General features: G+C 34.8%; 6 protein-coding genes and 1 long non-coding RNA gene across 13 annotated transcripts; 3 read left to right on the top strand and 4 right to left on the bottom strand.

The window, feature by feature from the left end:
* Nucleotides 1-1,063: 1,063 nt before the first annotated feature.
* LOC149733215 (uncharacterized) lies at nt 1,064-6,438 on the bottom strand. Of its 2 annotated transcripts, XM_089881385.1 has the most exons (8): nt 6,310-6,438; nt 5,930-6,117; nt 5,602-5,854; nt 5,353-5,496; nt 4,179-4,872; nt 3,832-4,073; nt 3,560-3,735; nt 1,065-3,217 (listed from the first exon to the last, which is right to left on the bottom strand). In XM_089881385.1, exons 3-8 carry the CDS (start codon nt 5,656-5,658, stop codon nt 1,453-1,455), a joined length of 3,078 nt encoding a protein of 1,025 aa, XP_089737511.1. In that variant the 5' UTR covers nt 5,659-5,854; nt 5,930-6,117; nt 6,310-6,438; the 3' UTR covers nt 1,065-1,452. The 2 variants fall into 2 exon arrangements, with proteins under 2 accessions (XP_089737513.1, XP_089737511.1); XM_089881387.1 differs by lacking the exon at nt 5,602-5,854 and having other exon boundaries at nt 1,064-3,217.
* A 10,841-nt stretch (nt 6,439-17,279) lies between these two features.
* Nucleotides 17,280-22,013, top strand: LOC149733214 (ferroptosis suppressor protein 1-like). The gene is made up of 8 exons (XM_089881393.1): nt 17,280-17,808; nt 18,042-18,160; nt 18,823-18,948; nt 19,275-19,367; nt 19,764-19,872; nt 20,390-20,542; nt 20,761-20,964; nt 21,530-22,013. The coding sequence occupies exons 1-8, from the start codon at nt 17,625-17,627 to the stop codon at nt 21,685-21,687; spliced, it is 1,146 nt and encodes a 381-aa protein (XP_089737519.1). The 5' UTR covers nt 17,280-17,624; the 3' UTR covers nt 21,688-22,013.
* A 325-nt stretch (nt 22,014-22,338) lies between these two features.
* On the bottom strand, nt 22,339-30,358 carry LOC149733213 (RNA-binding protein FXR1-like). Of its 4 annotated transcripts, none has more exons than XM_089881389.1 (15): nt 30,219-30,358; nt 29,853-29,905; nt 29,548-29,656; nt 28,855-29,075; nt 28,210-28,423; nt 27,477-27,726; nt 27,032-27,231; nt 26,524-26,716; nt 25,911-26,007; nt 25,519-25,634; nt 24,984-25,172; nt 24,567-24,644; nt 24,031-24,075; nt 23,393-23,454; nt 22,339-23,082 (listed from the first exon to the last, which is right to left on the bottom strand). In XM_089881389.1, exons 1-15 carry the CDS (start codon nt 30,267-30,269, stop codon nt 22,981-22,983), a joined length of 1,980 nt encoding a protein of 659 aa, XP_089737515.1. In that variant the 5' UTR covers nt 30,270-30,358; the 3' UTR covers nt 22,339-22,980. The 4 variants fall into 4 exon arrangements, with proteins under 4 accessions (XP_089737515.1, XP_089737517.1, XP_089737516.1 ...); XM_089881391.1 differs by having other exon boundaries at nt 24,984-25,073; XM_089881390.1 differs by lacking the exon at nt 24,031-24,075.
* Nucleotides 30,313-32,048, bottom strand: LOC149733212 (protein PRRC1-like). Its single transcript, XM_089881394.1, has one exon. The coding sequence runs from the start codon at nt 31,726-31,728 to the stop codon at nt 30,871-30,873; it is 858 nt and encodes a 285-aa protein (XP_089737520.1). The 5' UTR covers nt 31,729-32,048; the 3' UTR covers nt 30,313-30,870.
* Nucleotides 32,049-32,764: 716 nt separating this feature from the next.
* LOC149733211 (uncharacterized) lies at nt 32,765-34,333 on the top strand. Its single transcript, XR_016385345.1, has 4 exons — nt 32,765-33,178; nt 33,330-33,419; nt 33,491-33,586; nt 33,731-34,333. It is a non-coding gene; the product is annotated as an uncharacterized LOC149733211 (long non-coding RNA).
* A 594-nt stretch (nt 34,334-34,927) lies between these two features.
* Nucleotides 34,928-41,473, top strand: LOC149733210 (uncharacterized). Of its 2 annotated transcripts, none has more exons than XM_089881396.1 (3): nt 34,928-37,281; nt 39,301-39,482; nt 40,707-41,473. In XM_089881396.1, the coding sequence occupies exons 2-3, from the start codon at nt 39,452-39,454 to the stop codon at nt 41,303-41,305; spliced, it is 630 nt and encodes a 209-aa protein (XP_089737522.1). In that variant the 5' UTR covers nt 34,928-37,281; nt 39,301-39,451; the 3' UTR covers nt 41,306-41,473. The 2 variants fall into 2 exon arrangements, with proteins under 2 accessions (XP_089737522.1, XP_089737521.1); XM_089881395.1 differs by having other exon boundaries at nt 34,929-37,281; nt 39,301-40,489.
* A 94-nt stretch (nt 41,474-41,567) lies between these two features.
* LOC149733209 (inactive phospholipase C-like protein 1) lies at nt 41,568-61,299 on the bottom strand. 2 transcript variants are annotated; one of them, XM_089881384.1, is made up of 21 exons: nt 61,040-61,299; nt 60,525-60,666; nt 60,082-60,168; nt 52,066-52,247; nt 51,494-51,714; nt 50,398-50,546; nt 49,908-50,024; nt 49,510-49,615; nt 49,087-49,241; nt 48,374-48,498; nt 47,969-48,052; nt 47,431-47,590; nt 46,975-47,121; nt 46,438-46,592; nt 46,066-46,152; nt 45,122-45,234; nt 44,831-44,916; nt 44,380-44,488; nt 43,905-44,117; nt 42,844-43,679; nt 41,568-42,681 (listed from the first exon to the last, which is right to left on the bottom strand). In XM_089881384.1, the coding sequence occupies exons 1-21, from the start codon at nt 61,060-61,062 to the stop codon at nt 42,244-42,246; spliced, it is 3,735 nt and encodes a 1,244-aa protein (XP_089737510.1). In that variant the 5' UTR covers nt 61,063-61,299; the 3' UTR covers nt 41,568-42,243. The 2 variants fall into 2 exon arrangements, with proteins under 2 accessions (XP_089737510.1, XP_089737509.1); XM_089881383.1 differs by lacking the exons at nt 60,082-60,168; nt 60,525-60,666; nt 61,040-61,299 and adding an exon at nt 52,446-53,552.
* Nucleotides 61,300-71,698: the final 10,399 nt, after the last annotated feature.

The following is a 71,698-nucleotide window of genomic DNA, read 5'->3' as shown; positions in this document are numbered from 1 at the left end:
TACTTGTGTGGGGTTATGTGTCGTGCAAAAATTAACATTTTACTTGTGTGGGGTTATGTGTTGTGCAAAAATTAACATTTTACTTGTGTGGGGTTATGTGTTGTGCAAAAATTAACATTTTACTTGTGTGGGGTTATGTGTTGTGCAAAAATTAACATTTAACCTGTGTAGGGTTATGTGTTGTGCAAAAATTAACATTTTACTTGTGTGGGGTTATGTGTTGTGCAAAAATTAACATTTTACTTGTGTGGGGTTATGTGTTGTGCAAAAATTAACATTTTACTTGTGTGGGGTTATGTGTTGTGCAAAAAGGTGGAGAGTGCAGTGGATAGGAAAGTGAAGAAAAGGCGTAAATCAATTTAAAAATAAAAACAATTTAACCAATGTTGGCTTCTTATTTATTTGGAAAACTAAGAGCAGTTGCCTGGGATAATTTCTTAGTGAAACCTTTGTTAACTAGTTTGTATTCTACTTTTCCCATACACATGACTACAGGAGTGGCTGCATCGAGCCTTGTACCTAATATCTTCTTCGCATGCGAATTCATACGCCGGGTACTGTGTACAGTCTTAAGAGGAAGAAAAATTAATTAAATGTCAGCGGTTCCACCACGCACCCATGAGGTCGCTTTATATGCGTGATCGTTAGGTTTTGAAAGGAGAACCTTCGCAATGCCATGGTGTGAAAACAATGGAGATGTTAACCAACCTCGACAATGCCATATTGTACCGATATGTAATATATTAAGCATTGGCCAAGCATACACGAAACAGTGTAAGTTGCTCTGTAAGAGCATTTGCTTAGTTTAAAGCTTTGGCCAAGCATACACGAAACAGTGTAAGTTGCTCTGTAAGAGCATTTGCTTAATTTAAAGCTTTGGCCAAGCATACACGAAACAGTGTAAGTTGCTCTGTAAGAGCATTTGCTTAGTTTAAAGCATTGGCCAAGCATACACGAAACAGTGTAAGTTGCTCTGTAAGAGCATTTGCTTAGTTTAAAGCTTTGGCCAAGCATACAGGAAACAGTGTAAGTTGCTCTGTAAGAGCATTTGCTTAGTTGAAAGCATTGGCCAAGCTTAATTTAAAGCTTTGGCCAAGCATACACGAAACAGTGTAAGTTGCTCTGTAAGAGCATTTGCTTAGTTTAAAGCATTGGCCAAGCATACACGAAACAGTGTAAGTTGCTCTGTAAGAGCATTTGCTTAGTTTAAAGCTTTGGCCAAGCATACAGGAAACAGTGTAAGTTGCTCTGTAAGAGCATTTGCTTAGTTGAAAGCATTGGCCAAGCATACACGAAACAGTGTAAGTTGCTCTGTAAGAGCATTTGCTTAGTTTAAAGCATTGGCCAAGCATACACGAAACAGTGTAAGTTGCTCTGTAAGAGCATTTGCTTAGTTTAAAGCTTTGGCCAGGCATACATTTGTGGAGGTCAACAGTAACGAAATCCACGTTACTACTTATGGGAACATGTAAAAGTTTTATTTGATTTTGCCTTGTTGATGTTTAGTCCAACGCAGTTAACATGAAACCACTGGGGACACTTGGTGCACTGGACCCAATCAGTGATATTGTCATCCTGGTTTCTACATGATCCACAAACGTTAATATCCAGGGAGGACTCATGAGCAATTGTGCTCAATATATGCTCTCGGGATTCTTTTAGTCCAACATCTGGTTGTAGCAATGGTTTCGATTCTGTAAGCCAACTTGCGTACATGCAGATAACTGCACCACAGCTCATGTAATCATTTTGAAATGTCCGGCTTGTTAACATTGTGTCAATGGTGGTAATTTTAAAACCAAATTTACTGTGCAACACGTTGTTTAAAAATAATTTAGTTGTTTCAAGTTGCTTTGGCAAGTTTAGTGCATGCTTTCTGGGGTCTAAGTAAAGCAACTGCTTTTTCTTGATGTCGACAACCAGCAATACCCAATGAATTCTACTTGGGTTATACGGAATGAAAATAAATTTCATATTTTCTAATGTCATGTTTGCCCACAATCGCTTGACTGAGAGACCGCTTTTCATACATTGCGCCATAGCTGAATCAGCAAACATGATGTGCTTGTTGTTTTGACATAAGCACCAAAGATAGCTGTCGATTATTTCATCATACAGCCAACCAACACGGAACTGCTTATCACACTCCCATATTTCTTGTTTCTGTTGGGAGCTTATGTTCATCTCCAAGGACAAAAGCTGAAGATATGTAATAGAATATGGACCACATTGTAATGCTTTGTCGGTTAGGTGTTTTTCAGCCAAGGTGTAGCATGGAAGAATTTTTCCCAAATTCGTCAGTTTTTGGTTGTTGGAATTTTGAGGGCCGCCAATTACATTGGGAGAATTTTCTGTTTGTTTCGGTTGCAATCCAGTGACTGCATGTAAAGACATGCTGTTTGCCACCGACCCATGTCTGCCTTGATATTTGTTCGGCTTAGGGTGCTTGCGTGGTAATTCATCACATACAAATGATGACGGCAACTTTCTCTTTTTTGTCTTCAAAGAAAGAGGAGGTTTTGATACCCGGATACCTTCTTCATGTCTGCAAGACTTTACCAAATTCTGTTCCACAGAATGTAACACTTCTTCGGCTTCCAACAAAGCCTGTTGAGAAGTAACATCATACAAGATATTTTTTATTCTGTTAATCCTTTCCACCAGGTGTTTAATAGTTTGTTCGGATGGTTTATTGTCATCAGATAACAACAATGTTGGTTTTGCTTTAGGAATCTCTACTGGATCAACCAAAGACAACTCTATGCATTCAGGGGTGGTAGTTTCAGTTGATTCAGCAGGATCTTTGCTGGTACCTGAAAAACCAAGTGTCGTAATAAACTCTGTATCAAGGGTAATATATACAGAATCTGTATACCATGTTGGTAAGGATGCCCATGAAACATCATTATACTTACTGAATATAGCAAACATGTGTTTGCAAGGAAGAAAATAATATTTAAAATCTGGGCAAGTGCACTTGGGAAAGTCAGACTCATTTCCCAAATAAACATCATACATTAGTATACCACAACTGCTCCGCACAGTAAATGAAGATGTGTCAACTCGAACAATATCATTAGAGGATATTGCCGAAGCGTTGCTTAATCTTTTCATGCAATGATGAACAACATGTTGCGGCCGATTGTGTAGATATGATGGGGTCATATCTTTGTACAGCCTGTATGAACCCGAAGCCAGAGTGTTTTCGTTTGTATATCTGTTAAAGAGAAATAAATGCCCACATGGGTAATTGAGAGGTAATGGGTTCAAGGCTCGTCGCTGCTACCATTGTTAGCGTATGTGTCATTGGGCAAGTTACTTAGCCGTAATTGCTCCAACCCAGTGGCCACTAATGGGTTGTCGGAAATTATCCGCCATGCATAAAAAATCCCCAAAAAATATTCATCCACGAAGTAACATACTAGGTAACTCGTAAGATGGCCCAAAGTGTATGAAACAGAACACTTGTGTTATAACGCCTGTTGTTCTTCAGCTACGCAGGAATAAAACAAGTTACATTCTTTCATAAGTTTCATTCATGGCTGCAGGTAAAACTTACTTTTTTAATGCCTCTGGAAAAAAATCATGATGAAGTACTTTTAACAAGCCAGATAAAGATTTGTCAACTTGAAACTTCAAGTGACATTCCTTGAGCATTTTGTTTTGTCTCTCCACCCCGTTGTTCGTACCAATTGGCACACGCATCTTCCCCAATCGGTAAAGTGAAACCCATCTCTGCGTGTTTATAAAACTTTGTAAAATAACAATACTAATACAGCTAAAAACTAAACCTAAGATTTAATGTTTAATTAAGCCAGAAAAATAAATGACCTCCTTCTGTGGCAACCATGCATTTTGAAAGTAGGTTTGTAGCCTTGCATTTTGTGTATAAGCTTCACTGTTTGTAAGCGAATCTAGAGCACTTTTGAGCTCAACAAAATTTTCTGCCTTCGCTACTGCTCTCAAACCAGATAAAACTGCCTTTTTTCTGTCTCCAACACCATTATCTGTTTTCTTGACCCATCTTTCCCATGCTTGTTCACGATGGAAGTCACATAGAAGCACTTTACAATCTGGTGTAAAAGTGTTACATTAACTTTAAGTCTTTAAACTAGATTAACTTCTCCGCCAGCAATACTGATATTTAAAAAAAAGAACAATAAAAATTAGTAAGATACCTTGAAAACTACTTTCAACAGCATTTATTTCAGCTTCACATTTGTCGGTCATGAAAAACTTTGGGTTCCAGCCAGGTGTCCAAGACTTTAGAATCACAAGAGCTTCCTGAATGTCTGATTGACATTCGTTTTGGAGCACAAAACATGCAACAACTTGATAGTTGACGTTGGTCTTTACACAAAGAAAGAACAGTGGCAGTGCATACTTTGATGTCTTATAAGTTGCATCCAGGAGGCAGATATCCTGACCATAACGTAGTAGGAGTCTACTTTGCCAAGCTGTCTGGTATACAAACAGTAATGTTTGTTTGGCATTCACTGCAGTGATATCATCCCCATCAATGTCTTTAATTAATTGTTTGGGACAAACACTGGCAATATAGGGTCTGAAGAGAATGTTATCTTCAGGTAACTTGTGGCACCACTCATCTACCAGAAATTGCACATTTGCTTGGTCAATTTTCGACATTTTTCGTTTTGTGTATGCATTATAATAGTGATTGGTAATGTCTTTTTTTGTCGGAAAAAACCTTCTGTTACTTGATGCTGGAGGCAATGTATTCTTGAACAGTTCTTTGCCCACAAATACTTTTAAATGACGTTGTATTTCCATAACGGAGCAAACACGGTCATCGATTAATTCTCCGACTTTGTCAATCACTCTGCTATCCACTCGTTGTTGGATGCCTGCAGCCTGCATTTTCGGTAAATCATAATAAACATCAAACCTATTATTCGAGTTACAATTTAGGCATAAACGAAACATAGACTTTATTATGTTTTAATTCTTTCGATTGAACCTAAGGTACATACCAGATTATGCTGAAAAAATGGTACAGTATTAATACTGCACATGAGAATAAAAAAATAAAAAAATGGTGCACGACTGCGATGTCGCAGAGTTGAGAACAGAAGTTGATGACATTGAGCTGCAGTTTTAGTCTAAGATACTACCAGTCTACCACGAGACTTAGCTCATGACTCGAGGTGGATATACAATAGGCCGTTAAATTTTTAACTGTAAAGTGTGAATTATCCGGCCGTATCTCAAGTAGGCTGTGGTTCAATGTTCAACTTTCGCAAGTTATGTAAATTTTAAATTTTAGAAACATAACTTTACGTTTCAACCCTTCTTTTTTTTGCAGGGCAAATACAAAAAAGTTAGCTACTTTACCTCTCCAACAGGATGTCCACTGTGATCATTGATAGAGGGAAACAGTACAATAAAACAACTAACACTGTTTTTTACAGATGAAAAACCGACTGTCTTCAAATGTTGTGATGTTTTCTGTTTTTTCCATTTTTCTTCTGTTTTAACCTTTAAAACAAACATAAGATATGCAAAAACATCTTTGATTTGCTACACTCATCAACGTAGTGTAAAAGCTGTCTTGAGTTACCTTATAATGTGGGAAAGAGTTACCTTATAATGTGGGAAAGTAAGAATCTCCCGAATACTTAAACATGCAGTGCAATTCATTTTCTTTGATCCTTGCACGCAAAGGTATTTTTTTTCTCGTACATGTGGTCAGCTGGACCCTTAAACTGGTTTTGTCGTTTTAAATTCTTTGTTTTATTTCTATCTTTGCCATGTTGACATTTGTATTTTGTGAACGATTTAACAACAAATGGGATGTTTTCTTGTGCATCCCATTGAACTTTACTTTTTCTTAAATCTAATAATAAAAATATATATTTCAGGATTATGTGAGATATATATGTACAAATAATTTACAAATTTACTAACATACCATTTTTTTTTCTTCTCAAGAAAATAAATTTGGTCAAGGTGTCCGTTTCAACATTTTGAATAGCTGTTGTAGCTTCTTGCAAAGTGTTAAACTTAACGATTTGACCAGCTTTGTTTTTATCTGATGTTGTTTTCACCACAGTTTGGTTCTTTAGAAATTGAGTTGATAAAGAAGTATCTTTACCTTCCCTGTATAACATAAATGGAAACCTGGCTTTATATATAGTTGGATAAATGACCTAAACTATTCCTGTGCCGGCAAATTACCATATATTTCTTAGCTTACAATTTGTATTTTCTGGGCTAAAAGGCAGAAGCATAAACCACTGCACCTAGCCCTAAATGACTAACAACTATAAAAAGTTTTAGTGCAGCACTTACATTTTCAGAAAATGAGTCATGGGTTGAACAATTCTTGATTTGCAAAGTAAATGTATATCAGTTATAAAATAACTATTTCGCTTTTACTAAAAGAGAAACAAATATAAGTTCGTACGAGTTCTCAACAGTAGATTTATATAGTTGGATAAATGACCTAAACTATTCCTGTGCCGGCAAATTACCATATAGTCAATTGGGAATCGAATTATAAAATAACAGAAAACACAAACTTATGGTTTTCTCTGCAAGGTATGCATTAACATTTCTTAGCTTACAATTTGTATTTTCTGGGCTAAAAGGCAGAAGCATAAACCACTGCACCTAGCCCTAAATGACTAACAACTATAAAAAGTTTTAGTGCAGCACTTACACATTTTCAGAAAATGAGTCATGGGTTGAACAATTCTTGATTTGCAAAGTAAATGTATATCAGTTATAAAATAACTATTTCGCTTTTACTAAAAGAGAAACAAATATAAGTTCGTACGAGTTCTCAACAGTAGATTGTTAACTTTTGCACAACACGTACCCCCACACAAGTAAAATGTTAATTTTTGCACAACACATAACCCCACACAAGTAAAATGTTAATTTTTGCACAACACATAACCCCACACAAGTAAAATGTTAATTTTTGCACAACACATAACCCCACACAAGTAAAATGTTAATTTTTGCACAACACATAACCCCACACAAGTAAAATGTTAATTTTTGCACAACACATAACCCCACACAAGTAAAATGTTAATTTTTGCACAACACATAACCCCACACAAGTAAAATGTTAATTTTTGCACAACACGTACCCTCACACAAGTAAAATGTTACTTATTGTAAAAACCAACTCCTCCTGTAATACGAACGTATTCTAAACTTTCTGCAACACATTTTTGCAGAAGGCATGCGAGCGACAATTAAAATAAGTGGCGAAATGACATGTACCGGATTTGGCGTACTGGGTTAAAGTGGGAATATGAAACCCTTTACTTAAACATCAATACTCAGTGAAAACCTGAATTTGAATGACGTAACAAGTTATGTTTGTGACGATTCGGGTTTTTAAATTTGTAACAATTGGCGTTTGTGACACTACCGGCATGTTTAAAAAACGTAACACTCGTCGTTTGTGACTAGCAGATTAGTAGAAAACACGTCATAAATAAATTAATGTATATTAAAAACGGACTAACAGTAATAATATAACGTTTCAAAAAAAATCAGAAAGAAAGAAATCGTGACAGGTAGACGTCGACCATTGCAGACATGGCATTAAATCATACTTCAGCTCAGTGCAACAGGCTAAAAAGAATCCACCACCAGAAATACCTTCCCCACCAACAACTGGTATATGTGAGACTGAGACACCATCTTCAAGCCGCCAGCCCATAAGTCGGGGTGAAAGTAAACGTGGCCGGACATTTCAACCGATATGGCGGCAACAGTTTGCTTGGTTAGAATACAACAATGCATCTGATTTGACACACTGTTCTGTGTGCAAGTGGGCAGTGGAAAATAATAGGGGGACACCTGCAACTAATTAGGAACTAAAAAATAAGTATACAGTATGGATCTCCGGTTTCAACAACTGAAACAAGGGCTTACCGGCGGTACGCAAACATAACAACAGCGCACACCACTGCGAATGCGTTGCAGTGAAAGCTTTGTCGGCCGACGCAAGCAGAGCCCACGCTGTAATAGATGCTTCAACAAACGAAAACATGAAAAAGAATCGAAAAGCTCTCAACGCCATTTTCAGTGCCATCACGTTTCTAGGAAGACAAGGTCTGGCTCTACGTGCCCACACAGATAACAGTTCCAATGTTTATCAAATTCTAAAAAAAATACAACCCGGACGTATGTTATTGGTTAGATCGACCATCGAAATTAAAGTGGATTAGCCACGACATTCAACAACAACCTGACAACACTTAATTTGATTGTGCACGATATGTTTTCTTCAACAAGTGAGGGCTATTCTGCCATGAATGTTCTCTCGTCCGTCACCACATTTATTCGATCGTCTCCGAGAAGGTTAACTTCAACGAGTTCAATTTAATTAATCAGTCTGTCCCCACTAAATCAATTCGTCCACTTTGTCCAACAAGATGGGTTCTCAGATTTCCAGCTATTGACGCATTTCTTAATCAGTATGAAAATATTTTAAACCGGTTAGAAAAATAATACCCTTTTTGCATGGTGAAAAGTTAATGCGAATAACGATCCGCATTAACTCGTCATATGATAACTCGCTAACCGCGTTATTTTGCATGGTCATTGGTTTATGTGCGTATCAATTGAGTAAGCTTATTTTACCGCAATATTATTAAATCTAGTTTATAAAAATTAACTCGTCATATGATAACTCGCTAACCGCGTTATTTTGCATGGTCATTGGTTTATGTGCGTATCAATTGAGTAAGCTTATTTTACCGCAATATTATTAAATCTAGTTTATAAAATAAGTTTTAATACTTTATGGGGCTATTACCAAGGAAAACCTATAAAATTAATACCCGAAAAAGATTAGGCTCTTAAAAGTAAAACTGTACTTTCACCTTAGTTTTCTTTACTCGCATAATGCGAGCAACAACCAACCTCCTACAGCAGATGACACGCTTATGATGTTATGCGTGTTAACTTTGTTTTTGCGAGTACTTACACGCATAAAAGTGACCATGCAAAAAGGGTATTAGACGACTGTATAATGGCGCTTCTAAAGTCATATCCTAGTCACTCATGCGTGACGATTGTCTCGTTGTCCTACTACTGTTTTAGCATAGTACACTAACATGGTAGTTCAACTCCCTTTTTTCTATCACTCGTCATGCATGACAACCTACACTGCCTTGTGTCTCGAAACGTACGGAGATTGCCTTTTCATAGTAATGGAGTTTACAGGTTTATTACAAGAGCTAAGCGCGGACCGTTTAGATGAAGCAGAAGCAGTTTCACAGGAGTCATTTAAATCAAGTCAGGAACAGGCTATATGGAAGAGTTTAGAAATATTCAAATTTACTGAAAAGGGCAAAACTGAAGTGAACAAGTGGATAGAAAATTTTGTTATAACCAAAAATAAAAATAATTTAGTTAAACAGTATGCCCAAGTGGATGATGCAGGCTCTTTTTTTATTAACCCCGACTTTAAATCTCCCAAACTTTTACTTGATGTTTTAACAATAATATTAAACCACTTTAGTGTATCATGTTCATCAGCTGAAGAAACTGCCGGGTTGAACAGCATAGAAAATGATACTCTTGAGTATTTAGGAGGGTATTTAATAAGAAAGGCAGCAAAAAATCTAATTATCCATGTAACTAGTTTATTTACCCAGGATCGACTAAGTGGCGAATTTATTGTAATAATGGAAAAGTTCTCTGGAGCACTTAATTACCCAAGTATTGATTTTTTAAATCTTTTACAAATTACCTACTTAAGTTGCAGTAAGGAGAGTTTCAAGAATTCCAGAACTATAGATTTTAATTTAGTAACTTGTACAGTGCAGAGCCATAGAAATACCGAGTAGTCCAACCCATTGTTACGTAAAACACAAATTGAACGGCAATTTGGTTCCAAAATAACACAGTAGGTATAGGGAAAATGTATGTTTTTCGGTAAATTACAGAAAAACTTGGGCCTAAAAACAAATTTAAAGGTTGAAAAATGTAAAAAACATGTGTTATTTGTTTTCTGTGTCAAAAAAAGTCAAAAATTAGAATTAGAAGCGGTTGATTTGCGACATTTTAGTCATTTAATGCGGCTAAATTTATACATTTTTTCTAAAAAATGTTTGGTAAGGTAAATAGAAGCTGTTTTACACCTTCCCACAATAGGAAAACACAAACAAAACTTAACAAGTTCGTTTAAACCCTTTGTCAAAGTCACCACTTTTGCTCTATTTTGGACACACATAGACGGCAGTTGGACTACTCGGTGTTTATACGACTCTGGTACAGTGTATAATCATTTATTTTTTAATATTTTTATGTCCACACTATGTGCACGGTTACAGGAGCGACACAATGAAGAAGTTCATTCTGTTTTAGTTTATATAATTGATTTGTTTGTTAGAGTTTTATCGTATACATTTGCTCACCACTTATTTCAAAAGCTTTTTGTCCAGTCAAACAAACAATGTAGCTTTTTGTCCAGTCTAACAAACAATGTAAAGGTTTACGTGGTGAATTAAAAAAGAAATTTTGAAAACTTGTCAGTCATTCATGTACTGATGTTGCTTGGCTGTAATTTTAGGTACATATATTGTAAAAGGAATTCATATTACAACACCATTGAAACAGCAGTTGCAGAAAAGTGTCAGATTTTTAATAAAAGATGGTGCATGGCAGTGGCACCTACAATAAAAAAATGAGCTATCCTTAGGTAAGTTATAACAAGGTAAAGCTCCAACTCTTAATTTTTAAACTTTCTTGGATCTGTCTATGTCACTTTCATCAAAATGAGCTTCACATATTGCTGCCCTTTGAATAAAAACATATTATATTACCTGGAAGCTTAGTCTTTTCTAACTACGATCATTTTAATACATTTTCATGTTATATCTGTAAACCTTTGGTTTAATTCTTGCACTGCAGGAAATCATTCTATGATGGTTACCAGTACCACACTCATTTTTGGTTACTGACACACGTCACAATAGGTCTACAATACGGAACAGATATATTAAAGGCTAATATTATATTTTCTATAGATAAACTGATACTTACATTTCTCTGTGTAACATATTTGCAATATTATCGCCTTGCGATTCGTCGTGGACAGAAAGTAAAAATGATCGGAGTTGCTTTCTGTGTTCCTTTTCCTGTTCGGTTTTGGCGGTTTGAACCCTGCACACGGTAATCGCCTTTCGCTGCTTTTCTAGCAAACCAGGCACATTTTGGAACAGCACAGTGAGAGGCAGGCATGCTAATTATCTATTTAGTGACTTATATACGCACTAATCAAACAGAAAACGTATTAAACACCAAGTGTATGCAGCAGTTGAACGAGGTCTTGTAGAGAAGCACTCATGCGTGAGGAGGAACTGTGCGCACAATAAAGAAACAAAGGTGAAAATAGAGTTGAACTACCATGTTAGTGTACTGTGGTTTTAGAGTACTATGGTTTAATAAATGAAACAAATTAACAACCAAATAGATAAATATATATGTATATATATATATATATATACACAATAGAAATAAGCAACGGCCGATCTGACCTGCTGCTCTACCCAAATTTATCAATTCTCGAATTTTTTTTGTTAAACCAAGACAGAGGCGCTTCCTCGAGATACAAATTTAGGTCACCGAGCACAAAAACAGATTACAAAAGAAGAATAAAAAAAACAACATAAAAACAAAAACGAGCATTTTTTCATGATTTTACTCATACATGTATACATAAAAAACTAAATGCATTTCAAAAATGTTGCAAGATGAAATAAATGTCTCCGAAACATAAAAAATAAATGCACAAATGAAATGTCTCCGAAACACACTTCCACGTGATGTTAAAGGTACATCGTCGTCGACAGGTGGGGAGGGGGATGTAACTGCATCACCGATTTCTTTCTCGTCAGGCAAAAGATTTCCTTCCTGTCAATAGCCAAGTTGTGTAAACAAACAATGGCGGTGATGATCGTCAAAGACGTGTCCAGTTTGATCCGCAGAGCAATGCACAAACAGCGAAACTGTTGTTTTTTAAAAAAGCTCGTTCGATTGTGCATCGTGTTCTTATATAGCTTCGGTTGTAACGGACTTCCTGAGGTGTAGATGGATTTTGCATCGGTGTCATCAAATAGCTCCTTGCTGCGTACCCGCTATCTCCCAGCAGTATCCCCTTGCCTGCAGTGAGAAGGAATAATCTGTTTAGGTTATTACTTCAATAACATGAATAGCAAAATGATATTACCTAGTAAGCTTTCCATTTCAGTGAACAGTTTACTGTTATCAAAGATGCGGGAGTCGTGCGTGGAGCATGGCCATCTTGAAACAACGTTCCAAAACTGCATCGAGGCATCACACACACACACTGCACATGATGGAAAAAAATATCCCTTCCTGTTAGGGAATTGTCCTGCTTCCAAACCACCAGGATAGCAGATTGGGATATGTGTGCAGTAGATTGCTCTAATCACACACGGGAAACCTGCAACGACATAAAATTGTTGCTTCAACCTCGGTCGCAGTCGGTGTCCGGATTGAGTTTCCAAAATGACGAGCAATGACTCCCGAAATCCGTTTAACAATTCTGCTCACAGTTGACTGATCTAACATTAAAAGATTCCCGTCACTCTTTTGAAAGTTTCCTGTAGCAAAAAAACGCAAGCACACCAAAAGCTGGAACATTGGTGGGGTGGCCTGGCTGCGTACCTGCAAACTGGGAAGCAAAATACCAAGCAGGTTAAGGAAAACACATTTGGAGAATCGATACCGAGATCGAAACTCCTTGTGTGCACTTCCATAGGGTTTTGCCGGTTAAGTGGACGCTGAGGCCGCACACTAGGTCCAGCATCTTCATCCACCTTCACCCCCTCTTCTATCTCCTCCACCCTTGAAAGAAGTTGCCGAGGGCGGAACATGAACAACAAATAAATTGCATCAAATCTATCTGTAGTGTAAGAACATACTTACTTGTAAATTACTATATTAGGTAGAATCTTACTAATTTGAGAATAATTTTCGCTACTTACGTACGCACATACTCCTATGTTAAAACACGCCGTATCTGAAGTAACAACGTTCTAATACTCCTATGTTAAAACACGCCGTATCTGAAGTAACAACGTTCTAATTTCTGTAAAAAATCCGACTATCTTATATTACAGTGGACTCCACAAACTTCTTTCTTGGAGCGCTTTTTCGCCAACCAGTTGACCTATGACCTACAACTGCTTAAATCGACTTTATATCGCGTTACCAACTCTGAAAAAGACAAATTTGCAATTCCGCCGGAAACTTAAACGGCCGATTTCCCTGTTTAACTTTTTGACGGTAATCGACAATCAAAAATCAGTAATTAACTTTGATTATACTTTCTGCATACCACCCTAAATGCTAAAATTAGGAATTGAGGTAAATGCGAGAACAGTCGTCCATCAAACAACAACAAGAACAGCTGTTCGATAAAAAAGGATCTATATGACTACTAACGTGTTTAAAAACCAAGTTTTTTTTGTTTCGTGTATATGCTTCTTCAGAAACGGGTCATGTTGATTTAGAATATAGTACAACTTTAATTTGCTCAATTAATCCGCGCTATATAGTATAATGGGGGAAGATGGGACACTTTGTATACTCCTGTTAATTTGATGTGCAAAAATGAATCAAAAAACTAACGTCCGTGTGTTTGTAAACATGGACACCGTTTTTATGTGTATTATATGGTTACAAATATAGATAACGCAATTGTTTTCGTATCGTCAAAAACAAAATGTTTCGTTTTAAGAAACAAGAATGTTGTTGTATTCGTTTCTGTGAAAACAATTCGTTTTTACAGAAACGTAATATTATGTTTCTAGAAACGGAAATAACGATTTTGTCTGATGTTTATTAAATGAATTGTAGTATTAATATACAAAAAAATATTTATAGCGTGAAATTTAAGGTTCTACCCCGTCTTGATTTAATAAACCTGCTGTGGTGCAAAAGTGGTAAAAGTTCAGAGGATATAGACTTATCTTTTTTGGTTTTACAACATCTTGTTGCAGTGAGACATGTATTTTTCGCACATGTTTTATCCTCATGTGTATGAGTTACCACACTTTTAACTATGTGAACGATTTTTGTTCTGATATGGCTTATAATTTGTAAAACCCGTTAGTGACCGCTGGGTTGGTTGGAGCAATGTTCGTTAGGTGCTGTCTTGCCCAAGGACACATACGCTGATCAGAATAGGAACCTATCCCCGCATTTTTATAAACAAAATAATGTTTCAAATTTTAGATATTATGTAGCGTTATAACATATTCACAACTGGATCGGAAGAAAATTCTATAAACATTTTTTCTATGACGATTATTACAATTATATTAAATATTTTTCTGAATTAAAATTATATTTTAGAATCGGCATCGTTAGAGTTTAGTTAGTACAGTGCCCAAAGTTTATGTTAGTATAGCACGAGTAGTAGGTGTCGAAAGTGACCGCTATAATTTTTGTATTCTAGGATCAGTTAAATGTAAAATGTGCTTATTAAACCAGCTTAAAATAAGTTGTTAGTAGTACTATTTTTTAAGCTACAATTTATACTAATTTTGTTCTGTTAACTTTAAACCAAAAACTACAGTTTTAACGTGTTAACGTCATGTCTGGAACAGAGGGTCGTAGTTGCGGACCGGGTGGCCATTATATTAGTCGGAAGGAATATACACGACACCGTAAAAAATTGGGGCAGAAAAACGACCCCGACAACACCTTGTGAGGAAAACCAACCTGAACCGTTCGACCCCATTAATCCACTTTCTGCATGTGTATTAATCCAACTGTTCCAAATATGCTAAAATATAACTTCTACCCTTTTAATTTAGTTTGAATTGGTACAGTAGTGTGGGGGAAGATGGGACACTTTGTCAGACGAGACTCTTTTTAAATTTTCTTTTTACGGACTCCCATTTAATGATAATCAGGAAAATAACATTACAGAATTATTCGACAGTATTATCACGACTTTATAAAACGCCCGTCAAAGCTGATTACTGTTTTTAAATATTAAAAAAATAGGTAAAATAGAAACAATATACTTTTAACAGGTAAAAAAATGCAAAATAGTCAAGTGCCATTTTTTAATGCTCGCTAAATCATGGTAAAGTGGAAGTATTTTTTAGTTTGCGTGTGCGAACGATTAAACCAGTTTCATAGCTTCCATAAAACAACCTTGAATATTTCCTTCAGTTTAATTTTGTCTCATAAAACTAGTTTTAGTTTTGTAAAAAAACACAGAGATATAAGCATAAAGAAAATAGGCAGGGGTCAATATAACTTTAATTTGAGATAAAAACAACAAAAAAATATTGGTTTAACGTTATATATATGTAGTTTACATGACAAAGAAACTAGCACAGCCTGTTAAATTCGGTAGGTTAACTACAAGTTGCAGAATACGGCTAATGTAAATGTATTTCAATTTAGAATCCCATCTTCCCCCACATCGTAGTTTTGTATGTTTTCATTGCCAAACGTTTAAAGGTTTGCTTTTAAATTAGTAATTTATACCTTCGGGGTTATTTAACTATAAGATACTGATATAATAAAAAGATAATATTTTGAAAATATATTCGAAATTTGGTCAGTTGCACTAGTTATTATTCGAAATTTGGTCAGTTGCACTAGTTATAATCAATTTTCTGTTATTACAAAGTTCATATACATTTGTAGGATACAATATTTTTACATTGATGTTCGAACATTACCCATTGTCGTTCAAACAATACCAATTTTTATGCAACAAGAGATCACAGATCTAATGCATGAGCACGGTATAAACTAATTAGCATAGTATTAATTAACCCCCCATCACTACAATGGTCGACTGAAATCGATCAAAAACAAATCAAAAGTAACGTACAAGGATTTGAAAGTTTGGTAAAGAATATGTGTAAATACGCTTTGTACAACTTCTGTACCATGTGTTAACATGTAAACTTACACTATAGTTAACTTTGTCGTCGCTTAAAGACGTTTGTTTTTGTGAATTTTGATAAACCGTAATCATCACACAGTATTATAGGTAATGTTATAATTTAATACTATTCATATTGTGGCGGCTGCATAATGATTTATTGCGAATAGTAAAATAAAAGAGCGAAGAATCGAGAGACGCGGTGTTTATACCGAAAATAACGATAAGAAAAAGGCACTCGTCTACGCTTCGGTGCACACGCGCTAATTGTGCGGTTTTAAATCTGAAAATGTAGTTCAAATATTATAAATATATATTACAATTTGATTTCAATCAAGAGATTGAAGAAAAATGCTAGAATTGAGAATTAGGATAAGTGCGGAAAAATCGCCCCATCAGCAACAACAAAAGCCAAGCCAAGAACAACTGTTCGACGAAAAAGGATCTATATGACCACTACCGTGCTCAATAATACAATGTATAGGTAATATGTTAAAAAACTATAGCAGTAGGGCAAGAAAAAGAATGTTTAGACTTAATGTTCAAAGCGTACAGTATTTTTTCGTGTTATTTACGTATATTCCTATTTATAAATACACTTAATATTCAAAATTAACAATGATTTTAAACTGTCCTATCTTATCCTGTGTGTTTTCGAATTTGTAAAATTTTACTTGTTGTGCGGATCGCTAAATAACTCCTCGTGTGTTTTATTATATAGTAGGGTGGGGGAAGATGGGACACATTTTCATTCTATTTTCTCGTACATTTTGGTGGTTAACAAAGAACATTCAAAGAATTATAATAAAGCCTTGTCCTCTCGACTTTCATAGACCGTTGTTAATTGTTTAGAAAACACGATCAGGATGTTAATATATTTTTTGCTAAAGGTGTCCCATCTTCCTCCACCCCACTATATTTCATTAAATTGTTGTCAGTTAATAAAGGAATGGAAGTACTAATCATATTATTACCCAAAAACCTCTATTTTAATTTTCGAAAATTTTGGCTATATGTGCTTAAGTGTCCCATCTTCCCCCATTGTACTATATATTTTTTGAATTTATATTTTTGATTTGAATTTTTTTTAAATAAAACTACTTAAGAAAAAGCAAGACACAATAAAATTGGAAAATACTATAAGAGAATACATGACCTGACGGTTTACATTTACGTAGCATATTTATTTTTATCTTAATATTAATTTTAACTGCAAAACGACGTAGGTAAAAACAATATTTTTGTATTGCGATTTTCTCTTTTATCGGATAAAACGAGCGCTTCTTTTTTTCAGTACAACGATCATTAAAGGCATCCAAGAAAAACAGTGTTATGTTTGCTTAGAAGCGGTCGGTCGTTACAACTCGAGTGTAAATCGTATTTCGTTATCATCAGACAGAAACAAGCAACCTATATAGTTGTATTGGCCAGCGTGACTACCTTAGTACAGGTTGTGAGTACATAAACAAACCATGCAGTTTATTTTATCTTTACAGAGACAGCAGCGAGGATCAGATAATTTGAAATAACGAAGAGGAGAAAATTATCAATATCTGTTAAAAACACTATTAACGGAACTGTTAATTACGAAAGCTGTTAATTCAAAACGTGACTACTAAACACAACGTACTTTAGATTTATAAGAAGTAATTTATACAATTTCGAACCCCATTGTTAATAAAGTTAGCCCACAGTAATGGGTTTGTGTAATTCGATTGAGTTTCAAAGTGATATGCACCTGGTTATAGTGGGAGGAGGGTATGGTGGAAGTCACCTTGCATTACAGATGATAAAAGCAAATATCTGCAAAGTCACCTTGATTGACCCACGAGATGCAATGTTTCACAGCATTGGGGCGTTACGAGCTACTGTGGATGACGGTAATACCACAAAATTATAAAGTGACAGAATAAGACTGTATTGCTTGTGTCTCACAGTAAACATTTACGCCTCGACACGCCAAAGTAAATAACAATTACCATTGTAATGAACAAACTTTAAACGTCAATATTTTGCAAATAAAATTGAGGTCTGACACAAATAATTTTTTAAATAATTCTCAACAACATACACGTTATATAACGAAGTAACTTTACCTTCATTGATTGTACAGATTACATGAAAAACTTGTTTCTTCCATACGAAAGCATGATTGGCGATTCATTCATGCGAGGTTATGTTGAAAACATTGATACAAAAAGCAAAATCCTTATTTTAAAAGATGGAAGAACGGTAAATATAGATGTAAACTTATATGATAATATGTTATTATTCCATTCCATATGAATAGCATAGTAGGGTGGGGGAGGATGGGACATATTTTTTTTATTTTATAACTTATACCTCAGGAGTTATTTAAATATAATACATTGATGTAATAACAAGATAATATATCGAAAATATATAGTAGGGTAGGGGAAGATGGGACAACTTTTCAATCTATTTTCTCCTCCAATTCGGTAGTAAACAAACATTCAACGATTTTTTATAAAACTTTATCCTCACGGCTCCCATCGACCGTTGTTCATTGTTTAAAACACGATCAGAATATTTGGTTATTATGTGTCAAAGGTGTCCCATCTTCCCCCACCCTACTATACTAGAAATTCAGCCATTTGCACTTCGAGATAATTTATGACAAGTCCCTTATGTCCCATCTCCCCCAATCTAATATAAAACGGGGTATAAGATATAAGACAAACTTTGAATTTTCATTTTTGTCGAAACACATAATATTTGCAAAAATATATAACCGTATTTTCACGACTCTAAAATAGCATTCTAATTGTTCAAAATAGTTCATGAAATATGAGATTTATGATGTAACACACATTTCATGCTATTTTTATGCTGCGCAATCAAGTGTCCACCATATTTATGTTATAACCGTATAGGTCACTTACACACATTTGGTGATTGCTGTTGGTTCCCGATCTAATTTTCCTTCTAACCTGAGCAAGGATTATCCGGATGTTAATATTGATGAAGGGAAAGAAATTTATACTGATTACAGAGAAGAGGTCAGTGATAAATATACAAAGTTGCAAGCGCACTGCTTCTAACGCATGAATACGGATAGACTCAAATGCTGCTACCATTGTAGCTGGCTCACCTTTAAAGACGCAACAGAAATTGCTCTAAACCAGAGGTCACTCATTGGTTGTCTAACATGTCAGCTATATTTTAAAAAATTATTTAATCAGAACATCCGGTTATAAAAGTTATATTTGTTCATTTACCCTTAAAAACAAAAATACAGTAATCAAGTCAGTAAATTGCTTTTTAATTCAAGAAATATGTGTTTGTATTCAATGTATCTTCTAACAACTAAACTTGTTTGTTAAAGATAATGAAATCTCGTCGAATAGTTTTGGTCGGCGGGGGTGCAGTGGGTGTGGAACTTGCTGGTGAAATCAAAACCGACTATCCGGATAAGTCGGTAAGTTAAAGGGGCATACCAAAAATATAAATTTGTATATAAAGAGATCCCATATGTGATTTAAATGTACAACCAGAGTTTAAAACAACGGAAAAGCTTAAACAAATCCGTGTTAAAACCTCCCCCATTGTTGTCTTATTTGTTTTTTAACAAGACACTTAACGGAATTTGTTTTTCTTACTCAAACTAATGTCACTAACGGGTTGACTAAATTGCCAGCCATATGGAAAAACAATCCGCCACAAAGTTACATACGTGGTAAGTTGTAAGTTGACACAATGTGTATGACCAAGGAAACTTGTGTACCACTGTCGTTGCCCCGCTACGAGAAGATAATGTGTGAAGAGATGTTTATTAAAGTGTGGGATATGAATGCAAACAATTTCTATTTCCCAGGTTACAATCGTATCATCCACCAACTACCTTGTTTCAAGTCGAACAAAAACTAAGTTTCAGCGAAATTTACTGAACGTGTTGCGTGCGAAGGAGATATCTGTTATTTTAGGTTCGTATGCGTGAGAGTGACTACAGTTGATTTGTCGTCTTCATATCGTCTGTCACGCTTACGAGTTTAATTACGCGTTTCCTCCAAAGTTTGTGATTGCGACGCAATAAAAGAGAGTTTATCCGGAACGGCTCACTCTCACGACAACTTTTTATTCAAGCGTTGTACCAGCATGTTGGATTTATTGATTTTTATCGTGACTTTACGAAAACAAGATATAAACGGACAAAACACTCAAATAAATTCTGTTTTACCGATAATAACTTTTATCTCTAGGAAACCATGTACGAAATGACGGGAACTTATCCCATTATTTACTAAATACCTTTTTTATTTAAATCATTATTTAACATTACCAGTATTGTGCCCATCAGTTAACGAAACTGTAATTTTAATATGTTCCATTGTTCTGAAACAGTTTATATAAAACATTAAGTGACACCATATACTCACGTTGGGCGACTTATATAGTTGTTATGTGTTTACCATATTAGCTTAAATCATTTTATTTAAACAGACGAGAGAGTTTCAAACCTCGATGAGCTGATCGTCAATCAAACCAAAGAAGGACAAATAGTAATAACAGAGAAAGGTTCAAAGGTCGATGCTGATCTCATCATACCATGCACGGGAACGAGGGTTAACAACAAATTCTTTCAACATGAAATGGGTGAGTCCTTATCAATATAGCAGGGTGGGGCAGGATAGGACACGCTTTTATTCTCTTATTCCCATTTTGGTGGTAAACCCAAAAAATGTATACATAAATATATAACCGTATCCTCACGTTTTTAAAAGAGCGTTGTCAAACACGACTAGCAAATATATGGAATATAGGTGATAACGGTTTCACCACAACTTTCTCACAATCATGTATTAATCTTACAGCTCGTTCAATAAACGCACAAGGGGCATTGAAGGTGAACAGTTATCTTCAGGTCAAAGGCCACGAAGAGGTCATATGGGCACTTGGTGACGTCACAGACGTGAAAGAAGAGAAGTTGGCATACCACGCCCAACGACAAGCAGAGGTACTGGCTGCTAATTTCAAAGCAGATACCACCAATTCGAACAGGAAAGAATATAAAACAGGTTTGGTTTTAGTACGTAATATTTACAGTTAATGTAATCCCACTATTTTAATACTATGAAATTTGTCTTGGTAATAAAGGTAAAATATAAATTTTATCCTAAAAAGTAAAAAAAAAACGAGAAGCAGAAAAGTAGAATAGATCTTTTTAATTTAATTTAATTTTATTGTTGCCACATAAATGTTGCTTAATTTAAGGACTGTCGTTTTGATCTCAGTTTTTTTAAATAAACGTTACCACCTTCGCTTTTGTACTCGAAGAAATAAAAAAATATATGTTATAGTAGGTTGGGGTAAGGTGGGACACGTTTTTATCGTACTGTTTAGTAGTAAACAAAAGCTGTTTACAGAACTTTATAACCAGCCACCAAGTAAAATGCGTTGTTAATTGTTCTAAACACATCAAAAAATATGTGAACAATGACAGTATCCCATCTTACCCCGGCTTATATACTTACTATGGTATCGTCAAAATATATTGTCTATATGTATTGGTAAAAGGCAAACTTTATTCTAAAAATTTAAAAGACAATTAAAAACTCATTTATTATTTTTTGTAACATAAAGGTCCATTTGTGATATTCGTATCTGTTGGGAGGAACGATGGAGTTGGTCAAATGTTCGGCGTTCAGGTTGGAAGTAAAATTGTGAAGAAAGTTAAAGGGAAAGATTTACTTGCGAGAAAGACGTGGCAAGTTAGGGGGATGACGCTACCAGAAACATAAACAATTGTGTTTGTATATGATTGCATACATATATAAGTTTTATATTTATCGCTGATTGGGAGACATCATATACGTCGTAACAATGGTCTTATTGTGCCAGTATTTTATGTACCCTTAGCGTGATTTAAAAAAAATCAACTCTGTATAATAAATAAGCATATGCCTTGCACGTGGGTGCTGTAGTACTTCTACGTTTTATAATCTGGAGAAAGTCATGCTTGTTGATCACATCAGTAATATTCCGGACGGGGACAATTTGTCCCTGGATGTTTTGTTTTTATCTCGTGTCCGCTTATGAGTTACCACGAAATAAATTTATTACGGATCTTTTTTTGTATGGCTGACATAATTGAGACACATCAGGAGGGCTTTTGTTACTCATTAGTGAATTGCCCAAGAACAAACTCACCCACAAAGTAATACATGGTAGTAAGCTGGCACGAGGTGTTAAACCCGTGTGATAACGACTGTCGTTTTCCGGCCATGCGAGAATAAAGTAAGTTACATTTATTCATTCAAACACATTTCGTCATTGAGAATAAAAAACCGTTGGCTGCAAGCGACTAAACCAGCGAGTCAGATTTCTGCAGTATCACCCAAGTAATGAAAAAGTCTCCTCCTGCTGCTTGCTTAGAAATTAGAATCAGGTAGTTTAGTTCGTGAAATTTTTATTGTTAAACATGCAAAAAACAATCCGCGACAGTGTTTTAAATACAGTGTCATTTCAATTCCGAATCTTTGTTTTGTTTGAACGTTGAGTTGCGAAACTAATCTTGCCCGGGTTTCTTTGCTTGTGTATGATGGGGTTTAGTTGTCACAGTGCACAAACACAAACATACACACACATGCGTGCTTCAAATAAAATGCAAACCTATGTTTTGCTACCATACTATGAAAAAGTTTATTATACCGGAAACTGAATAAGAAATGAAGAAAGTGAAATAGAGAGTAACTTGTACTCTGCTGTAAACATCAGCACTCTGACAGAAAGTGTAAAATTTGAAAGATAAAAAGCGTGTTGAACAGAACATGGTATTTAGCACATTGGTTGGTACATATAAGAAAAAACTTGAAATCAAAAATAGAATTGTTTGAAGTTTTGTGGATTTTACAATAATAATAATAAGCGGCTTCAAGATATTTCAAGGCGAGTTGTAACTACAACACCACTATACTAATGTATATGCATTGTTTAGGTAGGCACCGATAACTTAGCTTAGAATAAATAAGGTGTTGTTAGTTTTTGTTTCGTGCAACAAATGTCTCGCTTCACATATGATGTTTATTATGATGTCACACAGTAGCGACATCGTGGTTGTTACCGTTAGCAACCGGCTTCTTTCGTTGCTGACGTTGTGGTTTAGCATCACCTACTGATGGTTCATCACTTTTAATCTGAAAAAAATTTGACCAATAAAATATGTCCATTTAAATAGTTGATTAATATTTCACACATTTGTAATAAGGAAGTTTTCATTACAATACCTTTATTTATTTCTTTGAATACAATGGCAAGGATCATATTATTTAAAGCAACGAAAAAGAGCCTCGCAGCAAAATGAAAGTCCATAAACTAAGCAAGAATTATGACAAAACAATTAAAAAAAAGGTTTAATAATGGTTTATATAAAACAGTAAAAACTTACTACCAACATCATCAAAATCCAACATATATTTAACTGATAGAAAATTGATACTAACTTACCTTATTACTTAAATCTGTATCTTTCAAATCAGGTTTGGTTGAGTTGAGTGTTGCGCTCGAATCTAAACACAGCATTTAATAGGTTGGGGTAGGATGGAACATGTTTTCATTCTCTTTATTTATCCCATTTGTTCGTTGTTAATTGGTTGAAATCACGGTCGGGAAATGTTGGATATTATGTGTTAGTGGTATCTAATCTCATTCCATAGTTTTATATTTAATATGAAGTAACAATAATCTTATATGTGAGATCCTATAGATCAGCGGTTCCCAACCTGTGGGTCGCGACCCCAACTGGGGTCGCCTGATAATTTGCCTGGGGTCACCTGCCATGAAAAATTACAGGATTTACTCGTTTGATTTCCGGTAATTCATTACGTCACAAAGGCCTTTACCATGAAAATAAAAATTTAATTGCTGATTGCTGAAATGCATTTAAGCAAAAGTTGGACTTGAGGTCGCGATTTGATTGCATTCCCGGCATCAAGCATAGGTAGCCTAGCCTACATAACTTTCAAAAGCGACCCAACTAATTTTATCCTTGGGGTCACCGCAACTTGGCAAATGTTATAAAAGGGTCACGGCACCAAAAAGGTTGGGAACCGCTGCTATAGATAATATGTGGGACATTAAAATACCTTCGTTATGTGAGAGAGGAGGAAAGTCTTGTTCAAAAGAAGAGTCTAGAGAAGTAAAAGACAAATTTGGAAGACGAAGGAAAAGACATAAAAAGTGTAAGTTTGTGAATTGTGTTAAGCGTGATAAAGTATTATTAAAAATTGTTTAAAATATATTTTAAGTTCATTTTTTTAATTTTGGTTTTTATAAAATTAAAATAAAAGTTGTTGTTATGCAAAAGTAAGAGGGATTTGCAAGAAATTATTGTTAAAGAAAAGAAGAATAAAGGAAATATAACAGAAGATATCATCGTACGCATTATAATTGGGAGGCAACATATATTTTCTAGATATTTCATGGATAAATAATTAAGATCAAACGTGGTAGGGCAATAAATACATGTTACTTGTTTCACTGTCCCATTTAGGCCCAAACTCACAACATTTTTTTTGGTTGACAATTTTGTTAAAAACAAATATTTCACAATTTCTTTTATAATGTAAAACTTTAGAGAAAAAAGTTTTTTCTTTTAAGTCGTAAGCCAGATGTAACTTACTTTCCCTGTCACTTGTTGAATGATTTGAAGATCCACGATTCTTACCTCGACCACGCTTGCCCTTGCCACGAGTTGAACCTAAATATCAACAAATGCTGAATTGAATAAAATTTATTTATTCTTGCATGGGGAGCAACAATAGTCGTTATAAAATAAGTAAATATAAATCTTTTTCATACACCCGCTGCCTCATAATGAGTTTCCACGCACGTAACTTTGTGGGGGATTATTTTTCTTGTTGGCCGACAACTTAAACAACCACATAGTGACCACTAGGTTGAAGAATTTTCTCATGTAAGTGTCTCACCCAAGAATACAAACGCTCACAATGGTAGCAGCATCAAGCCTCAAACCTGTTTCCTCTTGGCTAGAGGCAGGCGAGCTTACAAAACATATAAAGTTAAACTTGGAACTCACCATCTGAAGAATCAGCAACACTTCCGTTTATCTTTGTTTGATCGCGAGAATCGACGTCTCCGTTTGTAGCTTGGTGGCCACGATAACCGCCTGCGTGAGAAATGTTTTCGCTTGGTTTTGCGTCGCTGCCTGGGGCAGTTTCATCAGCGTCAAGTAAATCGAAGGGGTTGCGATTTGGATCGGAGAGGACTAAAGTGGTGGATAGTAAAGTAAAGTGAGAGGGGTGAAGGAGGAACGAAACAAGATTTATTTTCTAATAGGTTTGTTTCTTAAAATAAAAGATAAAAAACTATGTCTTCAAAAATTAATTTCTTTAAAGTGAGTAGATAGCAAAGCAAGTTGTTTCTTAAAACAGGAAAGTAGTGAAAACTGAAAGTGTGGCAGAGATGAATAAGTAAGATGGAAATGTTAACATGGTGTGTGGGATATTTATATGTCTAACATATTCAGATTGAGTTTTGTACAGTTTTATCAAAAGCTGGTAGAAAACTAATATATTAACATAGAAATATTAATAAACATTAGAAAAATATACTTGTGTTTCTTAAACTTGGTTGGCGATTGTCATGATTATAACCACCCCTGCCACGATGGCTGCCTCTTTTATTATAACCTCTTCTATATTGTGGATCTGCACCGGGACCATATTCTCTGGGGGACAAATGATTTTGATTGTTACTATTAAGGAACATTTATGGAACTATATTAAATGAAATAAAATCGTTTTTTTTTTGCAGGATGACAATTTATATAAGGGTAGGAGCAATATATGTGTCTTGCACAAGGCACATAATGGTGACATCGAGTAACGAAGCAAGTTTCCCTTAATTGCAAGACCTCCAACCACTGTGTCACTGCTTCAGATGAACCCATGAATTAACCATACAAACCCCTATATATATAGATGAGTACAACTACAGCACGAACCTGCGTGTCAATGGTTTCCCCTCAGCCATTGAATCATTGCCGGTCTCCGAACCAGTATCGGAAACATTCGATAACTCGGAGTTGGTTGCTCCACCATCTGTAACAATATAAGTGGCTGCATTTCAAGGATTGTCGTTCTGTTCATGATTCCCAGTGTGTTTAAATTAATTTGATAGTTTTTATTACTTTTAAAGGGAATGTTTATTAAATAGTTTTATACAGCTACATACATTTTTTTAGATTTTATTGCTGACAGACACAATTACTGCAACAGCAGGGGTGAAACTATTCAAACATCACTAAAATGTTTAAAATATTTTCTTGTTCCCAAGTTTATCATTAAATTGTAAGCAGAAGTTTGTATGACAACATGGGTAGTTATTATATTATATTAATATGTAACGAAATACAGAATTACAAGGGTACATACTACATAAGCCAAAGGTGCCAAACCTGAGCTGGCAGGGAAGGCAGGCCAACCCTGGGATTTTCTACATTTCATAAATTCCCCTGCACTTTAAAAGTTTAAAGCCAATGCAGGAGTATTTGATGGAAAGAAAACATATTATACAATAAATTATAAAATAATTTTCATATTATATAAATAAATAACCTTTATCTAAATATTTCCTTCGATCGCGACGGTTGTTTCGTTGTAATCTTCGTGCTTCATCCTCACCGCGAGGTGGCAGGCTATTCAACGACATGTGCGACGATGCTGGTGACGGACCTCCCCCACTACCGCCACCTAGTTGTCGTATCTGCTGTGTGAGGTTCATTTGTTCGAGGCGAAGATTATCGAGATCCTTGTGTGGAAAGAAAACTTAGGAGAATTATTTTGGATTTGTTTTTAGGAAGCTTTAGTTATTTTCCATTATATCAAGGTATGTTAATTAAGGTGGGGAAGGCACTTTAGATTTTATTTTTAAAAGCTTTTCTTATATTTTTACTGTGCCACTGCATTTATGAATATGTTAACAATATATTTGTTAACAATATTATATTAAAATAAACATTTGTAAATACTTTCTTTAAGGTTATGTGTCAACTTTGGCCTAAACCTTCAGACCCTCACTGTAGAATCCATATATATACACACCATGTTTATACTTCAATCCCACCTTCAAATAAGCAACATGGTAATCCACAAGTGCTTGTGCGTTCCTGATGCTTTCACGTGTCCCCACAAATCGGAACGGCACAAGTCCGTCCTCCCGGTGGTCGGGATCATTCTCATCATCACCGATCACTCGCACACGGAGAACTCCAGATTTATCGATCATTTCCTGGATAGTGACCCCTTTCTTCCCGATCACTTTACCTGGAGGTCATCAAGAATAGATGATTGTAACTTATTTATCTTCAAGTAGGCACTGGAGTGGTTATAACATGGGAGCAATTGCCATAACTGTCTTGGCCAAGGACACATACGCCCACAATAATAGCAACATCGAACAGGCAACACCTTTGAACATAGGGGCAAGTGTGCAACAAATGTTTTCGCATTGAAAACTAAGGTTAACACTAAACATACATTACATGAATTAAATAAAAGCAAACTCTCACCAACAAACGCTCGTGGCACAAGAACTTCCTCTTCGGTATATTCCAACATCTCACGTGCTTTCTTCACGGCATCTTTAGTCTCACCATACACCGTGAAGTAATGTGTCTCTTCATCTAATATGATGTCCAACACGCCCACAATACGACGGGCAGCGATAATATTTGCACCATTTGTACCGATAGCCAGTCCAACAAGATCCTCACTCACATGGAAATGTTCGCTGCATGAACTGGCTCGCTGTTGACTCATCTAAAAAAATACGTTAAAATTATTTGTTACTGTTTCTAAATTATGAGTGTTCTACTGTATGTGGGAGAGGTCATACAGCACACCATAGGACCTAAGATTTGGAACAAAGTTGGTTCATTAACCATGCAACCACCAAGTGATACTAAAATCATAGGCAATGTCGGTAGACAAATAAACACAGCTCAATAAGATCTGAATTGCGAGGTAAATATTGGTATTACATCATGAAACTATTTTCTGGTTGTGGGGAACTTCAGTATATGAGGAGAGTTACACATAACTTTGGCAGGACTTTATAAGTAAAGTAATTCATAAGTAAGATAAACATGCTATCATAAGATAAACATGCTATATTCTGCTTTACTGAAGGGCATGGGTGCCTGAATCTGGTGGCGCAGCAATACTAACATGCACCCCTTGTTTTGTCAAAACAAATAACTAGTTATATTGTTTGAAACACAAAGTTTAAACAACTCCACCAACCTCAAGTTGTTTGGCTGCGTCTTCCACTCGTTGTAACATCGATAACTTGGTTCGTAGACTACGAAAGTGAAGATCGGAAACTATCGAAGCTCGTCTTCGTGATGATTCAGTTGGTACGATCACGTCAAGACATTTTGTGTCTTGTCGAAACACGACCATAATCGCATCCGTGCTCTTTTCAAACTCCTTGTGTGCTTCCACATATTTTGCACAACTGAAAACAAATTGAAGTAATAACATTAAATAATTACAACTAAAGGGGCCAGCCACACTAAGTCTCTAACGTAGAGTGATGGGTTCTAGTCTCAATGCTGCTACCATCGTGATTCGTGGACATATGTTTTGTTGGACAAGACACTTAACAGTATTTTCTTCAACCCAGTGGTCACTAATGGGTTGTCTGAATTGTTAGCAATACAGAAAAACAAATCACTCACAAAGTTACATACGTAGTAACTTACTAGAGTGATAGTAACTTGTAAACAGGCACGAGGTGTATGAAACAGAACACTTATGTTATAACAGCTGAAATTATCCGCCATGCCAAGATGAATAAGTCTCATTGGTTACACGTAAGCTCACATACCAAAAATTGCTGCAGTAACCTTGAAACACAAGACCTATGTCATGATATATTGAACTCACAATTGCAGTAAATCCTCCGGAACTGGTAGTGAGATTTTTAGAAGTGGTGCAGCAGAGAAGGGAGGGTGTTTGTTGACCCTTCTAAGTCGATCACGCGTCACAATTTCCGTATGTTTCGGATCACATGTTTGATACTCGATTACGTGAAACTCTCCTTTGCTCATCTTAACCTTCGCCAACCACCATCCACAGGGTTCAACATCATTGGCTCGTGTGTGGACCTGAATATATGTTGATTATTACCATAACATGCAGGGGGGAAATCAGCATTTGTTGTTCTTCATCATTAGCTCGTGTGCTTAATAAAATGGTCAGAAGTAATTTGTTGTTGCTTTTAAAAAAAAACATTTTCATTTTTGTTTTATTTTATGCCATGCTTTCAGATTTTGCGTGTCAAAACACATAAAACCAATAAGCATATGTGTCACGTTTTTCTTCTTTAACACAAAATTTTGATTGACATTGTTAAAATACAGTTAAACTCATAGTTGTTTAATGTGGTGAATACAATATACTTTGGCTCTGCTTGTTTGTACAGACAAACATCAGAGTAAAAACTCCTTCAGGTTTTACACTTTCACTTACGCTTATAAAACAAATGCCACTCCTTGTTTAAAGTAGGTGACACCTCTAACATTAGACCTATCAGCAATAGTTAGCAAAACACTAAAATAAAGAGTTAAACAAATTCACCTCAACGTCTTGTCCCTCTTGTAATTCTTCATCATCAGGGATCAACAAATCCATCGATGTTGGGGCAAACCTTGCTTCAGCTAAACTTATCTTGCGTTCAGCTTGCCAACTATATAAAAACCAAGTTAAACCCCAAGAATATGTACTTGATGTATTAGCTTACCTAACATTAACATTTATATATTGATGACAAAATATTTGTGTTGAAAAAAGAAAATTCCAGAACCAAAAAAAATTGAAAAATGGCGAACCAAAGTGATAGTGATGAAAAAGTGATGAAACTTTGTTCAATTATCACAACTTACTTGTTTTCAAAGGTAACTGTAATTCCATCTGGTAAAACATCAGTAAGAAAAGCCTGAATAGAAATGTTAAAAATTAATATTAAAGTTACAAAAACATTGCAATTACTATAGTATGGTATGCTGTATATATGAAGCGAATTAGGAACGATTGCCACCTGTTGTATGTTGTATACCCAAGGGTGGGAATGAATGTAATTCTATTTAACCCCGAGCAACACATCAATATACTTGGTAAATAAGAAAAACAAAAACACATATACTCGTGTTAATTTAAGCAGCCATAAGAATTTGTTTCAGCATATTTATACTGCTATATTAGTATGTATGACTGTTCAAATACAAAAATCAACACACAATGTTACATACCTTGTAAAAAGCTCCATTTGAGCCACGAACTTCAACAGTTCTTTTCTCCATATTTTTTTCAGTAACAATTCAAACCTATGTATACAGTGAATACCTACAATTGCACATATGAGTTAGCAGGATAACATTAACACCAATATTGAAACTATTTATTATATCTATTATGATGCAGTGAGTAATTTAAATCGAAACAACAGCTGATGTTTATATTCATTAAAGAATTAGGAAAACATCCAATGTATAACTTCTCTATTGACTGCCAAAAAATGTTCTATAAAACAGTTTGTTATCGCAACGAAATATACAATTTCACCTTTCATACTCATTTTACTTTCGTATTAAACAATTATTGCTTCAATGATTCCCAAACACACCTTGCGGCAGTACATGCAAAATAATGTGTTAGATATACAGCACTCTTATTTATGAAAACACAAACGAAAAAAGCGTTCTTTACAGCACATAAGAAAACTATGGAACATTGTATATTATGATTTGTGACATTCACATATATATAATATATGTTTGGCAATATTTTAATAGATATTTGATATGCACCACTTCGAGTATTCTTAACTTAAATACTAATCGTCTGTTCTTCTGTCGATAAATATGTTGGAAGTAAACTTATTAATTAATTTGGAAATATATTTTAAACATTTTGTTCGATTACTTTTTCCGGCAGTCTTCGTTTATAAAGTTCAGCGAGACAGAGGGAACTTGAATAAATAATATTCCTTCGCGACATTCCTGTTAACGCACGATGCCAATCAGATGGTGAAACCCATGGCAACCGTTTTTGTATCGTTTCACCCACTGTGACAGCTAATCCTGACCAACTTAAGTCATAATTATCAGGTGTTTCTCTTTGCATGTCAAGAATAACCTCATTTTCCACAGGCACTGCAAGTGTGTATACCTCCAACACTATTTTGTTGACGGGATCATTAAGCACAATACACCCAACATCAAACCACTTATCAGGGGTTTGTTCAACCACAAAGTTTTCCACCGACACACACACCTGGTTCTCATCTACTTGCTGTGAATGTCTTAAATAAGATATTCTTTCTTGCGCTCCTTTCAAACCTGCAGTGTAACCAACAGGTTGTGGAGCAATGTTTGATTGTGCGGGGACACCAACCACAGTTGCCGCACCAAACACCGCTTGGAAAGCATCGCGTACAGCACCCCATTTAACTTCCTTCTCCGATGTGACAACAATATTAATGTCACCGCCCTCCCTTATAAAAGGTTCCATACCAGGATCTAATGTTGTGATCATCTTATCGACTCCTGTCTTGGTTTTCTTCATCATTGACTGCATGAACTGATTACTTGAAGCAGATTTGATCCAACTCCAAACCCCTGAAGCCTCATTACCACCATCAGGATTACTTTCCTCATCACCTTGTGTAGCTACATCACCCACAACAACAGGTGTTGGTTGTGTTTGTTCACTAACACTTGCTGTATTTTCACCTGGGTTGATTTCTTCCATCATATTCATAAAACAAATCTATGTTTGCTCTTATTACTATATTCGGTACTAGTGAAGAAACCTGTAACAGTGTAACAAATTGAACAAAAGATCTACCTACCTTAGGAATATTTTGCCCTGGCACGGTATATTCACTAATTAATTCTCAATAAAATGATATAAAAATAAGTTAAGAACAACTGCTAATATAACTCGTAACACCGATTATTATACATTTACATTTTAATATAAAGTTAACGGTTCAACCAATACAACTGCTAAAACATACGAACACGTTTCAAACTGAAACCAACAAACCGAACTCGTCAGACTCGTCATCTGTGTGAAATTCATATGGTATGTAGCGACATATAGCGGTTGTAAATAATCGGTAAACACAGAAAAGTATATTTTGACTGCCTTGATATCTATACGTTGGTGTATAAAATCATTTAAATCTGCTATGAAGACTATTCTATGGTAAAATGTACGGGAAAAAGACTGAGCCGTTTTAATTATTGCAAACACAAATCAGATAACATATTATTCAAATTTAGATAAGAAATTACGTTTCTGATAATTTATACATATTTTAAGTTACGTTCCACCACTTTCTAGGCTTTTGAATACGTACTTGATAACATAAGTAAAGGGTACAATATTTCATATTAGTTTATATGTTACATCTTATGCGCTCTTCACTAGCGTTTGCGAATTTTCTGCATAAATACACAAAATACCTAAAGACTGTACTCATAATTAGTTTTACAGATAATGGGTTCGTTTATATATATTAGTAATGTGATAAAACTTACGCCTTCCTTTCATATCAGCTGCTGATGAAAATAAAAGAGCGAAATATCACACTTTCTTCACGTGTGTTAAAAGATTTTTACTGTATGACTGACAGCTGATTGCTAAAGACGGATCATGTAATATTAAATTAACCAAATATAACAACTTCTAGAATATATAAAAGTCGTTCATATTACTATTTATGTTATACGTGTATGCCGCTTGACAATAAAAATATATTAAAACCAATTGCCTTATTGTTTCAATGTCTCTCTGCCTACACTGTTAGAAATATCCGTAAAATTAACTGTCAATTTAACAGTAAAATTTTACGTGACGTCATACGTAACTTAAAAATACGGAAAAACCGGTAAAAATTACGCGTTTTGCATGTAAATACCCTAAATTTTACGTGCGGACGCACGTAAATTTTACGCCGAATTGAACCAGCCAATAGAAACGCCCGGTTTAGCCACGTGATTCTCTTACGCTTAAAGGCGGGAATTGTAACTCAAGCGAAGACATTTGAACGTAAGGAGAGGAAATTTATTGTTGGCAGTCAAGTTTTTAGAATTCTGATTTGTTTTATGTGGTTTTGATTCAAAATAGGCACATTAGCAGTTAATGATAGGTCTTATTAAGCTCGTTCTTGTTGTTTAGTCAGCTGCTCAATCGGAGAAAAAATGTAAGTATGTGTATACTTTTAATTAATATTCTGTAGTAATTTTCTTTGTTTTACCAGAGTATACTCAACAAGAATTTTATTAAAAAAATAAAAGTGTATCCTAGATTTGTAAATTAAGCATAATTTCTACTACTAAATGTTTACTTTTTAGGAATCACAGGACAACTGCTTTACATACCATAAGACTGTTAAAAGAAGTGGCTTTTAGCATGGCAAGATAAGGTTTGCAAGTTTACTACAGGTTTGTTCTTTATTCATTTTTATTTTTCCATATTTATGTGTGGTTTGTTGCTAATTGTGTATTCTTTGCAGGGTTTTTACGAAATGGAATCTTGAGGTTCTATGTTAGACCAAAGTCACCGGGACAATTAATCTTAAGTCTATACTGGCCCATTCTTCTGACTATAGGTAAATATGAGGTGAAATAGTAATTGAAAGAAATTATAAATTGGTTCACTTCAGGCAATTCTGTTGTAACTTAAGTTGTACAGTTCGATTGTTCTGACATTATTACAGCTGTAAAGTACTCCAATTAATTAAAAAATTGTTTAGGTACTTCTCAGTTCGCACACATCAATATTGAGAAATTGGACGTAGGTAAAGACATCACAAGGATGCAAACCCGAAGTCTTATTCTCTCATTAGAAAAATGTGTTCGGAAAAGGCCGGCAAAGATCAAGACATTGAACCAAGTTCAGCAACAATATAATGTTTTCATTCATATGTGAATTGGTGAGTCAAAAATGACATTGCTTTCATACAAACTCATCTGAAATTTTACTCTTAAGTGATTTATGTAATGTATATCACCATTTTAAAATGCAGCGGAGTTCATTATTCGTTTTTATTAACCAATCTACTATAGAACATTTTTATTGCATTTTTTTCATTTAAACCAAGCAGCAGTGTCAGCATTAAAACTGCAAGTGTATATACCACCACAGTATTAATAATTGTTTTATTCAATTTAAAAAAAAACATTGTTAATGTGTTTGTTTTGTGCACAATGCTGATCATTACTGTTACCCATTACACTGTTAATGTTTATTTCCTTTCTCATAGTCCAAAAGTTTCTTGTATTGCTATTATTTAAAACATTCAATCAGCACTGATGTTTTTTTTGTAATAAAGTACTGTTATTTCAACAGTATAAAATGTGTTTTACTGTTGTTTTGGCAGTAAATTTTACTGGTTTATCAGTATATAATACTGTTAGTCCAGTAAAAATTACTGTGAACCTGCCAGTATTTAGCAAAATTAACAGGTAGTTTAAGGGTAAATTTTACAGTGAGTGACGTAAAAATTACGCGTAGTCACGTAAAAAGTACTGTTTTTCAGTAAAATCTACTGTAAAACTGCACGTAAATTTTCAGATCTACTGTGAATGTATACGTAAATTTTCGATTTTGAGTGCGGTTTAACGAAAATTATACTGTATTATTAACAGTACTTTGCAAATTTAACAGCGATTTTTACAGTAAAATTAACAGTGACTCACGTAGATTTTACGTGACTCACTGTTAATTTTACTGTAAATATACACGTAGACTTTCAGTTTTGGTTGATGTTTACGGCGAAATTTACGGTGATTTTAGACGTATTTTCTACGGAAAAACGTAAATTTTACAGTTACTTTTACAGTTTTTTTTTACTGTGAAAATACACGTATTTTTTTAACGTGCCACACGTAAAAAGTGCTGCCAGTGACTTTCACAGTAAAAATTTCTAACAGTGTAATACATAAAAGAATAACGCTAAAAAAATAAACGATTAGACTACTTACACATAGTTACACACGTGGCAAAGCTTCATAAGTGACCCCCGGGCTGAATAAATTGTCATTAGAGACCTGCCCAAGGATACATAGGCCCACAGTGGCAGCAGTATTAAGTCTCGAACCCGTATTATGTTATGGGCTACAGGTTAGAGCTAACTACTATACCAAGCCATATTGGACAGAGGCGGAATATGGAACTATCGCTGCCCCGCCAGGCAAGACTATGTAAGTTACATTTATTTATACAAGCTTCAGGTGCAAGAGATTCTGCTAGTTTTATATAGAATATAGTAGGGTGGGGGAAGACGGAACACTTTGTCGGACGAGATTTTTTTAATTTGCTTTATACGGACACCTATTTAATGATAATTAAGAAAATAATGTTACAGAATTATTCGACAGTATTATTACAACTTTATGAAACGGGCTTTACTGTTTTTAAATACTACCAAAAATGTAAAATAGAAATAGTACATTTTGAACAAGTAAAAAGTGCGAAATATAAGGTGCCAACTTTGAATGCTTCCTAAATCATAAAAAAGCCGATGAAATGCTGTAGTTTGCGAGTGTGAACGATTATAAACTAGTTTCACAGCTTCGTAATATTCCGTAGAGTTGAATTTTGTCTCATAAAACTAGTTTTAATTTTCTGAAAAAAACTGAGATGTAAACATGACAGAAATTAGGCAGCAGTCAAAATGACTTCAATTTAAGATAAAAACAACAAAAAATATCGTTTTAAAGTTATACATATATAAAGTTCACATGACAAAGAAGCTACCACAGACGATTAAATTTGGTAGGTTAACTACAAGTTGCGGAATACTGCTAATGTAAACATATTTCAATTTGGTGTCCCATCTTCCCCCTCAATATAGTTTTCTTTGTGGCCACTAGTGGGTTGACCAAATTATCAGCTATACATAAAAAAATTCTCAGAAATAATCACCTACAGTTTTCAATAGTAACTTGTAAAAAAAACATAAACATATAGTAGGGTGGGGCAAGATGGGACACTTTGTCAGACGGGACTTTTTTTAAATTTCTTTTTATGGACCCCCATTTAATGGTAATCAGGAAAATAAGGTTACAGAATTATTCGACAGTATTATCACGACTTTATAAACCGCCCGTCAAAGCTGATTATTGTTTTTAAGTATTAAAAAAATATGTAAAATAGAAACAGTATACTTTGAACAGGTAAAAAATATGAAATAGTAAGGTGCTATTTTTTAATGCTCGCTAAATCATAGTAAAGCCGATTAATTTTTTAGTTTGCGTGTGCGAACGAATAAACTAGTTTCATAGCTTCATAAAACAACCTTGAATATTTTGTACAGTTTGATTTTGTCTCATAAAACTAGTTTTAGTTTTGTAAAAAAACACTGAGATATATAAGCATGAAGAAAATAGGCAGGGGTCAATATGACTTTAATTTGAGATAAAAAAGCAACAACAAAAACATCGGTTTAACGTTACATATATGGGGTGTACATGGCAAAGAAACTAGCACAGCCTGTTAAATTCGGTAGGTTAACTACAAGTTGCTTATGTAAACATATTTCAATTTAGAGTCCCATCTTCCCCCACATTGTAGTTTTGTATGGTTTCACTGCCAAACTTAGAAAAGTTTGCTTTTAATTTAGTAATTTATACCTTAGGGGTTATTTAACTATAAGATACTGATATAATAAAAAGATAATATTTAGAAAATATATTCGAAATTTGGTCAGTTGCACTAGTTATAATCAATTTTCTGTTATTACAAGTTCATATACATTTGTAGGATACAATATTTATACATTGATGTTCGAGCATTACCCATTGTCGTTCAAATAATACCAATTGTTATGCAATAATATAATGTATAGGTAACATGTTAAAAATTTATAGCAGTAGGGCAAGAAAAAGAATGTTTAGACCTTATTTTCAAAGCGTACAGTATTATTTCGTGTTATTTACGTCTATTCCTATTTATAAAAACATTTAATATTCAAAATTAACAATGATTTTAAACTGTCCCATCTTATCCTGTGTTTTTTCGAATTTGTAAAATATCACTTGTTGTGCGGATGGCTAAAAACTCCTCGTGTGTTTTATTATATTTTAATAAATTGGTGTCAATTAGTAAAGGAATGATAGTACTAATTCGTGGTATTAACCAAAAACCGTCATCTGATTTGATTTTGGAAATATTTGGCAAAATGTGCTTAAGTGTCCTATCTTCCCCCATTGTACTATATATGGTGACTTGTAAGCTGGAACGAGGAGTATGAACACTCGTGGTATAACGACTGTCGCCGTTTTCCGGCCACGCGAGGATAAAGTAAGTTACTTTTATTCATACATTCATTTAATTGTCATACAATAATATAATAACATGAAGTAACATGTTAAAAATTTAGCAGTAGAGCTTAGAAAAAAATGTTTAAACTAGATTTTTAAAACGTAAAGCTTTATTTCGTGCTATTTACGCGTGTTCCCAATAGTAAAATCCCCTATATTGATTAAATTTAAGAATGATTTAAACTGTCATGTCTTACCCTGTGTATTTTGGAATTTGAAAAAATCATACCCGTTGTGCGAATCGGAAATAACTTTCTGTGTGTTTTATTATATTTGTTTGAGTTGTTGTCAATTAGCAAAAAATGATATAGTAGGGTGGGGGAAGATGGGACACCTTTTTGTTTAGTTTTCTCTTTCCATTTGGTAGTAAACAAAGAACATTCAATGAATTATAAAACCGTATCCTCACGACTTCCACAGACCGTTTTTAATTCCTTAAAACACGATCAGGCTATTTGGATATTATGTATTAAAGGTGTTCCATCTTTCCCCACCCTACTATAGTATTAATTCGTAGTATCACCCAAAAACCGTCATGTATTTTGATTTTGGAAATGTTGGGCAGTATGTGCTTAAAGGGGCATACCAAAGAAAAATCAAAATTGGTGTGTTAATGGATATGCTCAAATAAAATCTAAATCTACCATCAACTTTTAAAATACGAAATAGCTTTTGAAAAAAAAAGTTTTAAATCCGTAAATTGAATGAATAAATGAATGAAATTTATTTCGTCTCTTCGGTCACGATAACGAAGAACAAGAGAGTTGATAAAAGCGAAAAGACGGGTAGTAACGGTAAAACAACAGTTGTTAAAACACGCTTGTTGATAAAAAAGAAAGAAAGAATGTTTTGGATAAAAGGCGTGACCGTTACACCCTACAGACGATAATTCGAAAAAAAACACTCAAATTTGATCGTCTCTAGTTTTTAAAATACTAAAGAAACTTCAAAATTTATTTCTGATTTGGTATAATGAATCCTTTAAAACTATATAAAAAAAATTGTAAAACATAGACTTTATTATGTTTTAATTTTCGATTGAACATAGCTACATAATATGCTGATTCAGCACTTTTTTATCAGTTAATGTTTAGCACGTTTTTATATTAAAATGTTGAATATGTCTAACTAGTACATACTACACCATTTTTTTTATAAAAAGTCAGTTTTTCGTGTTTAACATTAGGTTTGAATATATGCCGAGTCAGCATAATCTGGTAGCCTATGTACCTAGGTTCAATGAAAAATAAAACTTAATAAAGTCTATGTTTTGAATATTTTATATATTTTTGACGAAAAAGCATTCATTATACCAAATCCGAAATAAAATTTAATTTTTCTTTAGTATTTTAGAAACTAGAAACGATCAAAGCCGGGTGAATTTTTTTCTGTTGGGAAACCCCATGCATTGTCGAAACAGCCGATTTTTTTTATCCAGCGGTTTCATTTTACGCGATTTTTTCAGAAGTCATATCGTTTTGGCAAACTTTGACGGTATATACAAATTTTCCTTTTTCGTTGGTATGCTCCTTTAAGAGTCCCATCTTCCTCTAAGTATTAAAGAAGCTCAGCGGCGACCTCTACCGATAGAACTGTATCCAACTTTAGTGTTTTGTAATGTTGTGTTAAATCTGCCTGTTCCCCGTCCAACTAGAACTACATTATGGTTTCTCTTGTTTTCGTTGAGCAAAACCTGATAATCTGACATCACTTCATATTTATATTGACGTGTAAATGTATTCCTTCCGAATAAACCAAGCAACACAGAATATCACCTTTCACGAAATCCAGTTGGAAGATAATTATATTAGGTTTGTGTAAGATCGTTTATGTTTTCCAATTTCGTAGTGAACAAAGAATATTTACAGAATTATATAATCTTGTAATCACGACTTTATAAGATCGTTGTTATATTGGTTAATGCACAATTAGTAGGTATGAGATAATATGTGCCAACGGTATCCCATCTTATCCCACTTACATTCCAATTACATTGCAGACAAACAGTGCAGAGATACGATGAAATGTTTAGCGGATGAACGAGTAATCAAAAAGTCCAGCCCTCTTATTTCTGAAGAAGTCTTGTCCGATAGGAAGCCCGCTTGAGTATAGCCCGTATAGGAATTGGAAGAACGGGTAAGGATTCGACGATGTGCGCATGTGAGTTGCAGTGTGTGTCAGGTCAGTATATACGTGTTGCACTGTATGTTCGCTAGAGTACAAAAAATAGAACTTTGGAAATAGACTATAAAAACAAAATCGTTAAAATTTACATAAATTCAGATGTGAGATTTGCCTGTATTTTAAAATCACAATTCAAATAATTTGTTTTGATTCAATTTCAAAGCATATAGGTGTTTATTTGAAACTGCTAACTTCTAAACTACTAAAAATTTTTTAGTATTTTAACGGTAGCCCAAACAGTGTTACGTTTTGTTTAAAGCTGAGACAGAATTTACAAGATATGCACGACATTCGACGCACGTATACTAGCTCAAATGACAAAACCCTCAGATTACTAGAGAAATAGTTTACCGTGTTCAATTAAAAACTACCAGATGCTATACAAATAGCTGGGCTGTAATTTGCATAAAGTGTGGAACTGCATGGTAGAATGTAACAAAATAGTTATAATTAAACTCAGACTTTAGTTTCATATCTGTACATCGCCCTAGCTGTTCAGGCTCCGTTGGAATTATTCCAACGAATTGTTTAGTTGCTAACTTCGTTCACCCGGGGTACGCGGTATAAGGATAACGACTTTACCTGCGTCAGTTAGGCTTTGCATTGATGCAACAGAACTGCAGGTTGTACAGGTTGGGAACAAACTTTTTACATTGCTTCTATGTTAAAAGTATATCAAAGAAATTAAGCAGCAAGTTAAATTTGGTTCACGTTTAGGCCTATACAATTTTAATAAACCACCTATGTTAGCATGTATAGTTTATTGTCAGTTTGTCAAAAGTTAAACCAAATGTCATTTTAGATTGTAATAATACCTAAACGTATTTTTCAGTTTAATTGTTCAGGGGGTTAGAAATTGTATTTATTAGTCGAAATGAATTATGAACATAATCCGAACGAAGCGCTTGATTTATCGATACGTGGACGGAACTCTTTGATACCGAGACCAAACTTTTCACTTTTGCATAACTTTAACTATCCGCAATTATTGCAACAGCCACCAGGTATGTTATGTATGAAGCGAACTGTAAACTAAAGAAATTCCGACAGTAGCCATAATGCCTGGTATAATGGCGCATATAGGGCGTATCCGCTGCGTCGGAGGTAAGTGCGGTTGTTTTCTAACGAAAGCAACGGATCAACCTTCTTGCTTATTATTTGGTATTGAAAGCCAGTACATCTGGGCTAACATAGTTTAATCTTTGGATTTTGGTTGAGCAGAGAAAGAAGAAGCGTTGAACTTGAGTATTAACCGATGTTCGAAACCTAAGAGCGGTCGACATCATTGTGGTTGGTGTGAATACTCCAGTGTTCATAAGCATTGTGTGGTACAACATGAACGCACCCACACTGGTGAGAAGCCATACCGATGTACAGTATGTGGAAGGCATTTCACACTTTCAGGAAACCTTGCCCGGCACATGCGAACCCACACCGGTGAGAAACCTTACAAATGTGATTTCTGTGACCGAAGGTTTACACAAGACAGTGACATGCGCACACATGCACGAACCCACACCGGGGAAAGACCATTCAAATGCCCGATCTGTGGCAAGAGCTTCAATCAATCTGGGCACAGAGCGGCGCATATACGTACTGTGCATGAACGTTGCCAGCCTTATCAATGCGTGGTTTGCGAAAGAAAGTTTGGTATATTATCCAACCTACGTCAACATATGCGCACACATACGGGCGAAAGACCTTTCAACTGCTATAGCTGCGACAAAAAGTTCGCCAAAGCTGCCACACTTCGGCTGCACGAGAAAACGCACCCAGGATCCGTAAGCTGCTCCACAAATTACACAGATTCAAAGCGTTGACCAAATACACGACGCTTTCTTGTAAACTTCAGAAAAACTTAAAGTTCAATGGATTCAAGAAAAGTTAAAGTTCAATGGATTACGTAACTTTAAACTTGAATTATGTTTTCATGCATACCTTTGCGTGGGTAATATTATGGAAATAAAATATTACAATGGCGAAGAAAAGAGACTAGTTACACTATAAATAAAGTTTGGGGTAAGATGGGATACCGTTATTTTATATGCTCACATTTTCTAGCATATGTATATTCATTTCACATTATCTGCATGGTCTTTGCGCACGTTTATTTCTTGATATAGAATATATGTTGGAACTCGGAAGCAAAGAACGACGATAACAACGGTTGTGCTGCTAATAATATACGAATTATAACCGAGATAATTACAACGTAAAAAATAAAACTAAAGACAACATTTGATCGCTCCGTCCACCAGCAGTTTTACTTCGCTTTGCGTCGAAGAAATTAGGCTGGGAAAAAATTAAGCGAGAGAGAACCGACATAGGTTGTTTAACCTTACATCGGACGAGTTCCCCATTGCATATAGTTCATTGTGGAAATAGAATTAAATCGTTAAAAAAATAAAGTTACGTGGAATAATTGCGTGAGATAATACAATCGTTTGTTTAAATGTTCCCTTGGTACACCTTCTAAGAGTACACAGGTTTACAGACTCACTGCATGATAAAAGTGGAAATTAAAAAGTATAACACGTTCAGTTAAACACTGCTCGTTACTTACTATAGTCAGAAATAAATAAATAAAAACAACAGGAAGTGCTGGGTTGCTTCAATGGCAGAAAGACGTATGTTTATCCTACGTATGTGATTGGTTGGTCCCCGTGTGACGTCATGGCTACTTCTGGTGACGTAAGAGGTAGATGACGTCATGTTACGTCACAGCTTATGTACCGTCAATGGTTGGTTGATTGTTACGTCACAATAAGGTGACCGGGTATGCTGACACACCCTTAGTTGATGATTTGGTGGAGTGTGGGGAGGTTGGGGTGGTGGGTTTATGAGAAGGAGAGTTATTGTTGCCGTTACTATTAGTTTCAACTTCGGATTTAACTTCGTTTATATTAGACGTATTTTCATCTTTGTTTGCCAGCCCATACTGTATGGCGGCACTCCATACATTAGCAAGTAAGGTTTGTGCTTCAGTCCGATAGTGGGACAGCATGTCACATGAACCTCTCACCACGCTACAGTTCCAACGAAAGTTCTCCTCAACATTCATCCGCATGCGGCGCTGTAGGTCACCACCTGTCGACGACTTTTTCTTGAGGTTCGATTTCTGTTTCTTTGATCCATTGGGAAGATCAACAGATGGATCGGATACCGAATCTCCTCTTTCTAACAACGATGGCAAATCCTGGAAAATTATAAACTTTTCATTCACATCATTTCCGATTCAACAGGTAACTCGTAAGCGTGTTTGTTAATCAAAGAAAAAAACAAAACAAATAAGGTTCTTATTCATTATGAATATTGTAAAACATATTATTCCCAACCTAGAAATGCAAACATATTTTACCTCGTGTATTTTTGCCGCTTTCTTATAAACAGCTGACAAAGCCTCGGATACGATGACACCTTTGTCTATAACTGCTTGTGTGTCGGTGATTAAAGATTCGAAAGCTACAGCAGTTTTTCTCCAAGTTTCATTGGTTGCTGCAACACCACGTATATCAAGTAACAATCTTAGATTACGAACGACAATGGACACTTGTTGTGTTGTGTGGATAGATTCAGTGGATGACTGTGAGGCGTCGGATGCTTGTCGTTTAAGTCGAGCTGTTGTTGCATCGGCTGTCGCAGCTCGACGTCGCATCTCGGCTTTAGACAAAGCATCGTCGGTTCGTTCGCCGTCTGCGGCAACTGAGTGCTTCCTTTTCGGCCGATTAGTCGCCGATAAGTCGGTGTCAGATCGTAGTCGTTGCGACAAAGCTCTTATGCACTGCTTAACAGTAGCAAACGGGGCCATACCACAAGTCTCACGGAAATGTGAAAGCGACCAGCGCTGTGTGTCGACGAGGTTCATAGCGCTCCTCAGCGGGGAGAATGCAGCTTTAAATATATCATCAACCACAGGTAACCCAACCTCCTTTAACGTGGTTGCTTCCCCATCTTTCTTGGAGCGAGATTTCCTCGTTTTCTTCCCCGCGCTGCTACGTTTACCAGCCCCTCGTATATTGATGGAGTTGGTTGGAGTGCCGGTTGATCCAGTGAACGTAGATGGAACATTATCGGTGTCGGTGATCGCAACATGCACAAACAAGGTCGCATTCTCAAGAGGCTCGTCGAATATTGAACGTAGACGAAGGTGTCGATACCCGGGTAGTAAGCAATCGAACGGTATCGTATATTGACCTATATGTGGGCAATGTTGGAACATATTAGTTGTTAATACACCGAAATAGTTTGAAACACTTTATAAGTGAATTATTACAAAATTATTTTATTTTTTGTGGGTGAGGTCATACAGCAAGGAGCCTGCGACCTGAGATTTAGGACAGAGTTTGCTTATGTCTCAACGGCACCCAGACTGATTTTTGCATGTTAAAATTAATGTGATGTGAAGTAAAGTAAACTAACCGATAAATTCGTCCCCAATAAACTCATCATCTAGTACAACAAACCGCACGAGGGCGAGAGAGGGCAAACTAAGTCGAAATTCAAATGATTCATCAAATAGTGGGGAATCCCCGCTATTATTCGGTGCTGTTCGAGTCCTTTGTTCCGAACAATCGTTGGGCAATCCGAACAATTCAATCAACACGTAGGGGTCAATAACTTGACCTTTGGCTCCTAAATAGGAATGTTATCTATGACGTAATCTATGTATAGAATCTAGTGTTATGAAATAAGGAATAGACAAAAACTTATCCGAAAAAGTGAATTAGGATCGGTATTTAAGTAGGAGACTGGAGTTGCCATTTCATACAAAATATTTATTCTATAGCAAACTATTCATTGAGCTTCATATTTGTTCGTTACGTCTTTCCAAGCACTTGAACCTGACTGTTATTTTATTACTAGAATGGTTGAATATATGACATTATATTCATACCTCCACCCCGGGGTTTTGGAAAGTTTTGTCCGCTGATTATCCTCAAGTGAAGGATCTTTGGCGCCACCCCTGGTATAGTGTCACGTGGTTCGCTACCAAAGTATGCAAGCTGTGGAAAACAGAGGTGTTAATATAATTGTACCGTGCAGTGGTTATTGCTTCTGCTTATAGTCCAGAGGACACTTAGAATGGCATAAAGAAAAATGAAATTTGTGTAATAATAGAAATGCTAAAGGTAGCCCATTCAATAGGTTTCTAGTTTCTAAACTACCAAATAAAATTAAAATTTTACTTCGTATTTGGTATAATGAATGCCCTTTTTCTTTTTTCTATGGGAAATCTCATGTGTCGCAGGGCTCATTTTTTTTACTCAAATGTTTTTTGTGCGATTTTTCGGAAGCAGTACATAAGTAACAACCAAATATATAAACCAGTTCCATCCAAAACTTACTTTCTCTCTCATAATACTTGGTTTAAGCACGTAACCACATCCGCCATTCATTGCAAACCTTCCATCATTGATGTCCATCATAAGACCTGTATATATTTATGTCTTAGTTTAACTGACTTGTACAATGACACACAGTAGCAGCATTGAGCTTTGAACCTGTAACTCCAAGTGAGATGCAGTCATGCTAACAATTAGTATTGTGGTTTGTGTTAATCGTGTATCATTCATTATATTGATACAATGTAAGAAATAGGAATGTAAACAAATATAATGTTTGTTGAATAAATAAACCTGGTGTTTGGTAGTTAAGTGAAGCAATCTGGACACCACAGTTCCAAAAATCTTGCGGGTTAAAATTACTCGAATCCATCCGTACACCACTGGGGTAAACTCGTGTTAGAAATCTGTTGAATATATGTTGTTTTTTGTTTATATTTGGGTTGAATGGCAGGTGATTGGAAATCAAAAAATAATGATGAAAGATTAGGAGTAAAAAATAGGTATAAGCCCAGATAAAGGTGGAATATGTTAAATATATATTTTGTCCCTAAAATGGCATCATAAGTCTCTGCAAAATATTCCTTTTTACTGTTAAATAATTTGTGTTACCAAGTAATGAAACCACATGAAGTTTCAAACCAGGCTGATATGATTTCCACACAAAATACGGTCGGTAGTTTACAAAGCTATTTCATGGGATAGTAGAGGGGGGGTGTTTGTACGGTTTGATATTTCCCTGTTATTCAGTGGTATGGTGGGAATAAGAAACACACAGGATGTAAAGATGGCTGGCAGGCTTCCTGTGGTATGCAGCAACATATACACATGCTGCATGTAGGGTTGGAATCAAAATTAACAACAAACCATACACCATGATATAAATCATAAACACTGTTGCGTGTCTACCGCATATTAATTATTCTGTTTATGACCAATCATTTAATCGATTAAATCAACTTAAACATCAATCATTGGTTGATTCATAACATTGTAGTTCAGCACACAAAGCAAAATAAGTCATTATACATTGGTTGTGGAATAAGCAATGAATTTCCATTTCAATAAAGTTTACCACAAAAATTTATTTTAAGTTAAAATGTTTTTAATAGTTTCATTAAATACTGAAAAAATATGGTAATGGAAATTTAAATATATTACATATTTAATTAGTTTGTGTCATGAATATGAAAATTTAATATCACATGATAATAAACACTCATGATGAAGCAACTTACTTCTTAGTAAAGTTAACAAAATCTCCAGCTTCGTTTTCAACAAGTTTTGCTGCTTCCTGTTCATGGATGGATGATGTTGCATGGCATCTATGGTGGGGGGGATTTAAGGTTAAATGTTTATCCTCACAGGGCTACAACAGTCGTTATAACATACAAGTTACCACATATATGAATTCCTGGGTGATTGTGTCTTACCCGATTCATCAAAAACGGTAGCAACATCCCTTAAGAACCCTTAAGCTCTTGAGTTGCACACTGACCATGGGACCATTGTTTTGTGGAAGCTTTCGCCAAAAATTGTTGATTTAAACAAACAATAACCCATGGTCTCACAACTTAATAATCAAGTAAACATGAACGTTAAACACCTACCTATGAATACGTTCATGTGTCGCGAAACCACTGAACCGAACAGACGTGCATATCGATACTAGGTTGGATAAGTCGCGCACCAGCGCTCGTTTACAATCCCCCTCGCTACTTGTGTGTGATGAAGTATCAACATGGATGGGTGGGGAGGCGGGTGACTTGGGGGAACAATAAAAATGTTTAATCAAGTTTCTATATATCGCAAATATGGTCTAAAGTTTTTGTTTTAACTACAACTTAAAATAAAAATTACAACAAATTCATTTTACATAAAGATCATTAAATAAACAAATTAGTGATGTATGTATTATTTAATTAGAAAACTGGAGTAACTTACTGTCCTATAAACAGGATTATATTTGTCATTAAACTACATATATACTCAGTGTTAAAAGAAACATTGGAGATGAAACAGCATTATTATGGGTGCAACTTATAAACTGGAATGAATTCTATTATTCAATTAACACAATATGTTTATTGTTAAAAGCAGTGGTTTAATCAGAAAATGATTGCCTAATATATCTCACAAACCCTCACCTGATCATCAACCTCCATTCCCTCGTCCTCATCTGTGACGTATCCAACCTCTTCATCGCACTCTAGTGGTAACTTCTTACCTCGGATGAGGATCTTACGTTGGAGAGATTCGGGGGATGGGAGTTCAGAAGATCCCTTCGCGAGGTTCTGGGAAAACATTTAAGTTATTTGTGGGTGAGATGGTAAGTAGGTCATGGGACCTAAGATTTAGGCCAGAGTTGGCTAATTATCCCAATTTCCAGTGTGTGTGCCACTACCTATTAGTGACCACTGGGTTGGAGCAATGTCTGTTAAGAGTCTTTCCCAGGGACACAACAGTGGGGGCAGTGGCGAGCTTTGAACCCATTACCCCTGGGTTTAAGACCACTTCCACAACAGACAAATGTTACATCAGTTTAGATTTCACTTGCTGGTGATTAACAAGAAGTTTGATTAAAAACTTCCCAGTAAGTTTACCTCTGTATATATTTTGTCTGCAAAAATTTGTTTAAGGTCGTTTGCCATGACGAGTTGTTGCAATTCACTGCAATGATTTTCAATACACAATATAACAGGGTAGGGGGAGTTACGGAATGCACTTTCATTGATTGCTTCGATAACTTGACGGAAGGAAATTCTGTAAGTGAGATGTTGGTTAAAGAATATTTATGTTTAGTTAAGTTACAAAACTACCATATATGTTTTAAATATTATCTTTCAGCTATCTTTGCAAGCTTTGAATACAAAGAATTTTTACAACTATCATGCCTTTGTGTAAATTATTTTAATTATTGAATACTACTGTATAAGTATATTCTCAACAAATTCGACCAATTACTGTATAGGCTTTCATTAAAATTATGTATTGTAGCATGTTTGCAAGAAACAAGATGTAAATTGTTACAAACCAGATTGAACACTTGTGTCACTAGAGAGCCATGTGTGACAGTCAATGAAAAAAACGAAGGGTTATTTGGAACAAATGCACTTATGTGTTGATATATATAATGCTTACTTGTTAGTAGGTGTATGTCCATGTGTAATAACTGGTTCACCATTATCACCGTCCCAACAATCTAATTCAACACATCTGCAACATCTGGTGTGGGGATGTATTACAATAAGCCAATGTATATGGTTTAACATAAAAACAAATCCTTTAGGTGAAAAAAATGGAAAAGAGAGCGAGTTAAAAAGCGAGGCTGCTGCATCCAACATTTTATGAATTTAACACTAAGTTGTTAAAATTTAATTGAAACAAATTACAGCAAGAGGAAAATTGTGGGTAAACAAACAATTTCTGCAATAATATGAGTAAGATATATTTTAACTTAAAATTGATAAAAATGCATCAATTTTTAATTGATTTAAGAACACATTTAGTATGAGATAAAACATTAATATTGGATGTTAATATTACCTGAGTAATGCTCGAACATAAGCACTAACACTACTCGGCCCATTAACTTGGTCCTCCATTACATATGTGTTGTGTGATGATGCAATAAAATAATGGGATAATGGAAAGTTCATATCCTGGCACACCTGTGTGGGATCATGTGTTGTAAGTGCGAGTAATCATGTAACAAATAATAAACATTTGACCGATAATATTTAAATACATTTTACACAACCTGCAGGTTTTGTTACATTTGCCTGTGAATCACATTAATATTTCATCAACATATTGATTAAGTAACGATCTTTATAAAAACATAAATTGACAACATGAGATAGGCAATTATAAAATATTGTGAAATATTCAAACTGAAATTTTAATTTCATACTAACATTTTCAATCTGATAAAGACAACCTATATTTTTTACTTATTCCTGAATTATTGCAATCAATTAAATTTTGTTTATTCTGCTAGATTGAACTGTTGTAAAAAAATTAAACCGAAACAAACCAGGAAAAAAAGAAAATGTTTTGCAATATTTTATATTTTAAACAGCCAATTAACGGCAACTTCTTCAACTCAGTGGTCCATTAGGAGTTCTTTAAATGGTCAGCCATACAAAAAAACGATCACCCACAAAGTTACATACATGGGTTAATGCCAAATTTGATATTATAATTGGATAAAATTAGTTCACGTAGACACGTAGTGTTAAAGAATAAAAAAGTATCACCTTGTTATGGGCGGGGTTAAACACACAACATCTGTCGGACATGAGGAACCTTGTGAAACCATCGATACCCATGGCTGACATTTCCTTCATAGTAAGTGAAGGTTCAAACTCATGGATGAGAGATTTGCAATATTCGCTGTCAATGTTGGTCATTCCTGGTGAGATAGAACAAGTTTAATTCACAAATAATAATCTTTCGTTTGTGTAATTTTTAAGTTACCAAGTATAAATCTAACTCGCAGAACCATAAAAAATCTAAAATTAGGTGAACAATAAAAGTTTGAATAAACAAAAAAGTTGAGATTTAGACCAGAGTTGGTAATCCGTAATCACGCACTCATGAACTTTATCCACTAACTTTTATCCGTAAAGCGTGATTCTCGTCGATAGAAATAATAAAACGTATAATATATAAGTTACTACCTTGTTCTGACTCGAGGAACAAATGCAGATCATCCAAAGTTAATCTGTCGTCACCACTTGAATAACGAGCCAATAGAAAGTAAATCTCAGGTCTGGTAGCAACATCCTGTTAATAGGTTTCAATGAAAAGTTGAACCCATACTGGTGGTTGCTTGGTCATGAATGTTACAGAAAGAACTTTTAACCGAAACAACCTTGGAATTTCCGCATACAGTGATTGTAATATCAAGTTAGATACACGACCAAGTCTAAAAATATTGAATTTAAAAAAAAATAATATTTTTTATATTATTTACTAATATATAGTATCGTGGGGAAAGATGGGACACCTAGATATTTCCACAATATGTGAATAAAATATAGATTTTCTGTTTAGTCTTAATATGTTTCCACATCACCTTAAATATTTCAATAAATTCATCTCGACTTAAAACAGATTTTAAAGTTCCTTTCAATTGAAGATGTTCTTGTAGTTTTTGTTTCACCTGCAGCTCACGAACTCCATCACTTAAACTCTGTCAAGATAATGTTTCATTTTTAATAATAAACAAACAAACATATAAACTTTTCTTGCTAAATTTTTTTTTTAATATTTCAGTGAATTATATCTGAAATAAATATAATGTAGATATTATAACAAATTATTCCTAACCTTGCTAAGTTGTTATACACAGATAAATTTGATATTAATTAATGGTATGTGTTCAAAATCAAACAAAAAAATTATAAAAATCCTACAAATATTCAAACACCCTGTTTACATACATGTCAACTCGTAAGCAGGTACAAGGTGTATAAAACGGAACACCCGTGTAAGCTGTGTGATAACAACTGTGCTGCCCTGCCATCTGAGGATAAATAAGTTATAACATGTACGTTGATATTTACAGTTATAAGTTTGAATGATTCTTGTTCATCGAGATATCCATCTTTATTAATATCGGCGTCATCGAACGTTGAACCCAACCATGAGTCACGATGATCCGTTCGCATTCGAAGTCCATCCATGTCCTGTCCGTTCATCAAACATCGCAAACCTTGTGAAAAAATAGGTTCAACACTCTGGGTATATACGTTGTTGCCAGGTGTATTATAAGTGGAAAACAAATGTTCTGGCATTGTTTAACTGTGATCTTAAAAAATCAACAATTCATCTCCCTTATTGCAAGCATTTCTACTGGGTAGTTACGATACCCTCCATACCTTGCATACCCATGTTAAAGGGGCATACCAACGAAAAATGAAAATTTGTGCATGGATAAAGGTGCTTAAATGTAACCCAAAAGTACCATCAAAGTTTGCCAAAACGATACGGCTTCTTAAAAAATTGAGTAAGAAAACCCATTAAAGTAAAAAAAATTCAGCTTTTTTTCAATTTAAAAAATTGTAAAACATAAACTTTATTCTGTTTTAATTTTTCGATTGAACCTAGGTACATACAAGATTATGCTGACTCAGTATATTTTCAAACCTAATATTAAACACGAAAAACTAATTTTTTTTATAAAAAATGGTACAGTAAGTACTAGTCAGACATAATAAACAATTCAGTATAAAAAGTGCTAAAAATTAACTAATAAGAAAAGTGCTGAGTCAGCATATTACGTAGCTATGCTCACTTTGAAAATTAAAACTCAATAATAAAGTCTATGTTTTACAATTGTTTTGATACATTTTTGAAGAAGAAGCATTTATTATACCGTATCAAAAATAAAATTTAAATTTTCTTTAGAATTTTAGAAAATAGAAAGATCAAAGTTGAGGGATTTTTTTTTCTAATGGGAAATCCTATGCATTGTGCCACGTCTATTTTTTTTTACTTTAGCGGTCGAACTTGCGGTTTTGAAACTCGTTTTTTCTAAAGGCTGTTTTGTATTTTAAAACTTTGATTGTAGCTTTAGATCACATTTCAGCATATTTATCAATACACAAGTTTTGATTTTTCATTGGTATGCTCCTTCGAGATTCCCAATAAGATTCTCACCAGTAATCCAAACGTTTGCATCGTCTGGTGAGTTGGCGATAAGATCAAGTGTTTTAACATCAGCGTACAGGATGGAGAATGAACATTCATCAGGAAAGTGAGCTGAGATATCGGAGCTAAGGAAAAGTTCCGTTGTTTTTCCAGGACGAACTTCACGAATCGATGAAACATCAATGCGAGCTTTGCCGGAATCTTTCTTCGATGGCTCCCAACGTAAACAACTAGATATATGTTAAAAATCACTTTGATAGATCAACATGATGTACTTTGTATCAGTGGCAAACAAACTTAAATTTGTTATGGGGAATATTTATTTTTCTTCCAAACACTAACCGACCCCTTAGGTCGGCTGCTGTTTGTTTACAGCTTACACTTAAAAATTTACCAAAAATTTTTTAAACTATTTGAATACTCGCCAAATGCACAGGAAAATAGGTTTGTAGCAACTTTTATATTAAACTTCCTATAAAACAACCTGGACTTTTAAACATATTTACATTCCTAATTTTATTCACTGATTTAAAGCCACTAACAATTTACTTATGGTTGCGTCACGACAACAAACAACTCACTTTGAAACATCATCGAGCCAATATAATCTGTTGTACACTCGTGAGTTAGACCTCATTTTAACGAACTGATGACCAACTTGCATCAGGTTAACACAATCCGATGCATTCTTCACACAAGACTCACTCGGTAAACGACTGAATGAAACGGTTTTCTTGTGCATGGATGGCTTCACAGCTGGGTCCTGTTGGGGAAAAAATTGTAAATGTTTTAAACAAATTAACTTTATATATTGATTAAATATTAAGTGAAATAGTAGTAGATATGCATTATTTGTTTGTAAGCATAATATATTTCTTTATTTCATGGTAGTTTAACAAAAAAATTTCTAAAGAATTTCAGTAAAAAAACACAATTTTGTTGAAATCCTGACTTGCAGCACCTGAGTGACAGAATCATCGGAAATATGACTTTCAATACGTGTCTTTAATATCGATGTTAGGGTTAATGGATTGCCCTTGGATTTTGTTCCAACACGAGCCAGTGCCCGTGACAATGATTCCCATCCTTCAATACTTGAGCTACTTGATGAGCGACTTATGCTCGATTTTAAACGCTGGAAGAATTTACGGGAAGATTTGGGCGTGGGTGTCGGGGTGCTGGTGTTGCTGTCGCTAGCTGAGAGCTTTTGCGACAACTTTCGAGTGTTGGTCATTGCATCATCATCAATCGAATGTGTGGATGCAAACAATTTCGACACACTGGTGTTGTCTGCGATGAGGTCTAATGGTAAGTTAGTTGGTGATTTGTTTGCCCCAATATCTACACGGGATGTTTCATTGAAGTAAGCATGTAATGGTTTATTAGGGGGAGGTGTGCCCACTATGTTGGTGACGACAGATTCGCAGCTTGATGTTGATTCACTATCGCCGCCACCAACGGTATCATTATCGAATGAAAACTGAGCTGGAGGAACTTTAGGTGTTTGTGGCCTTCCAGCTACTGATGTATGATCTGTCATACCCCGGCTTATCCTTCTGGTTTGCATCAACATCTCATAACCTTCATCATGAACCAACGCAGCGGCAACATCGGGAATCTCAAGAATTTGATCGAGACGGGACGATCGTTTAACCATCGGTGAGTTAATCGCTGATCCCGCATCCAGGGTCTTTGTTACTTTCTTACGTAAAGTCACCAATGGGGATGACTCGCATGATGAAGTTTCATCTTCACCAACACACGACTCATCTGTTGTTGTATTGTGTTTGTTTATCAGTTGTAGATTAGGTGGTTTGTTCTTACGATTCTTGAGGCATTGAATATCCATTCCAGGTGTACAGCATGGAATATTATTTGTTTCATCATGTTTTACTACCAGTTGAAATTGAATGTCACTCGTTGTTGGTTCATTATTATTGTCAGCACTATGTGCTTCCATTGCGGGGTAATCAATGAAAAAACCGGCAACAAAGTCCTGTTTTACTTACAAACCTCACAACTTATATTCAGCATATTTTCCAATTAAAACTAAAGGAAATTTCCAGACCTGTGGATACACAGTTTATATAGTCTGAACTTGTGCACCATACATAGACACATGGCGTTATTATATAGATTTACTTGAAAGAGTTCGTGAATTATTAATGTGTTGATCTAAAAACAGCTCAGCCACTGTTGAAAAATAAGAGTAAGGCAATCACATTTTAACTTGAATTAACTCTTTTACTTAACACAAGAACTTGTTTAAAATTATAAACTGAAATACTTTGTACACTAATTATGGTACAGTAAAATTACTTAGAAAACATTAATATTGAAATGGTTTTAAGATGTACTTGAAAGTGTTAAGTAAGATCCCTGCAACATATAGTATATGTGAACATACCATACACAACAATATACAGCAAACTAGGTAAATATGAATAATCCAAAACAGACTAAATATTACTGGTAATCCACGAGAATAAAGTCAAAACGATTGCTTCGTTTACTAAGTGTTGAATGTATGCTATGGCATGCGTATTCCTTATTTCCTACGCCGGCGCAGAGCGTAAAAATGTGACGCTCATACACGATATTTCGATCTCGTAGTTCAGTGGTTCCCAAACTGAAGTACGCGAAGGTTTCTAGGTGGTACGCGAGCACCTTATTAAGTTCTAAACCAAACGATCGCAAATGGTCTTTTGGTGATTGTCATAAGCATTATTTTAATTCACATAAATTACGCTGAGCGTGACATGTCATGCTATATTCTATATTACAGTGATTCCAACTTTTTAAATCGAGGCGTTGCTTTACGCACGTACAAAGTAGTTTTGTACCTAACTAAACTTGAAAAGGTAAATATTTAACCTGTTTTCTCAAGCACCTGCAGGCTAAATATTCAGTGGGACAACCGCTATTATGACGCAAATAATGAACGTGTGAATTGCTATTATGTCGTAATTAATTGCCAGGTCAAAACAATCGCTAATATGATGCAATGAATCCACGTGTGAATCCCTACTATTTCGTAATAAATATGCTGCTTGTCGAAGGAAAACCACGTATATATACAGCAGTGCTATTTCTGGAACATATTTAGGTTGTTTATTACCTTGTTTTATTGGCAAGGTATATTTATTCCTTCCCATTGTTACGTCATGAAACGTAATATTTAATAGTTATTTTGCAATAAGAAATACGTGCGTAAAATATATGAAATACCCACGCAAATCGTTTACGTACCCCTTATATTTATCTTTTTAGTTATTATTGCTTTCCCTTAAATATAATCAAGTAGGCGCCTATGGTTACCGACATAAACATTAAAAACAAAAACCGTTATACTACATTATACACCAGACATAGTTATAATATTACCTTAATACATAATATAAATAAAACATTACAAAATACATGAGCGTCTAGATCCAGAAACTATAACTGACAAACTTAACACTGCCTTAACAAAGCACTTTTCTCCTCCAGCCAGTGTCTGCCACGGAAGTTATCTTGCTATTTCCAATGGTGGGCCAAATGCAACTACATATGTGACGTGTAACAACGAAAGGGAGAAAGAGGAATGAACTCGGTCAAACTGCTCGAGTATTAAGATGTTTATTGGAATGTAGCATCGCGTTGCTACTACGAGCATGGAATATAAATTAAGTAACACTGACTTAGACTTAACAATAAGTTTGATACGGAAACTTACGACTGTGTGTCGAACAGTTTCGTTTTCATACAAGACAAACAACAAACTCGAGAAATAAAAGTTAATGTGAAAAGTTAACTCTACTCGTTGGTGTTATGCAGGCGTGTTAGAACCAAAGTGCCGACAGCTTTCGATAAACAAGTAAATAAACACGACATTCATGATATAAGGTGCATGCTGTGAGAGTGAAGAGAAATTAAATAAAGTTTTCTAATTTTAGATAAAGTTTAATATTCATGGATTCTTACGCAAACTTATAAACAACTAACGCATCGGCGTGTGAAAGTTTTCGAACCAACTAAACTCCCAGCCTAACGTTTGAAGTTCTAACGCAGGTTAGTTAAATTACTTGGATTTCTATTTTATTAAACTTTTTCTGTTACAATAAGTTACATAATTTGGTTTCCTAATCTAGTCCAATATGCATGACTAAAACTATTTGTAGTTCGTGCATTACAAAAATCTAATGAAACAAATTAAGTATCACGCACAAACCGATTATAAGTCGTTTAATATATTCCGATCTGTCATCCGTATTTAATGAAATATTGTGGTTGGCACGTGATAGCAAACGTAATTACTGGCAGAAAAATATTCATAAGGAATCGACAACGTTCAAAATCGAATTGTAATATTGTGTAGATATTTTAATGGTACCAACAAACAACCGTCAAATAAATGATTTTGCTTGTTGTGGGAACATTTTCATGACTCATTGGCGTTGGTAATTGGTTCTTTGTTAATTGTGAAAAACACGGTTAGGAAAATGGGATGTTGTGTGCTAAAGTGTCCTATCTTACCCGACAATATTATTAAATTAAACGAACCGAGTGACATTAATATAGTGCGAACTTGTGAAAGTTAGAATTGCATGCGGGGGTAGGCATCTATCTGTCATGAAGAGATATTATTAATTATCGTGGGAATTGCAACATTGCTGTGTATTGGAATCATGTTGGACGAGTGGGATTCCCTTTGCATAGAGTTAAATGCATCTATTGTGGATTTTAGTGGCTCGAAAACTTTATATACGTCACACAACTCGTATGTCTGACTGAAGATCATTAAATATTTAATAAAGCATTGGCATATAGTGGGACGCACGATGTTGTACACCACAGTTTTACATATAATTTAATAAAATATATGTCAGTCACTTCTACTTAATAAAAGCAAATTAAGCAATCATAACGATATTGATATCTAACATAATAAAAGAAATTTATACCATGATATTACAGTCAAACCGACTATACTTGTACAAAGTATATTATTTAATTAGTGCCCCGAGCGTTAGCGGTCTTCAGGGAAATTTGTTGACAACGACCTTGAGTCCTTGCTACTAAAACTCCTACTATCCTACAATATAAGTATTTGTATGGACTAAGGTGTCGTATTCATCTACATACACCACCTAACACTGATCAATAACCTACTGTTTGAACAACACGATTCCTATCAACCTGAAGCAATTGTAGAAAGAAAGAAATCAATATGTGTAAATATGGTGACAAGAAGCGTGAACGTGGTTTTGTAATCCTGCAGCATGGAGGTTGCGTGAAGAACTAAATGCACCAAACACCCAATCAATAACCTGCGAATCAATCCGAAAATAGGCTGCTCTGTTTAAACTATGAGGGTACTGACTTAATTATCTCAAAGGTAAACGAACTGTGTGAATGTAAACTTATAACCAGACGTAACGAAAGTAACATTACAAAAACTTGCTGACAAATTAAAACTCGGTTTAAAACTAATTTAAATACAACCACACGCCATCCATCAAGACATATATATGTGAACCACAGTTTAAAACATTTCGTGGCTGTATGATAATGTGATACACACAATAAAACATTTTTTTTTCGCCTATTACAACTCAAGAACGGTGATTCACAGAAACGGTTGTCCAGTCGCTTCTAAACAAGGCTATTCTGTACATTGTGCTAGTTAAACTAGTATACTATATTATTACTGGTATGAACAACTATAAACTAAATATATTACAAAACTCTTGTATAAATCAAGTTTGATTTTACCTGCCTAGTTAATTCTTGCAAGCACTTTGGCGAGCGGCGGTAACATTTGGTTCGACTGCATCGAACGTTTAAAACGCCGGAAGTTAGAAGCATGCGCGCTGTGTTTGTATGAGTAGCTCGTACTGTGCGTTTGATGTGTGTGCGTATGTGCGTATGTAGGCGAGCAAGAGATATAGAATGAATATATTCAACGGAAGCAATATACAGGTAGGCGAGTACAAGCATCAAGATTGTTGGAATACTTTGATGTATGAATCTATATTATATTTAAACTAACTAGTAACTACCACCTCAGTGGGTTTATAACACTGCTTTTTTCATGGTATATGAAACAACCGGATGATGATAAATACTTATAAAGTTATTATTATGACTTGGACAGATGTGTTAAAATGTGTGAACTTAGGCTTTGTCAAAAATATTAAAATACTCGCTATGTTATTGTGTTTGACGTCATATTGTATTCATTCACGCTGTAAGTATAGAGGGTATAATAAAGATTGACATTAAGCTGATTTGAGTTGACTTAGTTCATTAAACCGATACGTATTCATACAGTAAGTTTTTAACACGATAAAGTGTAAAACGATTTCTAATTCCGTAAGCAATGTTTTAGGTTCCAAAAATTAGTACAATAAAATAATTCTATTTATAAATATGCAGATGATGCTGCGAATTGCTCAACCACGTTGGTAAATAAATATTTAACATTTATTCGGAACACCTAATGAGTTATATTAGCTTTCACCTAACCTCACGAAACGTACAACACACCACTAGAAATCTTCAGTATAGGCCGTGAATAATACACTTGTTTGTTTGATACAATAAACAAACTTAAACATACGACTAACAAGTAACACACTATATCAGTATCTCTGCTACACTTAATAAACCTGGCATAAACGTTTATTGGATTAAATTAAATCGTTTCTCTCCTGTGTAAAATACATCATATATATACGGAACATTACTGACATCTAGCGAGCGTTTAAAACGGCGATAATAATGAGCTGCGTGTGACGTAGCACTGACATCAACGCGTTTGACTGAAAATTCACTGTATGACTTTAGCTTGCAGTCATGGGATAAGTCGTATACGGTGATTGTATGCAGTTGATAAAAGTCTATTTATCTCGTGTCTGCTAGTCGATTGGAGAGATATAACGGTCGAGTTCTTATGCAAATAAACTTGTCAAAGTAGTGCACACGCGATAACCTCCAATGGTTGTTTACCGTGTGGTGTCATATAAAGAGGAAATTATTCTTTTTAAACAATTCGAAAGTGTAAAATCTTATATTTTACAAGATTTAATGGCCAAAATACCGTCATAGTCATGAATATATTGCTGCATGTAGTAACCTTGGGGCAGAGATGTAATATAAATAATTCAAAGTGAGTACAACAAGAATTGGTGCATGGGAATCGTGAAGTTAGTTAATTAGTGGAATTACAAGTAACTTGAAGTGGGCGGATGAATTATTCAACCAAAGTTAACCTTATTGAAGAAGATGCTTAAAATGGATCAATATTTAGCTTGGTGGAAACGAAGAGAAAACTTTAGATTAAACAAATTACTGCAGATTTATTGAAATATATTCGAAACGAATTATATAAATAGATTCGAGTCTCCAACAATAACTGATAAAAGACTATAATAAGGTAAACTTTCTATGACTGAGCAAACCAGCATTTAGGAGATTTTCTGGTAACCATGTATTTATAGTTTCGACGGCAATCTCAGGTTTAAATTATCTCCAACCTGTAGTTAGGTGTAGTTACCACACCTCATTGAAGGAATGTTTGTTGCTTCACCAGCAAGGAAATAAGTGCAGTGACTCCATGTGTTAAACAAGCTGTCACAACTCAGTGAGAAATTGCTGCAATTACTGCTCTGATTTGCGGCAACCATCATAAGAATATAATATGTGTTTTATCAATATATACAACATGGAAAGCCCTGTAAATCGAGGAGCTTCCCAGCAAACAAGAACATTTTTTTTATTATATATTTTTTTATATTAGAAAGTCTTTTGTTTTATTGGACTAAAAATGTTTAAGAAGATTTAGCCTTTTCCAATTATACTGAAGTCTAAGGTTAGTTGTAACAAGTCATGTTTTAGGCAAAAATGGATATTAAATTTTACTAAAGAAATTGTTTGCACCTACGAAATAAATTAAAGTATGTCTGCCCAGAACCTTGATGTTACAGATATCTAGAGTTGCTATAATATCGACTACCGGTTAATGTTGGTCAATTAAACCCAAGAGACAATCAACAAAAATCAATGTTGCATCAAATTAGCCAAGTTGCTCCCTTAAACTATTATTTGCATATAAGGGTCTTTCCCCAAAACTAAATATAAAGCCAAATTCACAAACATAAACAAATGTTCTTGACTTGCAATAGTAAGGCATGATCAGCTGATTAACAAAGAATCTTGAAGTAATACACAAAAAAATATAAAATTGTAAACAAATTAAACTGCTATGACATAAATACTACAGCTTCTGCTACACAATGGAATACAAAGTGAACCCTTTCGCATAAAAAGTTAAAATCGCATTAGGTAATCAACACAATCTGTAACATAAACTCTGTTTGGTCTCTGTGGTTAGGTTCTGTACATACAGATACTTGTGCCTTAGATGTTCAATATCACTGGCAAGAACATATGTAACCTTAAGCAAGATACAAACATTGCTCCCACCCAGTGGGTAACAAATAGGTTGTAGCACCCTGGGTGTCGGGTAATGTGGCAACTCTTGCCTACTCCCAGGTCCCACCATTTGGGACCTCAATCACAAAAAAAAATACGGTCTATGATATTAAGCTCACCTTGATAATACTTCTACGACGACCAACAGTTGTAGCTTCACTTCTGTCAAAGGAAGCCAAGCCTTGCATAGATGTTGGGGAATTTGGCTTCATAAAAATAAATAGCAACTTTTAAAAAAACAATACAAAAAATACAAATTTAAACATTGAAAACACAAAAAAATACTCTATTCTTTTAAAAATTAAATAAATAATGTACATCAAGAAATACAAATGGCAAACTTCTTTTTTTTTAAAGTTTAAATGATTCACTGTAAATATTGTGTTTTAGCATGTTTAAAATAACATTACGTGCAAAAAAGACAAATTTGTTGTATTTTACCAACCCTACCTAAGGAAACCAACAAAGGCAACAACATAAAAAAACTACAAATAACTTCTTAAGTTTCATGACAAATGCATATTTAATAAACGTTACAAACAATAATATTTAGCAAACTTACTTCTGAGAAGAATTTGTTGTCGAAGCTGTTGTTTGAACTCCCAGGTGATGGGTCGTGCTCAGGGATCGGAGCCATTTCCGACAAACCTGTGTCCGAAGCCGCACGATCGGCACGAAACGAACCCGGGGTGAGACCGGCTTGTCTATACAACAATACATATCGGTCATTTGCTTTAAGTTGGTCAAATAAATTATTTATTACAAAACTATGTAATAGGTATAGGACTATAGGTCATACGTGTCATGTATTTTTAGTAAAATCAAGGGTGATATTTCTAAAATCCGGATACGCACATATTTGCCAAACATAGGAAACCTCATTGATTAATGTGGTGAATGCAATATACTTTGGTTCTGCTTGTTTGTATAAAGATAAAAGCTGGTTTACTGTTTAAAACTATGGTGCTAAAAGACATGATGTCACCTGGAGAAAGAGAATAAAGTGTATTTTTTCACACATGTGTTAAAAGTGCTTCTACCTCTAAACACTAACAGTAACAGACTAACAGTAAATACCTTTGAGTTTTCATCTTGTCCATACTCAGTAGTTTAAGATGTTGACAGCTCTCCACGTTTGAGTGGCAGCAACTTTGGTCTTAGTAAATACTTCGTGAGTGGTTTGGCAGAAAGTTTGTCGGGAAGTCAATTTGATGAATGGTTATTACTGTGGCGTACATTTCGTATTCATTTTACCAAGTTATAATTGCATTTATATCGTCAGCCTTATATCAGTGACTATTCCAAACCTTAGTTTTAAACAAACATTTATTAGTTTTAAACATTTTGTTAAGTTACAAAGAAACTATTATAAAATAACCTACTAAATATCAATGTTAAAAATCTAACATAGCCTGACACAGACCTTCATATAATCGTAATGTTCCAACACTGGGCCAATAATGTAACAACAAAGAGACTGGTGTGGATGGTAAGCAAAAATGATGAAAGTTAATATGTACTCAAGTCTGCTCTCTTTATCTGTAAACTAACCATAGTGATATATGCAGAGCAACACAAATATTGTGGAACAGTGCTCCCGTCCCACGTTTACTTTCAAGATAGTCACACAATACGAACAATATACGCTGCGACAGGATGCACGTTGTGAACCACAGATTATAAATTACTCTCTCACAAAAAGCAAACAATTATTCTTTCACAGAAAACAAGTCTGACGGTCATCATAGTCATATACTATTTGAACATGAGTTTTTGTAAACCAATTCCACATTTTATTTGTTGCACAATGGCCTGCAAGCTACAATAGTAATCAATTAACAAATGCCTATGTATATCAGCTTAAATATATACAACAACAAATCTCTTACTATTTTGTAAACAAAAAAAATAATGTAACTATGTCAGTGTAAATAAAATTTTGTAAGTAATGAAAAGAATTTAAGGAAGAGAAACAGCCTTGCTAAACCAAATATTTAAATAAATAATAATATTGTTTTACCAGACATGTACAGTATGTATGCTCCCGGCGTCATGTTCTTGAATAGATGATTAAAATAACATGTAAGTGTGGAAGTGTGGCTTACGAACTTGGATGGTGTTAATTAAACCCAAGGCGACAACATTGATGAAACATACTATAACTTCAAACTTCATTTGGCTAGCTCATTATTATTAACATAGCGTTCCAAGAATGGCGCATCCAAGTAAAACTAGACAATTGGTAACGTTGTTATGTATACTGTATATTAGAATATTCATTCTTTGTTGATGTTTAACATAATTATACAAGTATCCTTAGCTGAGTCAAGCAATAATACTTTTTATGCATAACATACTTTCCTTATATTACAGTTACAACTGACAAGCAGCATTAATTAGCATTTCATTTAATTAAACACAGAAAATAACACATGATACCTTGCTTGGCTTTGTTTTTACCCTTAAAAAATCTATTTATAACCCAAACAGACCAAACTTAGTCTTAAATAGAAGACATTAAACTTTTATTTAAATGGAACTCTGAATGACACCAACATTATAACAGGTTCAAACATGCATCTTAACTGAATTCAAAGGAGCCCAAGTCTTATAGAGTACAAGGGTAGGTATGCTCATAAATTAAAACCACTCCATCTATTTTGTTAAAATATGCCGCCCTATGTCGCACTGGTTTTTACCATGTCTATTGTTTAGTGCAATTTGCACTCCACCAGACTTAGAAACTTCAGACAAATTACAACAGAAAAACCTTTGCTGAAATAACAATAGGCTGTAATGAGACCAAACACACATATTAAGATACCTGCATGACACTTACCACGATTTAACATTTCAATAAACATATGCTCAACTTATTGTGTTTGGACAAAATGATTATTGTAGTATAATTGGACTTTATGATTGTAGTCTGAATATTCATCATGAAATGTGTTCCCTAATTCTGCATGCCACGTGGAAATGCACAAAAATATCACTGAAAATCCAGATATTAACCACATTAATTCATTTACAATTGAACATGACTGAGTGTCATTCAAAGTAACGCCAATTGCCTGTTTTCAAACCTTAAAGTAATTGCAACATAACACTCATACAATGTTTATATATTTGTCACAAAATTACTTTTTGCCATGAAGGTTGAGCAATCATTGCTTAATCCATAAACAACTGTCCAGTGCAGTTTAAACAAATGAAGTTGTTATAAAATCAATACATTCTTACACTAACACACATGATGATGTCATACCTTATGACGAGGTTAGCTTACTGCGAACATTTCTTCCGGCAAACAAAATGTAAACAAATGACGCAGTAATTCCAATCACTATCACAATTGCAACATTGCGCTTTACTAATAAATAGGTAATATATATGTATGAACAAATGGTTGGAATAAGTGTCTACAAATAAAATAGAGAACAATAACAAATAAGTAATAGTGTATAAACTATAAAATGTTTATACCTGTGAAAACTCACAACCTATTGGTTTGCGTTTAAATTTCTTGCGTGTTTTATGTTGACTTTTTAATAAGAAATTTAACACTACTCAGTTTCTATGACAAATGACATTAAGTTCCGTGAAATGAAATGTAACTCCATTACATCACTTACTGTGAAAAACTTCTGCAACAACTTGCTGTTAAACCATCATAATCAAATACTTTAAAATTAAAAAAAAAACAACTATTAAAAAACTATTAAACTGTTACTATTATGTATTTATATGTATATGCCAGGCCCTGTTTGTAATGCAATACACACATACATATATTATGACAATTCAATACCCATTATTGTTCAATCAATACCAATTGTTATATAATAATATAATGTAGGTAACATGTTAAAATTATAGCAGTCGGGCAATGAAAAGAATGTTTAAACATGATTTTTGAGGCATTAAGTATTCTTTTGGGTTATTTACATGTATTGGTAGGCGCCAATTCTGGGTATTTTCTAACGCTTAAGCTGTCTGGCTGATTTATTGGAAACGTATTAATACTTTACTTGATCGCATGCGTGAAAACACAAATATCCAACTTGTCTTCAAGCACCTGCAGGCTAAATATTCAAAAGGAATAAAAAATATGATGCAAATTATCACTGTGTGAGTTGCTGTTATGTCGTAATCAATTACCAGGTGAAACAATTGCTGTTATGATGCAATAAATTCACATTCAAATCCTTACTATTTCATAACAAACATGTTGCTTGGTTGAGAAAAACCTCATAAATATAAAGCAGTTATCTCTACAACATATTTAGGTTGTTTAATATTGCCTGTTGCCATGTTTAATAGGCAAATAACATTTATTTTACACGTAGACATAGCTATGAGAAAGGCAGTGCAAAGTTTGTGTTGCAGATTCCAGCCCAAAAAAACGTATGACGTATATGATGTCATAGCCAACACGCAGGTGCGCTCCCAGAACCCCAGATATTTAAGACATAAGACATCGTCTGATTCAGACGCCTGTGTGTATTTTGAACAAAAAAATCACTTATTAATCAAAACAACAATGATTTTAAATGTCCCTTCTAACCCTGTGTGTTTTCGAATTTGTAAAATTACACCTGTTGTGCGAATTGCTAAAAAACTCTTGTGTGTTTTAATATATTTTTTGAATTGTTGTCATCAAACAAAGGAATATGATAGTACTAATTCGTAGTATCACCAAAAAACCATGTATCACCAAAAGTCATGTATTTTGGCTTTGGTTGGGCAACATGTGCTTAAGAGTTCCATCTTTGCCCACTAAACTATATATCTATTCACAAACAAAAAGAATTCATTAAACAAAATGAAATTTTAGTTTACTTGCGTAGTTTAAAATCTAGAAACTGCTGCTACCGATAATACGTATAAGTTAATTGGTGAAACCAACTAACTGTGGTTGTTTTTATAATGATTATATGTACTGATTAAAAAAACTCAACAAAACCAATACTATGAATTCTAATTATTTCATAGAACAAGGCAGCTAAGATTAGATTAATTAATACAATGATGAAAAGGAATTTAGCTTCAAAACAACAATAAAAATATCAGCATGGCTGTTAACCCACAATACAGTATAAGTAAAGTAGTAACTCATATTGAGTTATATTTATTAAAACAAATGAAGATATAATTAGAAAGAAAAAAAAAGACAATTTAAAATAAAGTATTTAAATTGCTTATCTTTTCTTGACATTTTTACTCCTATTTATTTTAAATAACTTTGTTTTCCATTATATAATTAGGCAAAAAATGCTTAGAAACACCAGGGAAATTATCGGCCCGACAAGTACTTCATTACTACTCCTCTGCGTAAGGTTAACAATTTATTACGTCACAATAGCGATATGTTACGTCACAGTAGTGACATATTACGAATGTTACAACACGTTATAATCTTGTTTTTTCGCACTGATTTATGCTAGGAAAAAACCCAAGCCCTAACACTAACCCGTCCTTTTAACCTCCAACCCCTAAATTAAAAAAAAACAAAACAATTTAGGTAATCTGTAACACAGAAATTAAACGTGGTAATTCACAGTATATGACATATTAATCTAACCTTTCTTTAATTGATGACGGCTCATGTGGAAAACAAGGAAAGGCAGCACGAATTCGAGCATTTTTAAAGTTAATTTTTTGAAAACGCCCTAGTTATTTCAAAACAAAATTATACAACGGGTATCAGGGAGACGTAAGGAACATTTTGAGACTAAAATTTTCACTGGTCACCAGGGGCAGTATTACCGTTTGTGTCAAACTATTTATTTTAATATTTTGCTTACGTTTGTGCAAATAAAAACATTTGTTTTGATTGATAATTAATTTAAATTAGCTACTCATAATTTACACTGCACAATTTTGGACATAGGGCATTTTGTCATAATAAACTTTTAAATAGTTTATTCGCGACCTAGTTGCGATCATTTGCTCATCACCTGTTTAGATTGATATTGCTATTTGCTACATACGTCGTATCAGCCTTGTCCTTGTTGTTGTTGTGTATAACTCAAGTACAATGTCTCTTACCGTAAACAAGCTACAAATAAAAGTCATGATAATGTTTTACACCCGACTGCAACCTTTAACGTTCTTTAAAAAACTGTAACTAACTGTACTTTCAATTTGGAAAACTTTGTAATGTGAGTAAACGAACTGGTCAAACTGAACAACGCCTCCGCCTTAAAGAACTAACAGAAAATGAATGTTGTTGAACATTAATCTAACGATTTCCAGTACTTAGTTTTCGGAAACCAACATTTTACCATTTTCGGTCCATTTAAATTGTGTGGTTCATAGATGTCACATATTTAACTAGATAACGCGGCTTGTTTCCAATATTCCGACTAGAAGAGCCCCATTTTGCGTCGCTTAGGACCCACTTTGGTTTACTTAGGACCGCCACGCTTAGGACCCACTTTAGTATGGGAGGTTAGGTAAAAAGAGCCAATAAGGAAAAGTAATATATTATATAAGTGGGATTCCAATGTAATACCTCGGGGAGCTAAATCATGTCGTTTTGGTTTTTGTTTTAGATATATATAGTGTTTTTCGAAACTTTATTCTGTCTAATGCTATAATTCGTTAAATTTATTCTGTTGTTGTAATACATTGGTTTCGATCATGGCGCCCTCTATAACAGACCTGGACACCGTCGGCGCCTCTCTCGAAACTGAAGGCGGATGGTTTTACAGGGCTTGTACGAATTGTAGACAGTTTTAATGAGTTATTTAACGAATTATAGCATTAGATAGTGTTTGCTCGTGGTTTTAGCAGTTAATACAGTATGAATGTTTAATTTATTATTCAGTTTGCGCGTATTATGTGTATAAAGTGGGTTCCTTTAAAATGTGCGGGTTGCGCGTGGTTGCGGATATTTTCTTAAATATGGGTCAAAATTAAAAAGGGTGCCTTTATAATATTCGTCTCATTAATACGAGTCCCTTTAAAATGTGCGGGTTGCGCGTGTTTGCGCGTGGTTGCGGATATTTTCTTAAATACGGGTCAAAATTAAAAAGGGTTGCATTTATAATATTCGTCTCATTAATACCATTCCAACGGTGCCTCAAAATTAATTCTACCTCTAATATTTTCCGAGTATGAGCAAAAATGTGATTTTTATTCCGCGTGGTTGCGGATATTTTCCTAAATATAGGTCAAAATAAAAAAGAGTGACATTTATTTTATTCGTCCCATTAATACCATTCCAACGGTGTCCAAAAAATAATTCTACCTCCAATATTTTTCGAGTTATGACCAAAAATGTGATTTCTATTTTGCGTAGTTGCGGATATTTTCTTAAATGAAGGTCAAAATTTAAAGGGGTTGCATTTATATTATTCGTCTCATTAATACCTTTCTAACGGTGCCTAAAAATTAATTCTACTTCCGATTTTTACGAAGTTATGACCAAAAATGTGATTTCTGTTCCGCGTGGTTGCGAATATTTTTTTAAATATAGGTCAAAATTAAAACGGGTTGCATTTATATTATACGTCTCATTAATACCATTCAACGGTGCCTAAAAATTAATTCTACCTCCAATGTTTTTCGAGTTATGATCAAAAATGTGATTTCTATTTTGCGTAGTTGCGGATATTTTCTTAAATACGGGTCAAAATTTAAAGGGGTTGCATTTATATTATTCGTCTCATTAATACCATTCTAACGGTGCCTCAAAATTAATTCTACCTCCAATATTTTTCGAGTTATGTTAAAAAATGTGATTTCTATTTTGCGTGGTTGCGGATGTTTTCCTAAATATGGGTCAAAATTAAAAAGGGTTGCATTTACATTATACGTCTCATTAATACCATTCTAACGGTGTCTTAAAATTAAGTCTATACCTCCAATATTTTTCGAGTTATGACCAAAAATGTTTTATGCAAAAAAAGGTAAATTGGCCCCGAATTAAAGCCGTCATCGCTGTGTTTCCCTACCAAGCCAATCAGGGGTGGCTGGCTGATGTGCCACGCCACGCTAGCGCATGAGAAGTTCCACGATTCCATTGTAAGTTTAAGGTATATTACACAGACCTAAATCATAATATTTGCAAGGTTCCGCTCGTAAATGGAACATGTGAACTTATGAACACTTGGTTCTTCTTTTGTGTAGTAGTGGTATTACCAGGATTTAGGCCAGATTTAGCCAACTACCCAACACCCACCCTTATACATTTAAATTGTTGTCCTCTTGGTGCTTATCAATACTACGGCGAAGGTCTTGTGGGATGAAATATACAGTAGGTAGGGGCAACACGGGACACCTGTAGCATTTGATATCCCAATATCTTGATTGTGTTTTAAACAAATGACAATGATCTATGGGAGTCGTAAGAATACGATTTTGTAATTTTTCGAGTGTTTTTCTTTTCGTCAAGTGCCTTGCCGAAGGACATAAGCTAATAAGTATTGCTATATCAGTGTCGAGCATCGAATCCGATATTCTTTTCGGTTAACGATGCACCAAGCAACTAGTCACTTGGCCACCGCGCCAGACCACGTGACTCTTATCTCCATTATAACTCGTATATACACATCTAACCAAGAAAACAGATGAATGAAACTTACTTTATTCCCGCATGGCCGGAAAACGCTAGTCGTTATCACACGGGTTTAGCACCTCGTGCCAGCTTACAAGTTACCATGTAATGTTACTATGTAGGTAATTATTTTTTTCGATTTTTTCCTTTTTATGTCTGGCTGACAATTTGGACAAACTATTAATTAAGTGACCACTGCTGGGTTGATGCAATTGCCGTTCAGTGTCTTGCCCAAGGACACATACGCTCACAATGGTAGCAGCGACGAGCCTTGAATTCATTACCTATGGGTTAGAGGCAGTACTAACCACTTTGCCACGGCATCAAATAAAAAACAAAGTAAATATTTTAATAAAATAATTCTCTTAACCGGTATATCGACCTTACTTTGTTATTTTCTCGTATAAGTGCTTTCAATAGTTATATAAAATTTCCTGACGAATCTTATTGTGACACATAAACCCTAATTTAAACAAAATGAAGGTTCATAAGAATATATTGTGATACTCCTCATACTCTTAAATACTCACAGAAGTTTTTAGAAAATGAAATTTTATGAACGAAGAGGAATAAGCAATCATTGAGTACAAACCCACAAAAATACAACGAATAAAATAATTGAGTACAATCTCCTAAAAATAAAACAAATAAAATATTTGAGTACAATCTCCTAAAAATACAACGAATAAAATAATTGAGTACAATCTCCTAAAATAAAACAAATAAAATAATTGAGTACAATCTCCTAAAATTACAACGAATAAAATAATTGAGTACAATCTCCCAAAATAAAACAAATAAAATAATTGAGTACAATCTCCTAAAAATACAACGAATAAAATAATTGGGCATAATCCTCCAATACGACATCTATATTTGGTTCGTTTTTGGTCGTCCTAATGCTTTGATACAGTTTTGACATGACGTCTTTTCTGTCCAGGTTTTTTTCCTGCATGTTTCTTTGGCGTCTGTATGTTTATTTTTGGAATTACTTTTCCGGAATCTTTGCAAAATTTTAATAAATATTCTTTTTTTTTTGTAATCTTGATTTTTCATTGTAATCAGTGTAAGGGATTCGGAAATGTTTGAAATTACCAGCAAGTGTGAGTGGTCCACATCCAATAAAGGCCTTTGAACAGTTTGTATAGTTTGATTCGACCTGCTCGTATAACAGTTTAATTAAATCCGGATTTTTTTTTGTTTCCAGTTTGTTTTGTGCTTTATCACGTTGTCCATACTTTCTGCTGCGTTATTTTCCCATGGCAGAACAATATCCGAACGCATGACCCACACTTTTGTCTTTAGTTTTTCAATTGTATCTTTTATGTATTTGTCCAATGCTTTTTCGTTCCCTGGTGGAATATCGACTGTCCCAAGCCATGAAAAAAGCTCTTCACTTTGGTGAACAAAGCACGCGTCATCATCACATTGTAAAAGGTCAAATAATTTTTTTACCACAGTTCGTCTTGTTTTGTTGGGAATTCCAATTTTGTTAGCCATAAAGCGAATTGTTGCATCCTTTATATGGTTGCAGCACAAAATGTGTTTTGATTGGGGAAAGGCATGCACTATCGCTTGGTGCAACGCTTTCTCGTCGTCCGTTCCAAAAATGATTTGATGCTTCGACCCTAATGGTAAAACTGCATATAAGTGTGAAAAAAAGTCCAAAAATGTGGAAAAATCTGATCTGTTGTGAATAAGTAAAGGACCAATGAACAAAGGGTGTGTGTTATCTTTAAGTATGACTGCAGGATTTTTAAAAACTGTGGTGGTTAAATAAGCGTTTTGTCAACATGTAAAACATTGCTTCCATGGTGACAAAATCGAACTATGTCCATCAGCTCTTCTTTAAGGTATAAAATTATTGAGGTCGGTTGATCTTTGCTATTAATAACTTTTTGCACAAATGGGTGTGTTTGCAGCATTCCAATAACTTCTAATATTTCTTCTTCATAGCTGCTGGTAAAGTTTCCAATTATTTTGTTTCCTTTAGTTTTCCGGTTATAAATCTGTTGCAAGTCCCTCGGTGTATGCACCACGTCGTCTGTGTGCCTGGTCTAAATGCTGTCATATATTACTTTTGGTGGGTGAGACGAAATTCGACTGTCAATTTCTTCTAGAGTGGAATGGGGGTTCTTATAAAAGAAGACGTTTCACTTTTCTTTTTTTTTTGTGCGGAATATTCCCCGGAAATTTTCCAACGTACTCGACCAGTACAATTTTTGAGCCATCCTCTATCCAGGATATTCTACGGCTGTAATTATTATCAGCACGTAGTTTTGCATAGTAGCTTGTAAGTTCAATCAAATTAGTTGGTTGTGGAGATAGGGAAATGAACTGATTATTTCTTGAGTTTCTTAAACAGTACTTTCCTTTTCTCCTTCGCAATTCCTTAAGTTTCCCATTGTGCTTCGCAAACCAGCTTACAGTTGTTTGGGTTTTTTCCCAAGGGCCGCAGTCATCGACGTATCTTCTGTATCTTCCCTCTTTTTTTCTTTGTATGTTGTCTTCATTTGACTCAAATGAAATAGACGTTCTCTTTTATACCTTGTGGCACAGTGGGATGGCACTTTTCAGCGTTTTTTATTAAATCCGGAATGTGTTTTCTCATAAAGAAGTCAGTATGGTTTGTTTTGTACAGTTTTTTAGCTAGATTGTGTACCAATGCACATTGTATTTTACGTTTTCTTAATGATGGTAGCGAAATAATTGAGTCCGAATCTGTTTCTTCATGTCTTGGTCTTTTTTTGCGCTTCCGAATTCCTGTTGCTTCCGGCTGATGTCACGGAGCATGTGTCATCTGTTGGTTGATCCAATGGTTTTAAGTCGCATTCATTGTCACTGAATATCCCATCCAAAGAAAATTAAGACAGGCGCTCGTTTCTCCACTCGACAGTGAAAGTGTATCACTCAAAGATTCCACATTTTCTGAATACAGTAGAGGAACAAAATGATTGGGCAACCAAGTCTTCTGTGGCTCTAATGGAGAGCACATGACGGCAATTTCGTCGCACTCTTGCTCGTTTAAACGAGGACGAAGACGTGCATTGAGAGTATTATTGCCGTTCTGTCAGAATCGCCATTACAAGGTGGGTATATCGACTCGCTTTAATACGCTTGCAAGTGCCCACATGACCCATACAGATGAATATGATGCTACCTGTGCGCAATCC

The sequence above is a fragment of the Ciona robusta genome, chromosome 7 (assembly GCF_009617815.1).
Source record: "Ciona robusta chromosome 7, ASM961781v2".
Taxonomy (NCBI): Eukaryota; Metazoa; Chordata; class Ascidiacea; order Phlebobranchia; family Cionidae; genus Ciona; species Ciona robusta.
This window is presented reverse-complemented; position numbering and strand designations above follow the sequence as displayed.

Bases quoted from the DNA above. Each gene is read 5' to 3' on its own strand.
- LOC149733210 (XM_089881395.1), top strand. From the start codon at position 40,360: ATGAATTATGAACATAATCCGAACGAAGCGCTTGATTTATCGATACGT. The intron at 40,490-40,706 runs GTATGTTATGTA...TTGGTTGAGCAG, and splicing joins ATTATTGCAACAGCCACCAG to AGAAAGAAGAAGCGTTGAAC.
- LOC149733214 (XM_089881393.1), top strand. From the start codon at position 17,625: ATGGGTTTGTGTAATTCGATTGAGTTTCAAAGTGATATGCACCTGGTT. The intron at 18,949-19,274 runs GTCAGTGATAAA...TGTTTGTTAAAG, and splicing joins ATACTGATTACAGAGAAGAG to ATAATGAAATCTCGTCGAAT. The intron at 20,543-20,760 runs GTGAGTCCTTAT...TTAATCTTACAG, and splicing joins ATTCTTTCAACATGAAATGG to CTCGTTCAATAAACGCACAA.
- LOC149733213 (XM_089881389.1), bottom strand. From the start codon at position 30,269: ATGGAGAAAAGAACTGTTGAAGTTCGTGGCTCAAATGGAGCTTTTTAC. The intron at 26,717-27,031 runs GTGGGATTGAAG...TTTCCACACAAG, and splicing joins ACCATGTTGCTTATTTGAAG to GATCTCGATAATCTTCGCCT. The intron at 25,173-25,518 runs GTATATTTTTCT...CCACCACTTTAG, and splicing joins ACCAAGTTTAAGAAACACAA to TCCTCTCCGATCCAAATCGC.
- LOC149733215 (XM_089881385.1), bottom strand. From the start codon at position 5,658: ATGAATTGCACTGCATGTTTAAGTATTCGGGAGATTCTTACTTTCCCA. The intron at 4,873-5,352 runs GTAAAGTAGCTA...CCGAAAATGCAG, and splicing joins GTGGACATCCTGTTGGAGAG to GCTGCAGGCATCCAACAACG. The intron at 4,074-4,178 runs GTATCTTACTAA...CTTTTACACCAG, and splicing joins TGTTGAAAGTAGTTTTCAAG to ATTGTAAAGTGCTTCTATGT.
- LOC149733212 (XM_089881394.1), bottom strand. From the start codon at position 31,728: ATGAATATGATGGAAGAAATCAACCCAGGTGAAAATACAGCAAGTGTT.
- LOC149733209 (XM_089881383.1), bottom strand. From the start codon at position 53,444: ATGGAAGCACATAGTGCTGACAATAATAATGAACCAACAACGAGTGAC. The intron at 43,680-43,904 runs GTTAGTTTACTT...GCCCACATATAG, and splicing joins TATTGGGGACGAATTTATCG to GTCAATATACGATACCGTTC. The intron at 42,682-42,843 runs GTAAAATATGTT...ATAATTTTCCAG, and splicing joins AAGCGGCAAAAATACACGAG to GATTTGCCATCGTTGTTAGA.